The sequence below is a fragment of the Tamandua tetradactyla genome, chromosome 2 (genome assembly GCF_023851605.1).
Source record: "Tamandua tetradactyla isolate mTamTet1 chromosome 2, mTamTet1.pri, whole genome shotgun sequence".
Taxonomy (NCBI): domain Eukaryota; kingdom Metazoa; phylum Chordata; class Mammalia; order Pilosa; family Myrmecophagidae; genus Tamandua; species Tamandua tetradactyla.
Genome location: NC_135328.1, coordinates 213897972 through 213968810, shown reverse-complemented (window position 1 = coordinate 213968810; position 70839 = coordinate 213897972). Strand labels below are relative to the sequence as shown.

Below are 70839 nucleotides of genomic sequence, written 5' to 3'. Positions count from 1 at the left end.
GCACTGGGCTCAGAGCTTGGCAAGTATTGTCTTATTTCATCCTCACGTCTACCTTAGGAGGAGGTTACCATTATTGTTTCCATTTTAAGGATGAGAAAGGTGAAGCACCAAGAGACTTGGTAGCTTGCCCAACTGCAGTGGAGCTAGAATTCAAACCCAGGCAAGCTAACCACAGTTTTAATAAGCACGATTGCCATACCATGATTAGGACTCAAATGCTGGCCTTTACTTTGACTTGATTTGGGTCTTCAGTCCCGAGAATGATTGAAACCCAAATTCCTTTAGAACCCTTTGGTAATCAGGTCATGTGGGCTCAGGTACATCCTGGTCAACAAGAGAACGTGCGCTGACCATTTGCTTCTTGATTGCCAGGCAGCCCAATGGATCTACTTTTCCAATGTCCAGATATGGGCAACATCTGGGAGACAGGCACAACATTTCTGGCTTTCATCCAGATGTTTCCTTTTTCCATCCCATGCAGATACAGCTGGGATTTGCAGCCTCTGGACATGATTGTATGTGGGAAATTCTTGGTTAGGAAGAATTTGCTGTTTAAAAGCATCATTTTATGGCTTCAAAAAGGGAGGATGTCAGTTTTGGGTCCTCTCTGAAAATGTGGCCTGAAAGATATTAGACCAAGCTGTTGCCGGATTTTGGCTTCCTGGTTCTTGGCTGCACCATGAGAAAGAATCCAAGGACACAGCACAGATAGAACAAGTAGGTAGGAAATGTATTGTATGTACATGTGAGAGAACATATGGGCACTTTTGCAAGATGATAAGAAGCAGGAGACCCCCAACATTTGGGCCATGTGCTTTTATTGCTTCATTTTACTTACTTCCCTTGCTCAAGGTCCTTCCTCCTGCCCTCCCTTCTCTCCAGGATGGTGCCCTGTGGTCAGTAGTGCATTTGGGCGGGTCAGTTGGCTCCACCCTTCTCTGTAGATCACTCACTCAGGTGGGGGGTCAGTTGGCTCCAGATGGGTCGGCTACTGTGGGATGTTTCCTGTAAGTAGGTAGCCCCTGGGCAGGGTGTCTGTGCAGGGCATGGGCCCTCTTGACCTGAATTAACCATCCTTGCTCAAGAACTCCTTCATGTTTTTTTCTCTCCCCTCTCTCTATTCTAGCCTATCTTAAACAAAGCTAGTGAGAAATCAGGTTTTGGAAAAGTAGCAGCAGCCAGAGGTAAACACCCCCTCCTTCCCTTTTTCAAAGAAGCTGGGGGGAAAACCGGCTGGAGAAGAGCATTGCAGGCTGGTAGCTGCTGCACGTGCCCTGCAAGGGTCCTAGACTTTCCAACCCAGACTTGCAGAGACTTTGAGCAGACGGTCCCATTGTAACAGAGCCAGGAATTTATGAATAGGGACATGTCAGCCAAGAGTCATTCTTAGGCACTTAATGAGGATGAGAATAGCTCAGGCCCGAGAAGATCTTCTGAACCTTTGGTAGGAAAGGATTTCAAGACATTGCAAAGTTGGATTGTGATGGTTTAAAAGAAAGTCCTTATTCTTTATAGCAAGGACAAACCAGTGAATGAATTAAGGCCATGAATGAATTAATGGTAAATGTATAAATTAGTGAATGGGGTTGAGTTTTGATGGCCTGGGCCATAACTTGGGAGGTTCTGACCCCAAGTACTGATGAAGCAAATTGCCCTGTTCTTGTCTCCTGCCCCACTGTATCTCGAAAGAACCTCCACCAAGAAAAGCTGAATTGCTGTCCTGTTCTCTAGAGGAGGTGCCTGGGTCTGGGAAGCCTAGGGAGGGTGAGCTTTGGCTCTGGATTAGAAAAAGCCCTGGACAGATGCCCCTCCTAAAGCAGCTGAGCCCAAGACTGGGATGCGGAGGGCTGCTGCTGCTGCTAAGAGGTTGCTCAGATATTCAGAGGGTGTGCTGGTAAATCACTGCTAGGGACAGGGGCAGGAGTAGCTGCCCTCCCCACCATCACCAGCTTTGCCCGGGACAGCATTTGAATAAGCATCAATTTGCTTCCCTCTGCTCTTACCAGCCTGAAAGACTAAGTAGATTATTTCTCCCTCTGCAGACCTACTTTCAAAGCACGCCCAGACTCCCACTCCTCCGGCTGGCCCCTGCCTGCCCCGGAGTAATGAGGGATCTTTAGATCAGGGTCTGGAGAGACAGTCTGAATCTCTGAACCTTGGACTTTCACTGTGTCCCCTCACCCCTGTCTTCAGGCCCCTCTGGTCATGGGGCCTCTCTGGCTCCTGGTCATGACAGGGAGAGGGACCCCGAGGCTGCAAGGCTGATGGAGGCTGCAATGCAGGACCCGTTCTCCTTCCCAGTTGGCTCCCCTATCCCTAAGCCACCTCCATCTTCTCTCCAGCCACAACTTCTCTTTGCTGGCCTTTTGGGCACTCCAGATAACAGAGGGAGGTATCTGCAAACTCATCAGGCCCAAACCTCCCATTGGACAGAGGGGCAAATTGAGACCCAAGGAGAAGAAAAGACTTCCCTGAGGTTACAAGCAAGTAGGAGATAAAGTCTCATTACCCTGGTGTGGGAGGTTCCCACTAGATTGGATAAAACTGCACCATTGAGCAGGGCTGTGGTAAGAGGGTAGGGGCCTGGGATTTTTCAGCTCAGATAGCTTCAGTGAATCTCTCCTCATCCCTGGAGCCTCGAGAGGCCCTGAATCCTCCAGGCATTTTTACGGGCAAGGCAGCAGAGCGGGCGGTAGAGATGCTTCCACTTGGATACCCTAGCTGCTAAATTGTATGTCATCCCCGTGATGTCTCCACTCCCTGGAAGAGCTGTTCCCAGGCTGTGGCCAGAATGGCTCAGGGAGCAGATGCCCAAGGTGTGTGTGTGTGTGTCTGTGTGTGTGTGTGTCTGCGTGTGTCTGCGTGTGTGTGTGTCTGCAAGTACAGCTAGTGGAGGTTGGAAGGGCTAAATCTAGGACTCTGAGTGTTTCAAACATTTAGACGCAAATTAAATCTAATATAGTGGGAAAAGTACTGAGAAAAGTACACAGAAATTGGATACAAATAAGTCCCTTTATATCTTTCAACCTCGGTTTTCTTGTTTGCAAAATGGAAATAATACCTAAGAGTAGACAAGCTACATGAAAATGATCTGCAAGCTGTAAAATGATCTGCAAGCTGTAAATGGCCGCATCGGTGTAAACAACTATCATTCAATCCCCCAGGAGGAGAAGGCCAAAGACAAGGGTAGAAACAGCTCTGGCTTGGGGACTCCAGGGCTCTGAGCAGCCTCCAGAATCTCCTTGCCCTGCCACTTTCATCTGGTGCTGGCCTCCTTTGGCCCTCCCCAAGCCCAGGCAGCAGGAGGTCCAGGCACCCCCAGTTCCCAGAGGAAGAGATTTGCTCCAAGATTTCTCACTTTCTTTCTAGACAGTGAGACTGGGGATACAGCCCCCTCCCAGGGCTCATCCTAACTAGGAAAAGAGACTCATGGAGCTGAGGGTCCCACATAGGTCATGATGGTCACCTGGCAGCTTTGAACATTGCATTAGGCACCTTTCTTTTCTTTCAGTTTCCAAATTGCCCTCAAGTTTCTCTTTGGACGGTATGGGGCTGATAAGAGTTTTGCAGTGTCCCTGCAACCACCGATTGTGGTCTGAGTGGGTGGCAGTGGGGGAGTGGTAGCAGTTTCCAGGGCCTTCCCCGAGCTTCCTGCTGTGTGCCCGAGAAGTTGATGATACCCACCAAAGGTCATTCCTGCCACTTGGCTTGACATTACAGCAAGACCCACTCTGCATCACCCCCTACTCCTTCCCACTGCTCCCACCCTGCTTCCTGTATACAGTGGCCTCTGTGTGGGCCTCTTCTGCATCCATCCCCGCGCTCTGCCTCCTCACCCCACCTCTGCAGCAACTAAGAATCAGAGATGGAAGGCTTTAGAAGAAGGCTTTAGAGAGCATCTCTTCCTATCCCACCATCTGATAGATGAGGGAACAGCCCACCTAGAGATGCTAAGTGACTTGTCCAAGGTCACATAGCAGGTGATGCCTGGGCAGGGCTTAACTCTCAGCCCCCAGAGCCACTTCTGCTGCACCCTAGCTCCCATTTCCTGCCTCCCCAGCTTCCCTCCTCTGCTGCTCAGAGCTTGAGCTTGCAAGAAGAGCTAGCTGGAGCTGGAGATGCAGGGGGAATTGTTTTACATATTTGTTATTCGGGTCTCAGAGAGAGAGGGGGGCACCCCCGGGCTCATCAGCCAGGAAAGAATCCAATTTGGCTTTTATGGCCATGGTTATTCGTCGTATATTGTGGGGATCTTTTTATTTTTGTATTAACCCAGCAATCTGGGGGCTGGGGAGCTGGACTGGTTGCTGCGCCCAACGTGTCCTCTGGGTTCGGCAGCCTCAAAGTCTCCAGCCTCACTCTGAGCTCCAGGCAACACCAGGACATGGGGCTGGGAGCAGAGGATGGGTGGCGGGAGAGGATGGCCTGAATGGGCTGGCCAAGGCACACAGTGAGGGTTTTCAGGAACCTTCTGGCTCTTCAGTTAAGGGGCATCTGGGGCACTGGCCCTATTGTAAACATTGGTTTTATTAAGCTGTTACTGCCCTTTCCTCTGAGATGCTGAGGCTGCTGCACCAGCAGGTGCCATGAGCCAGGGCTGATGGGGCTGGACCATGAGGCCTGAACTGTGCAGCCAGAGAGGAGATTGTTGGAGAAAAGGGTTGGGGGAAAAGGGCCCACACAGCCACCTCCACTTCTTCCCTTGAGGGGCAAGAATTTCCTTTTAGCAAAAGAGTGCAGCATTTGAAAAGGTTGAGCTCTGAAGCTGGCTGGCTGTCAGAGGCTCCGATGCTAGCTGCCTTGCAGAGCTGAGGTTGGATAAGAGATGATGTAAACCAGTAAAGCACCAAGCATATGCTGGGAACACAGTAGTGCCCGATGGACTGTGAACACAATTCATTAATTCATGACTCCTCTTGCTCCACCCCAGCCTCTTGCCCAAGGGCCTGGCACACAGGAAGCACTTGAATTTCTATTTTCTTTCTCTGCCTAGACCTGCCAGGGAGGGCTGGTTAGCACATCAGGGGGCTCCTATTCATGTCCCCCTCTCTGGACGAAAGTATTGTTCCTCGCTCAACTGCCATTGTTTCTTCCCTCCCCATGGCTCATGGCTGGAGGAACAGATGTGCCAAGGAATGAGCCCTGTCCAGAGGTCCAGGCATCCAGAGCCCATCGCCAGAGCCCCAGGGGCTTAGACAAGATGTGGAGAGGCAGGTGCGAGCCCGAGTGGGAAAACCAGAGGCCACGTCACTGCAGGAGGAAGCCACGAGAACAGGGAAAGGTGACCAGAGGATGGTCCTTCGACCACCTGCCACAGGATTACCTGAGGACTTGGTTTAAATACAGATTTATTTAAACCACAGTCTGATTGACTGGATCTGATGTGTGGCCCAGGAATTTGCATTTTAACAAACACACCAGGTGATTCTCATAAAGTCCGAAGACCTCTGTTAGAGAATCAAAGATGCTGTTCCAGCTCACCTGTGGACCTGCTCACCAGCAGGGGCCAGGTTTGGGGGTGCAGGGGGGGAGTGGGTGCTCTTCCCATCTGAGCAGCTAATAGGAGTCACACTAGCAGCCATGATTCAGCAAGGAATGAGCACCATCCCCATTTCACAGATGAGCAGACTGAGACTCCAAGAGGTTCCATCACTTGCCAAGACACCTGGGTAGCGGCAGGGCCAGGGTTTGGACTCCAAATCTCTGCTTAGCTGCCCTCCTTCCCATCTCCCCCTCTCCCGCCTCCCAATCACTGTCCTTCAGGAAAAGCAGGCCCTAGATGCTGTCAGTCCCCAAGGTCCCTTATGGAGTTAGGGGCCCAGTTCTGTTCCTCTGAGCCCCCCAGAGAGGGGTCATGCAGAACGGAGGAAAGCAACTGCGGCTCCTGGGTCCCTCTCGTGCTGGCCCAGATGTTGCTGCCTGTGATCTAGTGGCTGGAGCAAAGCTTGCTGGCCTGCTGTCTATTGAGCTGTTGGGTTTAGGAGTGGGCGCCCACAGTTTCCTCACCAGCTGTCAGCCCAGGGAGGCCAGCTGTCCTTCCTCTGCTCCATCCCCACAGCCTGCCCTTCTCTGGGTCTCCTCCTCATCTGAGAAATGAGCTCCCACCCCTCTGCCTCTCCCTCCCTCTCCCCACCTGGGCTCTGTATAAATAGGCTCCGATTCCCTTCGGGGCCAGAGTCATCTTGCATATCCCTCTACATTTTCGGTCCTCTGCTGGCAAATTGGGTCAATGAGGATGGTGCTTCCTGGGGCATAATAGGTGCATTGGAGGGGCAGGTGCAGGTGCCTGCTTTGGCGGCAACTGAGAAAACTGGTTTCCCAAGGGTTGGGGCAGGGAAGATGGGGGCGTTTGGATTTAGGGTCTTCTTGCTTGGGGAAGGGCTCAGGAGAGTGCTGGAGGTCACCTAGCCCCTTCCTCTGTAGGTTGGGAGGCATTCCCTGGCTGTGTTACCATTTTCATGTGAGATCCTAGGTGAGTCTTGGGAAGTCTTGAGAGAAAACTGTGGGAGGCCCTTATGGTCCAGCCACTAGGACAGGGCTCTCTGCTTTACCCCTGCCATGCTCCTACTGAAGGGAAAGCCAAGCTTCCAAGGTCAGTGGTGCCCACCTTCCTTATATCATGCCCTGAGCATGAAAGCAGAACTGCTGAGAGCAGAGTGACTTCAGGTCTTATGGGGAAGGTGCAACCCTTGTTAAAGGACAGTGGGTTTTTCGTGATTGTTGATATCTCAACTCTCAAGGAACTCTCATGGTACGGTGAAAAGAGCCTGGACTTGGGGATTAGCAGACTTGAGGTTCAAACTCTAGTTATGTCCCTTAGTAGATGTGTGGCCACACGGGATTCATTTTTTTTTAATTCTGTGAAATGGGGATGCTGATAAGGGCTCCCTTACAAGGCTGAGGGGAACGTTAGAGATGCTGGTGGAAGAGTAATTGGCATAAGGTAGGCTTGCAGCTAATTATTGTGTTAAAATTATCCTAGCAGGTGTGAGAATTTCCATGTTGAGCCAGTTGGACTTTTGGCTTCACCCCACCTGTGTGACTCTGCCCCAGTTTTATCACTGTGTCTTTGCAGCTTTTCCATCCTCCTGAGGCTTTTCCATCCAGCCTGAGCTGGAGTGTCCGGGTCTGGAGAAGGACTTGGGTGGGATTCCGGATGACAGGCACATAGCTCTGGGTGGGTATTCAGGTGCGGGGGGTTGGGGGGGTGGGAGGAAGACTCTCAGGAGAAGGAGAATCTGGACTTAGGATAGTGATGCCCAAGAGGGTCAAAGGCCTCTTTCCTGTCCCCCCTTCTCCACTTCAGATAAGACAAATTCACCAAAGGGGCAGACCCGACACCTGGAAGCAGAGAAGGAGATGATGCCCCCGCTTCAGCATGTGGGGGTGGGGGTGGTAAATGGAGCTGTTCAACTCAAAACATTTCATTTTCAACTTCTGCTCAAACCGAAGGGAAAAGAGTCAAAGACCCCAAGAGGTTTCCAAGGACCAGAGCTGAACCAGGGAAGCAAAACACTCTGAGTCAGGAAGAAAAGGCTGATTAGCTCCTAATTGCCGTTAAATTATATATACATATACGTATTTTAAGTCGAATCTGCATGTCTAATGTGATTTTCTGATTACATTTTAATAGTCTGGCTGGGATGGGCGAATGAAGAAGGCAGAGTTCTGTCATTCTTCACCAGGAGGGAAGTTGTAAACAGGGCTGTGGGGAACCTCTGGCATGAGTGTGGGGGGTGGGGGGTACCCCTCATCCCTCAGAGCTGCTCCAGAGAGGACAGTGGCCCAGGTGGGGAGCTGAGGAAATCTTTAAGGCAACACTGCCTCCCACTAAAGCCCCATTCTGCCCAGATGGAGAAGTCCACTTGGCTTGTGGTTTCAAGAGTGCCTCTTTCCTTAGACCTTAAAAATAGCTTCCAGTGCGACAGTGGTTCAGTGGCAGAATTCTTGCCTGTCATGCTGGAGCCCCAGGTTCAATTCCCAGGACCTACCCATGCAAAAAAAATATAGCTTCCCTATTTTGGCTCTTTGGATCCATATGTTCTCCAGACCTGGCTGTCCCCTTGGGGCTGCCAAAAACCACCCCCAGAATCTGGTGGTATAGAATGAACATCCCCCTTCAAACCAAGAGTTTCACTAATGTCACCTGGGGTAAGTTCCTTACCTCGCTAGGTCTCAGTTTCCCCATCTGTAAAAGGAAGTAGTTGGGCTAGCCAGGCTCTGAGATCCCATCTGGGTCTGATGGACTGTGTTCATTTTAGAGACCCCTCTCTCCATCTCAGAAGAAAAGTAGACTCCCCATCTTCATTTACTCATTGGGCATTTGCCAACTCCCTCTGTCCTGAGGTCCTTCTGCTTTCTAACTTGAGCCAACTCTCCTTGCTTTCTCTCCTTGGAGAACAGAAATCTTCCATGCCTATTATAGTAACTCCTCAAAGAGTTGAAGGCTCTTAAGCAAAATCCCTTCCACACACATACACATTCTATTTTTAAATAGCATTTATTTCTGATTTTAAAAGAAAGGCTGTACCTGATTATTGCAAATAAAAAAAATTGGCAACAGACAAATATAAAGAAGAAAATAAAAATCACCTATAATCCTCCCAAGCAGAGATAAGCACTGTTAATGGGTTTTATTTAAATGCATATATATGTGGATTTTTTTGAGTGCTATAAAATTTGGGATTATGCTGCAAATGTGGCTTTGGGTTGTCCCAAGCCTGGTCCTTGAAACTAGGTAAGGCTCTTCCTTTTGAGGCTTGCCAGGGCCTGCAGTTCCCTTCTAGGTGGCAGCCCGAGAGGAGGGACCGTTGTTCTCTGGATCTATGGGTGAGTCCATGCCCACCTTGGTTCATGGGCCCCAGAATCTAAATTTTGACCAGACATGTCAGCGGGGGAGAGCTTGCCAAGGGCCTCTAATGGAGGCCCCAAAGGGTGATCCCCATCCTACTTGGGGCCTTTGTCAGAGTCAGTGATGAAAACCACAAGAGCTTAGCTCCTTTCCACCGTGCAGCTGGAGCACCTCACTAGGCTAATCAGTACCCATCATTTGAGAAAGGAAAACACACTTGTAGTGTGCTGCCCACCCCACCTGCCCTGGAGGACCTGGGGAGATAGCTGCTGGCTGCAGCCTCTGGCACCAGATCCCTACCCACCCCTATCCCTCAGTTTTGTGGGTGGGCTCTCAGAAGCCACCCCACCCTCCTTGGCCAGCAAACTGGGAAGCAGAAGTTTGGAGCTCGTTGGAGACTCAGAGGTGTCCCAGCTGGTGGGACCTTGGCTTTACCATCCCAATGCCACAGGGGGAGACAGAGTCTCAAGAGGGGACAGGAATTGCCCAGGTTCACATTGAAAATTGGTGGCTGAGCTAGCCAGGAGCCAAATCCACAACCCACCAGATTGGTGCAATTTCCTCATGGTGGCTTTCCTTTCCAGGGGTGGACCAAGAAGGCAGGCATGGAGGTGGGTAGGGGATGACAGACAAATAACTCAGCAAGTCCACTTCCTGCCTAGTCCATTGCACACTCTCCAAGCTTCCTCCCAGGCCAGGCACAGCAACCATGCTCTCTCCCATGTGCTTACATTGTTTGATATCTGACTGTCCTCTCGTGCAGAAGATAGTTCTACCTAGTAACTAACCCAAATTCTTCAGAGATTTCTTTTCCTTCCTTCCTTCGACAAGTATTTTCTGAGCACTGACCCCATCCAGGGATATTTTAGGCCACGGGAACCCAGCAGGGAACATGACAATCAAGCCCCTGCTTTCCTGGAGCTCATTCCCACTCTTCTGTGGGGCTTTCTTTGGGAAGCAGAATGGCCCTGCCCCATTTTCTGATCACTTAAATTCTGCAAATGCTACCTGCAGGACATGGAGTCACACATGGAGAATGGAACTCCCTTGCAATTGCCCCAGTTCCTGTTGCTCCATAGCAAACTAACCCAAAATTTAAGTATACCAGCCATTTTATTATATTCATGGATTCTGGATTCTGTGGGTCAAGAATATGAATGAGGCACAGAGAGGGAGGCTTCTCAGTCTTCCAAGGTATCGGGGAAGACTTGAAGGCTGGGGCTACTTGATGGCCACACGTGGAGTCGTCTTCGTGCACATGTGCTGGCTGTCCACCGGGACCTCAGCAGGAGCCTCTCCATGTGACTCTCTCTCCTCCTGGGCACTTGGGGCTGCCTCCCAACATGACGGCTGGATTCCAAGAATACTTGTCCCAAGAGAGCGGGGCAGAAGCTGCAGCCCCTTTTACTATCTAGCCTCAAAAGTCGAATACATGGCATCATTTCTGCTGTAGTCACAACACTCCCACCCTACCCCAGATTCAAGGGGAGGGAATGCAGACGTACTCTTCATGGGGGAGTGTCAAATTCGCATTATGAGAACGGCACATGATATGGGAGGCATTGCTGTGGCCATCTCTGGAAAATGGAATCTGCCCCATGGGTCTTTTAAGAGTCTTTTAGCTCACAGTCTTTGGGGGAAAGCAGAGTGTTGAAATAATAGTGTTGTTTCCCAAGCACTTACTACCTGCAGGCAATGGTCAGCTGCTGCATACATCATCCTTCCAACAACCTCTGTGGTGGGTATCATTATCTCCATTTAACAGATGTGAAGACTGAGGCTCAGGAAGACAATACTGCCTGCTATAATCACACAGCTTGGACTTGCACCCAAATCTGATTGCCTCCAAAGTCAGAGCTCTTAACACTCTGCTATACCGCCTCTCCCTCCCTGTCCCTAAATAAATTTTACCCCCAGGCAAAGTATGTATGAGGTGGAGAGGCTTCCACAGGCAGCTGGGGGGGTTCAGATCTGGGAAGACTTCTTGGCAGAGTGACACTTGAACAAGATGAGTTAGATTCAGACACCCAGAGAAGAGGTGGCATCCAAAAGCCACCCAATGAGGTTGCCGTGATCCAGGAATCCTGACCCTTGACCTCCTCGTACCCCAACATGTTATAAATCACATTCCCACAAGGTCGGCTGAGGCAAGGGGTGAATAGACTAAATTCCTGTAAGAAGTGCAAAAGTTATCCCTGCCCCTTTCCTTCCCTTTACCATCAGCGTCCATCTTTGAAGACTGGGAATGGGGCAGAGGCTCCCCTCCCCACCCCAATTCCATGCCTAGACTTGGCTTTGCCAAGAGATGGAGCTAGTCTGAGCTGCCTCTGGTTCACACGCAGGAGTTTCTGCGAATATGAATTGGGCCTCAGAACAGTTAGCCTCCCAGCAGCTAACTGGTAAATAGGAAGTTACATCAGTTCCCCGATAGGAATCTTGCCAACACAGAAGTGGCCCCCACTCCTCCCAAGCCTCTATCTCTTTCAGGTCTTCTGCAGTGTGCGCCCCTCCTAGTTGCATCTGTTCCCTCCCCTCCATTCCACTCTCCTCTCTCTCTCTCCTCTCCATCTGTCTGTCTCTCTGTCTCTGTCTCCCTCCTCTCACCTTCACTTGCTCACTTTCTCCGGGGTGGCGGCAGCCCCCTCTTCCCGGACAGACTGTCAAATTGGCACAGAGCACTCTAGAGAATGTTAATAAGAAAAGCAGCATTAATTAGTCAGCTCCAGCATAATTAGCTTCCTCCCCTCACTGCCTGGCATCTAACTGGATAATGAGTGTTTCTCCGGCCAAGCAGAGGGCAGGAGGGACAGTGGGGCCGGACAGGGCCAGGAATGTACGAAAGCCTTCCTGCCTTCCTCCTGCCCTCAGGCCACCCTGCTGGAGTCCTCAAGCTGCCCAGACCTGCCGTCTCCTGCCAGGCCCTTCTGCTGCTTGTACCCAAGTCTCCGGGAGGCAGATGCTTGGCCCTTGCCCATGCCCAAAGGTTTGATGTTACTGGAGCTGCATATCAAGTGATCTGAGCCTTACAAACTCACTGCAGCTGCAGCAACCCAAAGAAGGGGTGGGGAGTTACTGAGGGTTCTTGAAGGAAGCCATGACAGGCAGTATCCCTGACACAGCCTCTGGGCGATGGCCGAGCACATTACAGTCCCCAGAGAGGAGCAAAGAAAACTAATAAAGTTCTTCACTATCTGCAAAGTGCTTCCACCTTTGATCTTCTCCACAATCCAGTGAAGCGGGAGTGGCCACCTCCATTTTATAGAAAAGGACTCTGAGGTTCAGGGAGGTTCACTGTCTTGCCAATGATCACAATACCAGGACCCAAACCGTGGTCTGTTCTATTCCAAAGATCACATTCTTTCTCCTCTACTCTGATACTTTCCGGAGTTATTTTACAGTTGCTCATTAAATAAAAGTGGTTGCAGTGGAGTCACACCTTACATAGGCCTTGAATTCTAAAGTCAAAGAATACAACAAAAATTGGGAAATCATGTGCAGTCAAAATTCCCCCCCAAATGTCCCTTACACTGGGAGGAGTATCTTTTTCTGTTTGCAATAGGGCTGTGATTCTCCTTTTCTCGTGGCTTTTAAAAGCTGAGATCTACTTGGGGGAGGTGATGGACAAATAACAGGATTATTCTTTTTCTTTTGTGCACTTGTTGAATTCAGGTGAATCATAGATCTGCTTGATGCAATCCCATGGTAGTATTAGCTGTTGGTTATGTGTGGGCTGGGGTAATGCCCAGGGCTGGGAGAACGCTGCCACAGGATACCACCCCCTACCTCTCCCAAGCCTGCTGACCCTCTCCCTTTTCAGCAGGTAATGGATTCGGAGGATGACCCCTTGCTGCAGGATGTATGGCTAGAAGAGGAGCAGGAGGAGGAAGAGGAAGGTATGGGCCAGGCCTTCCGAGGGCCCAAGAAGCCGGGACCCCGCCCTGGGGCAGGTGGACAGTGTTGCTGGCGGCGCTGGGCCTTGCCCTCCCGGCCCCCAGCTTCGGGCTTCTGGAGTACCCTGGGTTGGGCCTTCACCAATCCGTGCTGCGCGGGGCTGGTGCTCTTCCTGGGCTGCAGCATCCCCGTGGCCCTGTCAGCCTTCATGTTCCTCTACTACCCCGCACTGGACATTGACATCTCCTACAATGCCTTTGAGATCCGCAACCACGAGGCCTCGCAGCGTTTTGACGCCCTCGCCCTGGCGCTCAAGTCCCAGTTTGGATCCTGGGGACGCAACCGGCGCGACTTGGCTGACTTCACCTCTGAGACGCTTCAGCGCCTCATTTCAGAGCAGCTGCAGCAGCTGCACCTGGGCAACCACTCAAGGCCGGCCGCCAGGGCCCCGGGCTCCGTGTCGCTGAGCGGCCTAGGCCTCCAGTGGGCCACTTCCGCGGCCCAAAAGCCAGAAGCCAATCGGAGCGGGCGTCTTCGCCGCCAAACCACGCCCCCGGAGGAACTGGCAGCCAACCACGGTGAAGCCCCGCTGGACAAGAGTGGACGGTGCCAACCCAGCTCCCCACCCCACGAGGGGGCTGCGGCCAATCAGAGTCGTGCCCGTCGGGGCGCCTCGCGTTGGGACTATCCGCGCGCCTATGTGAGCGCCAACACCCAGACGCACGCGCACTGGCGCATCGAGCTCATCTTCCTGGCGCGCGGGGACGCGGAGCGCAACATTTTCACCAGTGAGCGGCTGGTCACAATCCACGAGATTGAGCGCAAGATCATGGACCACCCGGGCTTCCGGGAGTTCTGCTGGAAGCCCCACGAGGTCCTCAAAGACTTGCCACTCGGCTCCTACTCCTATTGTTCCCCACCCAGCTCACTCATGACCTACTTTTTCCCCACTGAGAGGGGAGGCAAGATTTACTATGATGGCATGGGCCAGGATCTGGCCGATATCCGAGGTGAGGCGATCCGGGGTGGCTGCAGCCGGGCCTGGATAGGGTCGGTTCTGAGGGACTGAAGGTGGGGCTTGTAAGGGCTGGAGATTCTGAGGACTGAAGGGGCCTGGGCGGGGCCGGGTCTCAGGGGCTGGAGGCGGGGCCTGGGCGGGGTGGGTCTGAGGAGCTGCAGGCGAGGCCTGGAAGGGACTGGGTCTAAGGGACTGCAGGCGAGGCCTGGGCGGGGTCGGGTCTGAGGGGCTGGAGGCGGGGCCTGGGAGGGACTGGACCTGAGGGGCTGGAGGCGGGGCCTGGGCGGGGTCGGGTCTGAGGGACTGCCGGCGAGGCCGGGGCGGGGTCGGGTCTGAGGGACTGCAGGCGGGGCCTGGGCGGGGTGGGTCTGAGGGGCTGGAGGCGGGGCCTGGGCGGGGTGGGTCTGAGGGGCTGGAGGCGGGGCCTGGGCGGGGTGGGTCTGAGGGGCTGGAGGCGGGGCCTGGGCGGGACTGGGTCTAAGGGACTGCAGGCGAGGCCTGGGCGGGGTCGGGTCTGAGGGGCTGGAGGCGGGGCCTGGGCGGGGTCGGGTCTGAGGAGCTGCAGGCGAGGCCTGGGCGGGGTCAAGTCTGAGGGGCTGGAGGCGGGGCCTGGGCGGGGTGGGTCTGAGGGGCTGGAGGCGGGGCCTGGGCGGGGTGGGTCTGAGGAGCTGCAGGCGAGGCCTGGGCGGGGTCAAGTCTGAGGGGCTGGAGGCGGGGTCTGGGTGGGGTGGGTCTGAGGGGCTGGAGGCGGGGCCTAGGCGGGGTCGGGTCTGAAGGGTGAGAGGCGGAGCTTGTAGGGGCCTCGTCTAGGGAAGGCTTGGATCTTCGCTGGTACTTTAATCAGGGGCTTGGAGCTGACTTGGCCATAGGTTCACACCTGAAGGATGCTGAGGTGGGACTTGGCTGTGAGCAGGAGTCAGGCCGGAACTGAAAGCTGGACGTGCCCTAGGGGAGTTATGCTGTGCCAGGAATTAAAGTAAGGGGTGAGGCTTGGACATGAGGTTAGCTAGAGGGAAGCCAGGATGTGGTTATAGAGAACTGACGGCCTGGTCGGAGGGGAGGGGGTCTGGTGGAAGAAAGACCAGGGTGGGGTTAGTTTGAGGCGGACTTGAGGAAGGGATAGAGAAGGGTTCTAAGAGTTCAGGGCAGGACTTGGGCCTGCTTTTAAAGGCTGGACGTGGATGGTTTTTCTAGGCTGCAGGGACAGATTGAAATGAGGAGGTGGAATTATAGGTATTCTACAGAGACTGAGCCATGGAAATTAAAACGATAACAAGTGTAAACTTAGCGTGGCACTAAGGGGGGCACTCCTCTTGTGCAGTTTTGAGTTCTCTAAGCCAATAGGACCAGGGCTAAGCAGCCCCGACTCAGGAGGGGAGTTTCCCAATTCCTTAGACAGGGCCCTGAGACCCAGGTGAGGTATGGAGGAGGCAGGATAACCTTGAGGGAGGGTTGGTGGGAACTGACCCACTGAGCTCATTGGGCCCCCACCCCTACTCCTGCAGGCTCCCTAGAGCTGGCCATGACTCACCCTGAGTTCTACTGGTATGTGGACGAGGGCCTCTCCGCAGACAATCTCAAGAGCTCCCTCCTGCGCAGTGAAATCCTATTTGGGGCACCCCTGCCCAACTACTACTCGGTGGAGGACCGTTGGGAGGAGCAGCGGGCCAAGTTTCAGAGCTTCGTCGTCACCTATGTGGCCATGCTGGCCAAGCAGTCTACTAGGTAGGAGTGACAGCCACATCCTGGCGTGTGCTGCCCTTATAGGCACCAGGAAGGGGCTGCATCTGGGAGGGGCATTGTTTTCTAAATTGTAAACCCCAGATCCCCTTTCCTGCAACCTTTACCCTAGGAAATCTTTCTTCCCAAATCAGAGACAGAACCAGATACATCCTCGCTGTCACTCTGACAAGTGGAAGACTCCTTTTCTTGATCAGTGCTAATGGTTAGTGAACATGACAGGTTTGGAAGAGGTAGGAAATCCCAGAACTTGTGCCCTGGAGTCTTAGGGTATTGATTTTTCTCCTGAGATGGTGCTAGAAGACTTTCTGGAGAGAGTTTACCAGCCAGGGAGTAAACAGTTCCTCTATGCCTTTAACACCCAGGGAGACAGTGGCAAGTCACTTTGCTTCTCTGGGCCTCAGTTTCCTTGCTTGTATGGGGATGGGGAATCCTGTTACCCTCCTGAAGTCATTAGGAAGAAATGAGTTAATAGATGTGCAGGTGTTTGATGCATTGGGTGCTTTGATTGTCATCTAATCCTTAGAGTGGTGAGTCCAGGGATGCAACTGGGTTCCCTCCCCACTCCAGAAAGGGTCAGCACAGCTCATCTGTCAACCCTGTGGGATAATAACTGCAGTGCCTTCAGTCTCCTGCCTTGACAGGCCTGTCCCAGGCACAGAAGGCATCACCTTGCCTGAAATACCCTCCTGCCTCCCATTAGCATCCATTCTATTGAGCAACTACTCTAATAATTAGAGCTCATATTTATTGAGCACTTACTCTGTGCCGGACACTGTTGGAAGCCCTTCAAACATACCATCTCATTTAATTCTCACATTACCCCAAGTAGATAGGGACTATTGTGATGATTCCCATTTTACAGTTGAGAAAATGAAGTACAGAATGAGTACGTAAGTGGTCTACAATTATAAAGCTCTCAGGTGGTGAAATGAGATTCTAATCCATAACCTTGTCCTTTTTTTTTTTTTACATGGGCAGACACTGGTAATCGAACCCAGGTCTCTGGCATGGCAGACGAGAACTCTGCCACTGAGCAACTGTTGCCCGCCCCCTTTATATTTTTATGCCAGTTGCTGTGCTGGGAGCCTTCTCCCAGGCTTTGTCAGGCAAATTCCCATACATCCATTAAGATCTAACTTGGACAACTTTTTCCTGAGACTGCATTAAATAACCACCTACCTGTTTGCACAGTCCCCTTCTCCCACGGGGAGGCAGGAAAGAGTATGCACAGGGTTTGGAGTTAGAGCCATCTGGGATAAGGTCCAAGTTGGTCCACTTATTAGTCGTAGGAGTTTGAGCACGCTATTTCACCTCTCTGAGCTACAGTTTCACCATAGCACATGTCACTCTGTATTTTAGTTGTTTGATTCCTTGGCAGTCAAAAGACAGTCCTCAAATCAGCACATCACATCACCCATGGTATCTCCAGGTGATTTATTTACACATTAAGGTTTGAGAAAGGTCTGGTTTAACAATCTGTCTGGATAGAGTGTGAATTTGTTGAGGACTGGGATTGTGCCTGAGTCGTTTCTGTAGACCTAGCCCCCAGCACCATGCCAGGCACCTATTAGTAGGGATCTGTCTGGGAAATGAATAAGTGAATGAATCAGTGAATGATGGTACCCTGGGGGAAAACACTTGGCTGGATTGGGAAGCTGGCCAGGGCTGGCTGTAGAAGGATCTTCACGATTTTAGATACCAATAATTACCTCTGCCTAATACATCTAGCTGCTGAGGTACATCTCTTGCCCTGAGTTAAAAAGCCTTTCTCCGCCTTCCCTTCACCCCAGAGCTTCATAGGAGTGGTGACAGTCAGGGCTCCTTGTAGATTTGGCTTTAGTTCTCTCTTTTGGATTAATAAAAAGTTTTTATTACTCTGTTATTGGTTACTCTAGGGATGACAACATGCATCATTGATTCTTTACAGAATAATAAATATTATTACTTTTACCTTTTCCCTGATAAAACGGAATCTTAGAAGACATTCACTGTGTTTATTCCCCTTCAGCATTTTGTATTCTTGTTGCATACTTTTTAATTCTATATACATTTTAAACTCTGTGAGGCATTACATTATTATTTTTCGGAGTTAATATTCATTTACTCAAATATTTACCTTTTCTGTTGCTTTTTGTTACTTTCTTCAATTTCATATTTCTCTCTGGGATCATTGTCCTTATGTTGGGAGAACTCTAGTATTTCTTTTAGTGCAGGCTTGCTGGTGATAAATTAATTTGTTTTGTTTGTCTGAACACATCTTTCTTTTGCTTTCATTTTTTGAAGTATGTTTTTGCTAGTACAGAATTCTGGGTCAGCAGTTACTTTAAGTACCAATTGTCTTCTGACTGTCATCATTTGGGTTGAAAAGTCAACTGAACATCTTTTTATAGTGCTTTTGAAGGGTTGTCTTTTTTTCTCTGACTCCTTTTAGGATTTCTTTTTGTCTTTGGTTCCCTAGAATACTATGATGTGTATAGATGTGATTTTCTTTGTGTTTGTTCTCTTTTGGGTGTACAAAACTTCTTGAACTGTGGGATGTAGACTTTCATCAGTTTTAGGAACTTATTGTATACTATCTCTTCAAATACTGTTTCTACTTTGTTCTCTGACCCTCTCCTTTTAGGGCTCTAATTATACAAATGTTAGATCTTTTCACTGAGTCCCATGTGTATCTAATTTTCTTTTCTGGTTTGTTTGTTTGTTTGCTTTCTATTTTTTTCTTCCTATGTTTTGGTTTAGACATAACAGAGGACTAATCCTATCTTCTATTATGTCTAATCTGCCATTAAATATCTACCGAGTTTTAAATTTAAATGTTATGTTTTTCTGTTCTAGAATTTTCACTTGGTTATTTGTTACAGATCTAAATCACTGGTGAAATTCTTCGTAATTTAATTGTTTCTTCTCTGTTTTCATAAACATACTAATCATAGTTATCTTAAAAATCTTATCAGCTAATTTTCAGTTTATGGATCACCTGGGTTTGTTTCTATAGTCTGTTCTTTCACTTTTGGTTTTTAATCATGTGATCCTGACTGTGGGTATGCCTGTCGATTTGGTTTGCTAAATCTTCAGGAATGCAATATACCATGAATGGGAAGGCTTTTACAGTAGGGGTTTATTAAAATATACAGTTCTTAGGCCATGAAAATGTCCAACTTAAGACATCAATACGACGATATCTGGACTCTGAAGACAGTCAGCATGTCCAGAACACTGTGTCACATGGGAAGGCACATGGCTGGCATCTGCTGGTCTTTCTCTCCTGGGTTTCATTGCTTTCAGCTTCTGGCTTCAGTGGCTTCCTCTCTGTTTTCTGTGGGTCCTCTCTTAGCTTCTCCAGGGCTTTTCTCTGAGAGCTTCTCTTAATTTCATCTCTTTGAGTTTTATCCTCTTATGAATGTCTCCAGTAGGAGAAGTAAAACCCACCTTGCATGATCTGGGTCACATCCCAATTGGAATGACCTAACAACAGGTACCACCTGCAATAGGTCTACATCCACAGGAATGGATTAAATTTAAACACATGATTTTCTGGGTACATATCACACCTTTAACCTTTTCTTGAATGATGAGCATTGTGTATAAAAAGCATAGAGGTCCAGATGATGTTATCTTCCTCCAGAGAAAGTTTATCCTTCTCTCCACTAGGCAGGTTGAGTTGTGGATGATCACCTTAAACAGCCAGTAATGTCATTGAAATGAGATTGATTTGCAGCCCTGAAAAATCTGGCTATCTCCAGTTTGCACTTGGTTCTCCAGGATTTTCAAAAGATAGTATGAGGTATTCTGCAAAGCCACTTCCCCTGACAGGTCCCAAACTCTAATCTCTGTCTCTCAAAATTGCTGAAAATCCCATATGCTGTTTCTGGGGCTTTCTGTAAGGTTTCAAGCCTCTTGCCAGTGCAGCCCCAGAATCTGGTAAAAGTGCCAAAAGGAAAACTGGCTATTTGCTCTACTGGTTTGCAAGTTTTTGCCAAAAGCTCTGTTAGTTTATCTAACTCACAGTCAAGGCTTTTAGCCTTCTGTTTATATCCAGTGTGCTGGTTTGAAAGGAAGTATGCCCCCTAAGAAAAGTCATGTTTTAATATAAATCCCATTTCTTAAAGGTATAAATCCCATTTCTTAAAGGTAGAATAGTCTCTATTCAATGCTGTGTATTTGGGACTGTGATGGGATCATCTCCCTGGTTGATGAGATTTAGTTAAGAACGGTTGTTAAACTGGATTAGGGGATGACATGTCTCCACCCATCTGAGTGGGTCTTGATTAGTTTCTGAAGTCCTATAAAAGAGGAAACATTTTGGAGAATGAGAGACTCAGAGAGAGCAGAGAATGCTGCAGCACCACGAAGCAAAGAGTCCACCAGCCAGCGACCTTTGGAGATGAAGAAGGAAGACGCCTCCCGGGGAGCTTCATGAAACAGGAAGCCAGGAGAGAAAGCTAGCAGATGATGCTGTATTTGCCATGCGCCCTTCCAGCTGAGAGAGAAGCCCAGAGAGGAGCCCTGACCGTGTTCACCATGTGCCTTTCCAGATGAGAGAGAAACCCTGAACTTCATCGGCCTTCTTGAACCAAGGTATCTTTCCCTGGATGCCTTTGATTGGACATTACTATGGACTTGTTGTAATGGGGACATTTTCTCAGCCTTAGAACTGTAAACAAGCAACTCATTAAATTCCCCTTGTTAAAAGCCGTTCCATTTCTGGTATATTGCATTCCGGCAGCTAGCAAACTAGAACATCCAGAATCAGCAAACACCTCCAAGGTTAAAAAAAAAATGGCTATAGAAAGGCAGATTACCATTCCTAAGTTTTTACCTCTTCTAGAATTCTAGCCCTGTAGTTCTCATTTCCTTTGCTCTTGCCAAAGAGATGATTTCTGAATTCGATCTGACCTTAGTAGTATTTTTATGTAAAACCTGTCTACTACAAGGTGTTCATTATCATTGGAAGTAAAAGCTTGGGCCTGTACCGTTTTAGAGCCAACAATTAGAACAGTATCTGGCACCTAGAAAGTACTATCTAAATGCTGTACAAATGAATGAATGATTGATTGATTGAACTTTCAATTTTCTACTCTAATGAAAGGATAATTAACCTATTTAATGCAACAAAGTAGATAATAGAAATTTTTTTCTACTTGGCTTTCAGAGGTCCTGCTTGTGTTTTTTGACAACTTTATTGAAGTATATACAAGCTGCACGTACTTACTTTATAATTTGTTTACTTTTGACATATGTATACACCCTTGAAACTTTCACCAAAATCAAGATACTAAAAGTAACTATCACCCCCGAAAGTTTCCTTATGCCCCCTTGGTAATCTCTCCATCTTGCCTCTCCTTGCCTCACCACACATACCTCAGACAATCACAGGTCTGTCTTCTATTGCTATATATTGATATGCATTTTCTAGAGTTTATTATAAGCATATAATATGATTACTTTTAATTGGCTTCTTTCACTCAGGCTAATTAATTTGAGATGTGTCCATGTGGCACATATTGATGGTTTATTCTTTTTTATGTAATGTTAATTTACTATATTCATGGGCACAATATGTTCATGATGGACATTGGACTGTAGTTTTCTTGTTACCTGGTTTTGGTATTAAGGTAATTCGGGCCTCAGAGAATGAGTTGAAATTCTCTTCAATTTTCTGGAGAGTTTATATAAAACTGTTATTATTTCTTCCTTAAATATTTGATAGAATTCACCAATTAATCTTTCTGAATCTGGAGTTTCCTTTATGGGAAGGTTTTTAACTACAAATTCAATTTAAAAAATAAATATAGTGCTATTAATGTTATCTGTTTCTTCTTGCATAAGCTTTTGTAGTTGTATCTTTTACAGAATTTGTTCATGTCATCTGAATTGTCAAATTTGTTCTTAAGGTTATTCATAATATACCCTTATTATCTTTTTAATATTTGTGGAATCTTCAGTGATATCACCTCTTTTCATATGTGTTTTCTCTCATGATCGAACTGACTAGAAGTTTGTCAATTTTATTGATCTTAAATAACAAGTTTTTATTTCATTGCTTTTTTCCTGTTGTTTTTCTGTTTTCTATTTCATTGATTTCTGCTCTAATCTTTATTATTTCCATCCTTCTCTTATATTACACTTATTTTTCTCTTTTTCTAGTTTCTTAAGGTGGACCGAGGTCATTGATTTGAAATCTTTCTTCTTTTCTAATGTAGGCAGTCAGTGGTATAATTTCCCCTAAGTACTGTTTTAATGGCATCCCACAAATTTTGTTGTGTTTTCATTTTCACTCAGTTAAAAAATACTTTCTAGTTTCCCTTTTGATTTCTTCTTTAATCCATATGTTATTTAGAAGTGTGTTATTTGTTCTCAAATATTTGGGAATTTTCCAGATACCTTTCTCTGGCTGATTTTTTATTTAATTCTATTGTGGTCAGAGAACATATTTTGCATGATTTACATCCTTTCAAATTTATTGAATCTTGTTTTATGGTCCAAAATATGATCTGTCTTGATAAATGTTTCCTGTGCACTTGAAAAGAATGTGTTTTCTGCTGTTATTAGGGTAAGTCTTCTATCAATGTCAATTAGGTCAAGTTGGTTGATTGTGTTGCTCAGGTCCTTTGTATCCTTACTGATTTTCTCATTAATTGTCATGGCAATTATCAAGGGAAGGGTATTGAAACATCTGACTATAATTGTGAGCTTATGAATTTCTTCGTTCAGCTCCATCAGGTTTTGCTTCAGTATTTCAAAGTTTTGTTACTAAGTTAAAAAACATTTAGGATTAGTGTTCCTCTTGATGAATTGCCCCTTAATCATTTTGAAATTACCTTTTTAATCTCTGGCAATATTTTTTGCTCTGAATTTTGCTTTTCTTGGTTATTAATATAACTACTCAGGCTTCTTTTGATTACTGTTAGCGTGGTATGTGTATTAGTCAAGATTCTCTAGAGAAACAGGACCAACAGGAGAGATCTATAAATGTGAGATTTATAAAAGTGTCTCACACAACTATGGGATGCAAGAGTCCAAACCATAGAGCAGGCTCTAAGGCTGGCAATTCCAGTGAAGTTCCTCAACAAACTCTACATGGGAGGCTGGCTCGCTAAGTAAGTGGAAAATACTCTTCTCCCTTAACAATTTTCCAACTTATTAGATTCACTGTGGAAGACACACCCTTAGTTGGTTGTAGGTGTAATCAGTCACAGATGCAGCCAGCTGACTGATGATTTAGTAAACCAGCCTTCTGGTTTATCAGCCATGCATGAAATATCCTTGTAATAATGGTTAGGGCAATGCTTGCCTGGCCAGACAAGTGGGCACCATTACCTGGCCAAGCTGACACCTGAACCCAAGCATCACATATATCTTTTGCCATCTTTTTTGCTTTTGTTTTTAACCTATTTGCCTTTATATCTAAAATGTATTTTTAATAGGCAGCTAGCCATGTTTTGATTTTTTATTTAATTTGACAGTCTCTACTTTTTAATTGGGGCATTTGGATGATTTACAGTTAATACAATTATTAACTTGGTTAAGCTTAAGTCTATCACCTTGTTTGTTTTCTTTTTTTCTCCCTAATTGTTCTACATGTTCTTCGGTCCTCTTTTTCTCTCTTTTGCCTCCTTTGGGACTAATTGAGTATTTTTTTATGATTCCATTTTCTTTCCTTTGTTGACTTTTTAGTAGAACTCTTTTTTTTTTTTATTTTAGTGGTTGTTTTAGCATTTAAAATACGCGTCTTTAAAATTATCATGGTGTACCTTCAAATGATGTTACCCCGCTTACTGTATAGTATAAGAACCTTACAATAGGACTGAGTGATGGTGGCTCAATGGCAGAATTCTCGCCTGCCATGCCAGAGACCTGGGTTCAATTCCTGGTGCCTGCCCATGCGAAAAAAAAGAACCTTACAATAGTGTTCCAGTGTTCCACTATTTCTCTCCTCCCCTCCTAGCTTTTATACTGCTGTTGTCATACATTTTATTTTATGTATAACCCCCACACTACATTGTTATTATGTTTGTTTAAATGGTCAGTTATCTTTTAAAGGTATTTAAATAAAAACAATTTGTTTTTACGTATTTATTCATTCATTATCACTTCCAGTGCTTCTTTTTTTGCTTTCTATAGAACCATATTTCCATCTGTTATCATTTTCCTTCTACCTGAAGTACTTCCTTTAACAGCTCTTGTAGTGCAAGTGTAGCGAAGATAGATTCTTTAAACTTTTGTATATTTAAGTAAGACTTTATTTGGCCTTTGTTTTTTAAAATATATTTTGACTGGATATATAATTTTGGATTGACAGTTTTTGTGTGTTTTTTTTCCAGTATCTTGATGTTGCTCCACTGTCCTCTTACTTACAATGTTTCTGACACAAAATCTGCCATCATCTTATCTTTTGTCTTCTGTGTGTAATGTATCTATTTTCTCAGGCTGCTTTTAAGATTTTCTTTTAACCACTGCGTTTGAGCAGCTTGTTTATGACGAGGTTGTTGTCGTTTTATTTGTGTTTATTGCTTGGGCTTCTTAGGTCTGTGGATTTATAATTTTCATCAAGTTTGGAAATTTTCAGCCACTAGTTCTTCAAATATTTTTCTGCAATCCCCTCCTTTTGGTGGTCCAGTAACCCATATATAAGGCTGCACTGTGGCCTGAAAGCTCTCTTAAGGCAATAAGGTAGGGTCGTTATAGGGCCCTTTAATTTGTTTCCCATTTCTTAGGGATCATTGTCCTCTGTTGTCTGATGTCCATAGACTTATTTCATACATTTTCTTACTTTTTGGTTGTTTCCAGTGGGAGGATATATGCAGTCTCTCTTACTCCATCTTGGCAACAAGTCAGTATCATTCATGTTCGTATTTTAAACCCCAGTTTGACCAGCCTGTGTTTTCCTTATTAAAAATAAATTCTTAATAAAATAATATTTTCTTATAATAAAAATATTATAAAAATAACTTATTCTTAATTGCCCATGCACCCCCCCACAAAAAAGTTGTAAACAAAATTCCTTATGATATGCAAATCACATATTTGTCTATGTATGTATGTATAGATATAGATATATCTAGGGAGACATAAAAAATAAGTTGTTATCTGCACCACTGAATAATGGTGTGACACTGAAAATATAGAAGCTAGTTTGAATTTAAGATTTTGCTGTAGCTAAATTGAGAATTGACAGATGATATAAACTCTGATTCTAATTGCTTATGATCAGCTTAGAGCACTGGTTCTCAACCTTGGCCATGTATTTGAATCACCCTGGAGATTCAGCCCCACCCAAGAAATTCTGAATAATATGGCCTGGAGTGTGGCCTGGACATCAAGATTTTTGAAAGCCCTGGGCAATTTTCATTTTCAGCCAAAGTAAAGAACCACAAGTGAGACATGTAGCTCCTGGTTCTCCTCAAAGTGTTAATGCCCATCTCTAATCCCCATCCCCTCTTTTCTCTCTCTCTATATCCTCCTTCCTTCCAGCAAAGTCCAGGTCTTATATGGGGGAACGGACCTCTTTGATTATGAGGTGCGCAGAACCTTCAACAACGACATGCTCCTGGCTTTCATCAGCAGCAGCTGCATCGCCGCCCTTGTCTACATTCTCACCTCCTGCTCAGGTAGGGCTTCTCTGAAGCCAGTCCCTTTCTCTCCTTCAAGTGGGCTCATATCTAGCCAAAGCCTTCCTTTATAGGAATGCCAGACATGGTCTTGACTATAGCATGTCAGAACTGGATTGGAGGGAAGGAGTTCAGAAATAATGATTCCTACCCCAGGCAGAAAGAAGTCCGAAGGCAGGTCGGGACATACCTCTGGGGCCTCAGCCTCAGCGCCTCACATAGTTTGACCTTTTGTCCTTTGACCATCTTTTTTCAGTTCATAATCTTATTTGGGGGAGTATGGGCTATTGAACTTTGCTCTGTGGATTACTCTAGAGCCTGTTTTACAAGCCCAAGTCAGCTACCCTTTTGTCTCCTAGTTCACTTTTCTAGCACAACTCTCCATGTACATTAGCAGTTTCTTACTGCTGTGTACAATAGTCATTCTATATTGCCCAAGTGAACAAGAGATGGTAATACCTTCCAAAATGAAAGTGATATTAATTTATCAATGCAACAAATGCCAAAAATTTGGCCAACCATGTGCCAAATGCTCTAAGGTGCTAGCCTTAGGAAAACATCCAGTGATGGACATGATAGACAGTTTTTACCCTCCATGGAACCTCTAGTCTACTGGAGTGACAAGATGATAAACATATAATGCTTGCAATTCTCTATTAGTACTTGCGGTAAATTCTGCAAAGATGAGGCCACATGGGCAGCTTGACTAGTTTGGAGTCTCACAGGCTTCATCTGCCACTTGGGCCTCCTGCCTGGCCCCTTCTTTGGTAATGGAGAGCTGAGAGTCGACCTTTCATTTATGCTGAGCAATGGCTCTGGGTGGCTCTGGGGGTGGGAAGTGAGAGAGGACCCAGTGAGTTCAGGACTAAAGGGGGTTTGTGTTCCACTAGGGTCCTTCCCATTTTTTTCTCCTGTGCCTCTTGCCCTGCCCAGTGTTCCTGTCTTTCTTCGGGATTGCCAGCATTGGCCTCAGCTGCCTGGTGGCACTCTTTCTCTACCATGTGGTCTTTGGTATCCAGTACTTGGGCATCCTCAATGGGGTGGCTGCCTTCGTGATAGTGGGCATTGGTGAGTTGCCTCTGTTGCCGTGGCCGTGGGCCTCTTGCTTGAGAGCCCTGTCCCTTCTGCCAAAAACGTTCTTCTCCCTGGAGATAAAGTCTGGCTTCCGTGGGGGCTCCAAAAAGCCCCCTCTCATCCCTCAGAGCCTTGAAGTATGGCATTAGAGTATAAGTGATGGGTGGACCCTTGGCATATGGTGGGTGGAGCCCCTGAAGGTGGGAGGAGCAAGAAGAAATGATGGGAAAATGTTAGGAATGTTAGGAAAAATTGAGAAATGGTGGTAAGGAGGCTAAGATTTGGAAGAAGGGGCCTAGTTTTACCAAGGAACAGAGTGGGTGGGACTTGGACTCTCTGGATAGGGCCAGTAGGGATGGGTCTTCCCAAATTCCAAGCTGAGAATCGGGACTGTCCTAGAGCCTGGCCTCACAGGGGACCACTGAGGGTTGCTCTAGGCCCAGGTTGGGCCTGACTCTGGAGACAGCAGCATGACCCTGAACCTGTCCCTGCTGGCATGGGACTCCCTCCTGTAGGTGTGGACGACGTCTTTGTGTTCATCAATACCTACCGTCAGGCCACCCACCTGGAAGACCCGCAGCTGCGGATGATCCACACCATCCAAACAGCTGGCAAGGCCACCTTCTTCACCTCCCTGACCACGGCTGCCGCCTATGCAGCTAACATCTTCTCCCAGGTGGGGGACCTGCTGCCCCCACCCTTCCCCGGCCTTCCTCATCCCTGCCATCCAAACCTGACCTCTTTGCACCATCCTGTTTCTCTTTCAGCCACACATCCTTTGCCTCAAGGTGCTTGCTATACTCCTGAGTCCATTTTGTTACTAATCATCCATTATCATAATTTAACTTAATTTTAATGACATTATTTTTGCTCAGTAAGGGTAATAACTTCCACCTTAAAGGGCATTCAGCAGTCTCCAGAACTCTTCTGCATTTAATCCTTAGGGCATACCTGTAACAAAGGTACAGTAGCCATCCCTATTTTCCTAACACAGAAACTGAGGCCCAGAGAGGTCAGTGATTTCCTTAAGGTCACACAGCTGGTAAGTGGTGAATCTGAGCTCAGACCAAATCTCCCAACGCCTGTTCCAGAACTCTTGTCACCCTCCCACTTCCTGCTGCATCGTATCCCTTACACTCATTTTCCTCTCGCTGGCCCCTCTGCTTCTTCAGCCTATGAGGTAGGAGTTCGGGCCAGGTCCTTGGTGCCACTAGAAACCAATAGGCAGTGAGTCTGCCAAGTCTTTGAGAGAGTTCATGACGTGAACTGAGTGTACTATCTAGAAACTGCTATATGCTTTGGGATTGTCCAGGCATTCCAGGTGGTCTAGGAGCTCAGAATTTGGTTATAGGCAGAGCTGAGTTCAAATCCTGGCTCTGTCAATTACTGGCAGTATGACCTTGGGCAGGTTGTGTAACCTCCAAAACCCTCATTTTCCTCATGTGTGGTTTATTCAATGATGACATGAGACAGTCTGCTTGTTTGTGACGGTTTTCTTCTAATGGTACATCCCTGGCAGGTACCTGTGACATCCCTGGATATACCCTAATGCTCCTGGGCCCCTGGCTCCCTGCTTCTGCTACATGGCAGTCTTTTCTTCCTGCCCCCTCACTAACACATGGTCTGGTCTAATGGGGTTTCTTCCTTTGACCTCCCATTCCTTCATGTCAATGCCAGTCATCGAGCACTTTATACTGGGCCCATTCCCGGCAGTAGGCTGTCAGCTAGACCACAGCCTCCACTCTAGAGGTGGAGATCCTTCCTCATTGCTAGCTCTTGGCTCCTGATACCCTCTCTAGGGCAGTGGCTGGCATTGTCTGTGGCATTCCCCATGGCCTGGGAGTGGGCTGAGGCCCTGTGAGTGCCTTTGGACTCCAGACCTCAGCCACCTCACTTCCCCCCTCGGCTTTCCTGCCACCAGATCCCGGCTGTCCATGACTTTGGCCTGTTCATGTCTCTCATCGTGTCCTGCTGCTGGCTGGCCGTACTCTTCACCATGCCTGCGGCCCTGGGCATCTGGAGCCTTTACATGGCACCGCTGGAGAGCTCCTGCCGGACCAGGTGAGCTCAGGCAGGAAGGGGGAGTGAAGGGGCCCAGTCCTCTCCTCACTGAGTAACGTGCCACCAATAGCAGACCTTCAGGGCCACTCAGCACTCCCTACTCTCTTCCAAGTGCCTTTGGGATTCATCCTTGAGCATCTCCTGCATGCCTGACCCTAGGCTAAGCACAATTAGGGGGACAGGGAAAGAAGAAGCCATCTGTGATCACCACTGTGTGCCAGCAAGGGGGCAGAGCATTTTAAGACCTTATTGAGCCCTCCAAGAATCCTGAGCCAGGTCCTCTTACTGTGGCCATTTACAGGTGAGGAAAAGGGCTCAGGGAGTCTGGGCAGCTTTCTCAAGGTCACACATTTAGGTTGCAGAGCCAGGATTTAACCCCAGGAATATCTGACTCCAGATCCCATGCTCTTAGCTACCACTAAAATTGAGTGACCTTAATGTCTTCAAGGTCCCCATTTTGGTGTAGACATGATTTTTAGATGTAGTGAGTCATGCTAAGTTGAATGAATCAGTCCAGGGTTGTTGCTGGAGGTCAGGGAGGTGTATCCCATGTGGGCCTGGTGGTCAGGGAAGGAAGGGAGGGAAGAAAGATGTTAGAGGAAGGGAAGGGAGGAGGGAAGCCACTGTTAGATGGCAGTTGGGCCTGGTAGCTGCCTGAGACTAGGAGCACTGAAGGATGATGGGCTTAGGGCAGGGTATGCAAAGGCAGGACCCTTGGGGTGTTTGGGGATCTGTGATGATGTCCACCTGACCAAGGTGAGCCAAGTAGGGGCAGGAGAGAAGTAGGAGCCCAGCAGGGAGCTCAGACACGGGTCCAGGACTGACTTCCTCAGCTATCCCCATTCAGGACTGCCCCTGGAGTGGTGTGGATTGGGCACTGCACAAAAGCGCCCCAGCTGAGGCACTTACCTTCACACTGTAGTCATGCAGATTTAAATATTTACTGAAACAGTTTTATAGTATAGAAGCAAAGTATCTTGGGGAAGGGGAGCCTTTTTCTGATTTCTACAAAGACGCCAAATAGGCCCTAACTAAGCCCCACCCAAACTGGGGCTGTGGATGGAACAGTCTTAGAGTCAGATTTGGGCTCCATGCTCAGCCTCTCTACTTAGCAGCTGTGGGAACTTGGGCGGTTTCTTGACCTTTTTGTCTGTCAGTCTCCTTTTCTGTGAATGGTAGTAGTCCCTGTGTAGAGTTAGGAAGCAGGGAGAGGATAACGCGAGATGATTTGCATAAAAGCATGTAACGTGTTGCCTGGCACACTGCACCCACTGAGTGGAGACTATGTGTATCATCCTAGTCCCCAGTCTCTCAGACGAGCCTCGTCTCCCCCATGTTCATGCCAGCCGGGGCCACACTAGCCACACACTCAGCTGCATGCTCAACCTGGCCCTGCTTGCCCTCCTGCTGGCTCCCAGAGTGTGAGATGGTGTCAGGGGCCCCTGGGCCATGCAACAGCTGAGGGATGATTCCCTGGCTGTGATCAGCCCAGTGACAGTATGGCTGCTGTCACCAATTGTCTGCCCAGAGGAAGAATGGTACCCGAGGGCCCTAGCCTGGATTGTCTTGGGAAGAAATCAGGTGATAGGCTACTGGAAGGTTGTGATGAAGGCCTTGTGTGAAATGGGCAGCTGGGTTCCTGGCCCAGGACCCTCTGGGCTCACCCTTTCCCCACTCTCCATAGCTGCCACCAGAAGTGCGGCCGCAAGAGCTCTCTGCACTTCCCCAGGGACGTGTTTGCTGTTCCTGAGTGCGCCGGGGGCAGCCCTGCCCAGGGCCCCATCCCTTACCTAGACGATGACATCCCCTTGCTGAATGTAGAGGAGGAGCCAGGTGAGAGCTGGCCCAGGCCTGGCCGGCAAATCCTGCCAAGACCCAGGGTTGCCTCTTCCTGGGGGGGTTACCCTTGATAAGACAGTTTGAAGGCAGCCTGGTCCCGAGGCTGTGGGCTAGATGAGATTGCCTATGGAGATCCTCATCATGAGTTTGGGTTTCCTCAGAGAGGGCAGAGACCAGGGCGGGTTACAACTCAGGTATGGGCCAGGCCTCTGATGACCACTGCTCTGCCCTGGCAGTGTCACTCGAGCTGGGAGATGTATCCCTGGTATCTGTGCCCCCCGAGATCTTACAGCCAGCCCCTGACAAGGGCAGCCGGGGCCGGCTCATTGCTCAGCTGCAGGAGCTGCTGCACCACTGGGTCCTGTGGTCAGCTGTCAAGAGCCGCTGGGTGATTGTGGGTAAGTGGACTTTCCCTGCTCCTTCCCCTCTGCCTCACAGCTCTTCCCCAGTGCCTGAAGAGTAAGGTTGGACTCTCCCAAAGAAGGCCCAGGGGACCACCCTCCTCTTGCAATGAACTAGAATGAGTCAGAGACCTGACTCATTCAGAGAGGCTCCCTCTCTCTAAACCTCTCCTTCTGTTATGGGAATGAAGCTCGTCCTGTAGTAGATAATTGCTTATTGAGCACCTACTGTGTGCCAGACATGCTGGGCAGTCGCCACTGAGCAGAATAGTTAATGCTTGGGCTCAACTGGTTTGCATTTACTTCCCAATTCTTCCACATACTAGCTATTTGACTTGGCTTTACACGTCATTCTGAGCCTCAGTTTCCTATTCTGTAAATCAGGAATAATAATAGTACCTAAATAATAAGAATATTGGAAGGATTCAGTCAGCTAATATATGTAAAGACCATACCCCAGTGCCTGGTACTCAGTATGTGCTATCATCATCATCATCACAACATTATAGGAGCAAGTGACTGTGCCAGGTTTTTCCAAAGTGCTGTAAAATGGTGGCTAATTCTTGTCCAGAGTATCAGCTCATGGCTTACGTCTATCCCAAAGTGATAGCACACTTAACAAGCAGTCCCTGTTCCTGGAGGTTCTATCACTAGCAAGCTCCACCCACGAACTAGTCCACATGCTTGGAATGCCCTGCGTTGTACTCTGCCCCCCACAAAGTGAACAGTTTTTTCCCTGGGCTCCCAGAGGTCCCACTAGGACTGTGCCACCCAGCCCCCAGCCCTGCCTACTTCAGTGCCCTTTTCTTGCAGGCCTCTTTGTCTCCACCCTCATCCTGTCCCTGGTGTTCGCCAGCCGGCTCCGTCCCGCTAGCCGGGCCCCACTGCTTTTCCGGCCTGATACCAATATCCAAGTGCTGCTGGATCTCAAGTACAACCTCAGCGCTGAGGGCATCTCCTGCATCACCTGTTCAGGTGAGGGTTTCCAGGCAGGGTATCCCCTGCCCCTTTTGGAGTCCAGGCCTCAAGGACTGTTAGCCCAGGAATGCATGACCTGGGCTCACCATCACTGCATTACAGCAAATCACTTAACCTTTGAACTTTGTGTTTCCACATTTCATTAAGGAAAAGCTTACTATGTGCTGATTCTGGGGAGAACACAGTGGGCAAGAGAGGCAGACTTCCTGAGCTCAGAAGTTCATATTCTCGCAGGAGAGACAGGCTCTTGTAATGGAAATCTGAGCTTTGATGGAAGAACAGGATGACTTAGGAGCACATCATGGAAGGCTTCTGGGAGGAAGTATCATCTAAGCTGAGATTCAAAGAATTGGAAGGAATTAGCCAGGCTGGGAGGGAAAAGAAGGAAAGGAGTCAGGCATAAGGGAGCACCGGTGGTGGCAAAGACCAGAGCTGAGTTTGAGGGGGCAGTTGCAGAAGGCAAGGCTAGCCAGGTGGGCTGGGCCAGGGCCTAGTAGGCTAAGGTCACTGGAAGGCAGTGGAAGTTTCTAGGCAGAGAATGGCTGTGGTCGGGTTGTCTACTGTGTGGAAGTGAATTGAAGGACCAGCGTGGAGGCTGCCTGGGAGATCAGGTAGGAGTATGGTGCAGCCGTCTAGGCAGGGATGGTGGGGCTGGGGTCAGAGTGCAGGTGTTGGAAGGAGTCCAGAGGATTGATGCCAGAGTGGGTGAGGGGATGAATAAGGGGGTGAATTAAAGATGTCTCCCTGCCTTAGAGGCAGTCTGATCCAGGCCCTAGTTTTACAGAGGGGGAGCCTAAGGTCAGGGCCGTGTGCAGGGAAGTTGACCCAAGGTCACACAGCTTTGCCAGGCATTTAGGAACCAAATAAGAAGATGCTTGGGTGAGTGCACCCAGCTCAGGAAAAGATCCTCGACAGCTATAAGTGCCTTCATCTAATTGGGGTGGTGTTCTCTTTAACCTGGCCTTCCCCCTTTAAAGGCTTTAGCCAAAGGCGTGATCATTGACTGCAGCTCAGGGAGGTGCCCCAAGAGCTTCACCTAAATTGGGGCCAGCCCCAGCCATATCCCCAGCTCCTCTTCACCTGCCAGGGCATACGAATCACATCCAATTATCACTGTTGCTGCAAGCCTCCCACCTTCCCTCAGGGTTTGGTGGCAAGAAGCACCATCCAATCCCATCTCAGGTAGACACATCCTGGGATGGCCCTGGAGTGCCTGGGTGGAGTCTGGGGAAGAGCCAGGACCCAGCCTGAGTCCAGCCCCACAGACCCTCATACCTTTTATCGCTCTGAAGTGCCTCTTAAAGGGACCCCTTCATATTGTAGCAGAAGGAGCTTCAGCTTTAAGGGAAGACAGGAGCAGATTCTGATGGTCGTTCTGCCTCCCTTCCAAGACATGTCACCTCGTGCAAGTCATTTCACCTCCCTGAACCTCTGTTTTCCTCTTCTGTCAAAGGAAGTTAAAATAAAAACTTCCTAAGATTGTGGTGAGAATGAAAACATTTTAAAGTATAAAGTTTCTCTAATTCAAAACAAAACCGAATACCTAATCCATAATACTTGGAGCAAAACAGGAATGTCTTCTGCATCTCTGCGAGATGGTCGATAATGTTCCATTTCTAATTACTCCTGTTGTTGAGCATTTATCCTGGGAGATGTTCCGTCTCATTTAACCCTTCCCACACCCTGTGTGGGAGGTTTGGTCTGACCCCCATTTGACAGAGGAGGCAAGTGGGTTGGAGAGGATGGTCAAGGAAGACTTCAGAAGGCCTTTCTCTGAACAGGGTGGAAGATGCCTTTCTTTTGCCTTCAGATTCCTGTACTCTCAATATTTGATGTTTCTTCAGTTCTGCTAGTTTCTTTCAGAGCCCAGACACTGATCCAGGCGGGACCAGTGCCCATGTTCCTGAGGCTTTCCCAGATCCCAGCTTCTGCCCTCCCCACAACCCCTCCCCCAGGAAGCCCTGCTATCCCTGATGTGGTGTGGGGTGCTTAGGTCTGTTCCAGGAGAAGCCCCACAACCTGCAGAACAATATGCGGGCATCCCTGGAGAAGAAGAAGCGAGGCTCGGGGGTTTCCTGGGCCAGCCGGCCTGAGGCCACCCAGCAGGGTCAGTGGAGAATTTGGTCTGGTTGGGACTGGGGGTGGCTGGAAAGTCCTCCTGGGTGCTGGAGTCTGAGAGCTCAGTGGGGGAACAGTTTAAATTTTCCCCTCAGAGGACAAGAGCCTGTTGTTGGTTGAGTGGGTAAGGAGATGGGAGAGTGAGCTGAGTAAACTCAGGACCCTCAGCCTGCCATCCCAGTGGCTCTCCTGGTCCAGACAATGGGATCCCCACCACCACCGCTCCTGCCACACTGCCCCTCACAGCCTCCCCTGTGGTATTCTGTGAACCCATCCTGCATGCCAAATCCTTCCTGGGGATGGGGGCATCCGGGGCCCCTTAAGTTCTTATCCCTCCCTGGGTCTCCCTCAAAAAGGTACAGCGGCGAGTGCAGCAATTCTCTATGTACACATCACCCCATGGCCATCGTCACCACCTCTGATCACCTTTGTCGTTACTGGCCCCAGCGCCACCATTCACACCTTTGTCCCTATCGCTGGCATTACTACCACCACCCTAATCCATCACCCTAATCCATGACGTCTGTCACCCCCACATCCATGCTATCACCCTATCCTGGTGACACCACCACTCCCCCACCGTTGTCACCAGGTGCACGGTCTGGTAGAAAGTGTCAACACCCACATACTGAGATGAGTCCAAGATCAGGGCTCAGCTTCCCAATCAGGCAGTACACCTGAGGATGTACTGCTGCAGGGCCAGGGGAAGCCAGTCAAGGTGACTGTCCACATCTCCACCCCTTATTTGTCCCCTAGACTCCCTGAGTACCATATACATCTCCAAGATGAAGAGTAAGGGCCATCCAGCTGTCTACAGGTTCTCCCTCAACGCCAGCCTGCCTGCCCCTTGGCAGACCGTGTCCCCCGGGGATGGGGAGGTGCCTTCCTTCCAGGTGAGCTGGGCTGTTGTGAAGTGAGCCCCACTACAGGGGCAGGGAGGCTCAATGCTGCATGGGTGGGTACTTGGCCACATTGGGAGAGGGAGGCAGGGTCTGTGAGGATGGAGCTGCTGCAGGCAGGTGAGACACTTCCACCGCCCATCCCATCAGCCAGACCTGTCTCAGGGACCTGCCTGCGCAGTAGGCTTCTGGGTCAGCTGGACATGGGTTCCAGTCCTGGCTCTGCCATTTATGAACTGTGTATCTTTGGGTAGATGACTTCATCTCTCTGAGCCTCACCTTCCTGTTCTGTAAAGTGGGGATATGAACAGTGCTAGCCAGGGTTGTTGGGAGGCAGGTAAGGTAAGGTCTTCTCAGTGGGTGACATTCAGGACTTAGGAAGTGCTCAGTGGACAGACAATAGTAAGTGCCAGCTGCTCCGTCACCCCAGATAAGAGTCTTCCAGTCTTCCAGCTTTTCCCTTACAAGGTCATTTGCATTTCCTTAACAAGTTACACCCCCCAGGGCACAGTAATATGGGTCAATTCATTTGTTCACGCTTGTCTTTGCATTTGAAATATGAGATCTTTGAGGCTTTTCCTGTCTCTAAGCCTTTGATTTACTGTTCCCATTGCCTAGAAAGCTTTCCTTTCAGCTCAATGCATTACTGACTCACTCCTTCGTCCTCAATCAGATCTCAGTATAAATGCCACCTTCTCATAGAGCCCTACTCTGACCATTCATTTGAAGAGGTTTGCTGTCCACGCCCCACACCTGTTTATCTATCTTATCATTCTAGTTAAGAATTCGTTCCCTTACCAGAATCTGAAGCACTGTAGTTGTCAGCTCCATGAGTGGGGGAATGAGAGGGGGTGGGGACCCATGCCCAGCTTTTCACTTCTGTACCCTCAGAGCCTAGCACAGAGCCTGCCACAAGGAAGGAATGAGGCTCAGAAAGAGGAAAGGGTTTGCCTAATGTTCAGACTTGAACCCAGGTCTTCTGAATCTCTGCTCAGGTTGGGACAAGGCGGGGACCCAACAAGGAGGGTGGGGATGGAGCCTGAGGCCAGCCCAGCTGGGGCAGCCTCCCGGAGTCACGTGTCTTGTCTCTGTCAATTCACTGCTTAGGTATATAGAGCGCCTTTTGGTAACTTCACCAAGAAGCTGACCGCTTGTATATCTACAGTAGGGCTGCTCCAGGCGGCGAGCCCCTTCCGCAAGTGGATGGTGACGACCTTGGCCTGCGACACCAAGCGGGGCTGGAAGTTCGACTTCAGCTTCTTCGTGGCTGCCAAGGAGCAGCAGCACACCCGGTGAGAGCCTTGCAGATAAGCCAGTTACCACCAGCCCAGCCCACTTGTTGGTCCTCTCCTTTCTCTTTCTCTCTTATGAGAGGTGCCTGCAGGTGCCTTTAAGAAACCTCTATCCATTTCCACACACCTGTTAGAGAATGAAGGACATTGGCAAAGATGACAGGCCTGTGATCTGCTTCCCCACCCGCAATCTGCCACTTTACCTCTTGATGGCTCCATGGCAGTCACAGTGGCTGTCTTGCTCTTTCTCAAGCATGCTTCCATCTCAGAGCTTTGGCATCTGCCCTTCTGTCTGCCTAGAGTGCTCTTCCCCAGCCACTCGTGTGGTTGACTTCTCAGGATTCAGGTCTCTGCTCAAATATCACCTCCTCAGAAAGGCTATTCCTGTCCAAACTAATCCCCTCACTAATCTAAAATAACCACATCTAGTCTCTACCCATAATTCACCCAGCTACTGCTGTCTTTCTGGTCCGCATCGCATCTGAAATCATGTCTGCCTTCCCCCATGCCTCCTACAGTAGGGAACTTGACTGTTTTGTTTGATGCCATATTCCTAGCACTTAGCCTGGTGTCTGTCACATCACAGGTGCTCAGTAAATATCTGCTGAATGAATGAATGAAATATGCTACACTTCCTGTCCTAAGCACTTAGCTACACTATAATTATATAATTAATCCTAAAGCTATGTATTTAATCCCCACTCCCTTAGACTATAAGGTTAACACGGGAAGGGATTGCATCTGTTGTTTTTACCCTCTGTAAAACAGCAGTCCTGCTAAGCAGGACAGTTCCCTGCCTACCATCCAAAATATTGATTAAACTAGTGGCTGGCTTGTGCCTCCCAGGCTTTCCTAGCCAGCCAGGGCATCTTTCTCCAAATTTCATCCCCCATGTTTTAAACTTGGCCCTCCATTCATTTATCCGTTGAGGCTGTGTATATTCTTCCATCTATCATTCATTTAAGGAACATTGAGCACTGATTGTTTCCCCAGCACCGTGCTAGTGCTGGGGATACAGTAAAACAAAACATCTGGTGTTTATGCCCTTGGGCCGCCTAGTGGGAAACAGCTCAAGAGTAAACAGCAGTGGCATTACCAAGTGATGGGAGCTCTAAAGGAAATGGCCCAGAATGCTCAGAGCATCTCTGCCCTGGTCCGTGGTGGGGAGGGGATTTGGTTTCTGACAGAGACTGGCTGCAGGGTCTTGAGCACCCACGCGAGGCTGAATTCAGCCTGGGGCACAGGGGTGCAGCTTGGCCTAGACAGCTCTCACTGGGCCCTTTACAGCCTGGGCAACTTGGGTTCAGGGGACACCTCTGCCTACCCTTTCCTGAGCCCAGGGCTGAGCTCCTTCTGCACACACACAGAGGGACCAGGCGTCAGGTGCATGGGTGAGCTTAGAAAATTCTAGAAAGAACTTTGAGCTCCATCAGGTCCAATGGTTAGCAAGCTCTTTGGCCATGGAACCCTTTCTTGAAATAGACTCTTGAGGTTCCCCAACCATTCAAGTTGAGGCGGAGCTGAGGGCTTCTGGCCTAGGACCCCTCTATGAACTCTTATACCCTCTGGAGGACAGTGAAAACTGCTGACCTCCTCCAGCCCTCATGCCATAGATGGGAAGATGAGACCCAGAGAGGGGAAGGGCCTTGCCCAGGGTTGCACAGTGAGCCTTGGCAGATGTGGTGCTAGAACAGTCTCCAGATACAGCCTTGGCACTTTATCCAACCCCAACCTGAGACCAAATTCCTGGGGAGTGAGGAGGGCCACATCCCTCCCCTACATCCTCCCTGACTCCTTCATGTGGCCGTGGTTGCCTCACCTGCCCTGACCTTTCCCAGCATGCCCAGCCTCAGACCCTGCCTTCCTTGCCTCCACAGGAAACTGTACTTTGCCCAGTCCCACAAGCCCCCCTTCCACGGGCGTGTGTGCATGGCACCTCCCGGCTGCCTGCTCAACTCCAACCCCGATGGGCCCACTAAAGGCTTCTTCTACGTGCCCAGTGAGAAAGGTACATGTGGAGAGCACTGCAGTGGGGGTCTGGGGGGTCTGGGGCTCCTGTCTTCCCTTACAGCTTTGGCTCTTCCTCTGCAGTACCCAAGGCCCGGCTCTCTGCCACCTTCGGCTTCAACCCCTGCGTGAACACAGGTTGTGGGAAGCCAGCGGTGCGGCCGCTGGTGGACACGGGGGCCATGGTCTTCGTGGTCTTTGGCATCATGGGCATCAACCGCACCCATCAGGTGGACAACCACGTCCTTGGGGACCCGGTATGAAGGCCCGCTTTGGGCAAGGCCTGCAAACAAGGACCAGCCCTGGTCCCCCAGCCAGCTCCTCCTGCCCCCTCTTGGCTTCTTGACTGTTCCCAGAGCCCAGAGAAGACATCAAGGGCCCCTGGGTGCCCCACGTCTCTGGAGCTGGGTTCATCTCTAAGAATTACACAGGAATCTAACTGCCGCTCTCCACTAGGGGCTGGAATAGAGATGAGGGGACTGCGGGTGTGTGACCCCTCCCCTGTGCCGTGCCTTGGTTCTGGTGTTCCCTGCTCTGGCCTTCCTCCCCGTTTTGCATGTTTGGGTCCCACACCGGACCTGGAGGTTTTAGAAAGGCAAAGGACTGATTAAGTTGTGTTCCCAGTGACCAGGACAGTACTTGGCACATAAAGTGCCTGGGATTTGGTAGGAAGGCCTGGTGGACACCTGCCTTTAGAAGTCACCATCTAGCTGGGTGTAGAGGAATTGCAGACACGCAGTGATTAGTGGATGAGGCAGAGTCGAGGGTTGGGTGGGGCAGTGGCAGTATCTGTCCATCTAGATAGCAGACCTGAGGGTTCCTGGGCAGGGGAAGCCTGGTGGCAGTAGATGCAGGCCCTGGATAGCAGGTAGGGTTTGGCTGATGGGAAGGGGAGGAGAAGAGCAGGCAGTCTGGGTGACAGAATGTGTGCAGAGTCGGGGGTGGGGAAGACTGAGCAGCTGGGGTCAGTCATGGGTGGTAATGGGAGCAGAAGGTGCTGGTAGGGATGGGGTGGGGAGCGTGGGTGGCCATGCAGAGGGTTCTGGCCTGGTGGCAGCTCTGGTAGCAGGGAGCTACTGCAGTTCTTCACCAGGGTTGAGGAGCAAGGCTGGGCTCAGGGCCAGGCCCAAGACCAAGTTCCCATCTCACTGAGTGGCCCGGGCCGGCTTGTGTCTCCTTGGGAAAGGGCAGCGTCATCTATGACAGCAGCTTTGACCTCTTCAAAGAAATTGGACACCTGTGTCGCCTCTGCAAAGCCATCGCGGGGAACACTGAGCTGGTGAAGCCAGGAGGGGCCCAGTGCCTGCCTTCAGGTACTTTGTGTCTGGGACTGGGAGAGGGAGGGGAAGCCAGTTCCTCAGGCAGGGAGGATGGACGGGAAGGCCATGAAGGGAGCCACAGCCCAGTGTGGACAGCCCTAGGGACATAGGTCCCTCGTGCATGGGTGTCTGCAGACATAGTATGTCTGCCTCAGTGTCCACACAGTGGTGATGGTGGGGGGAGAGTTGCTATTATCCACACGTTTTTCAGATGAGAACAGGCTGTGTGTGAATGTGGATTGGCACAGCCGCACATGGGTGGGCACCTGCATGTCACATCTGCAGGAGCAGCTTTTCCAGAATTGGGGCTGGGGCAGGACTGACCCACAAATAACTTGGGTGAGATCCTGCCAGAGCTCCCTGAGAAGACCCAAAATGTCATTTCCCACCCCAAGGACAAATGTGAGTTGTAGGTTTTTCACAACGATGTTGGCAATGTCACAAACACTTTACATCTGGGTGGTTGGGGAGAAAGGGTGTGTGCCTCCCACGGTCACACACGATGTGGACATGTAAAGAGGACAGTCTGCTCTTCCAGGGTCTCATGGGGGTGCTCCATGTGGGAGTCTGAAGGTCAGACCCAGGAACCATTCTTCTGCCCCTCACCCCACCCACCCTCCCTCTCACCCTTTTCCCCACAGGCTACAGCATCTCCTCCTTCCTGCAGATGTTGCACCCTGAGTGCAGGGAGCTACCTGAGCCCAATCTGCTCCCAGGGCAGCTGTCCCATGGTGCAGTGGGCGTCAAGGAGGGCCGCGTGCAATGGGTGTCCATGGCCTTTGAGTCGGTGAGCCCCCATGGCCGGGATGGGAGCTGTGTAGAGTGCTTGCTCATGCTTGTCTCCTCGGATCCCCACCCTACTCACATATCAGAGGCCTGCTTCTCAGAGGGCCACTGAGACCCAGAGAGGTGAAGCGACTTGCTGAAGGTCATGGTTAGAGTGCATTAGGATCAAGTGCTAAGCCAGGTGGGCCTGCCTTCAGGCTCTCCCTGCCTTGTAGGCTGCCTTCTGGCACTACTACCCATCTCTCCCCTGCCAACCCTAGGGCCCATGTTGTTTTGCAGCTCCTGGACCCTAGGGGCTGGTAAAAGTCCAGGACACTGTCATTGGTCCCTGGGCAGCTCTTGTTTTCATCTACAGACTCCAGTATAAGGCTTTCCCCAGAGTGGCTGGAGAATTGGTGGGGGGAGCTCCACACACCTCACTGATGGCTCCACACTCTCTGAGCTCTGCCACAAGAATCACCACTGCCCTGGCCCTGAGAAACGTGGCCAGCCTGCCCCTGCTGTCTCCATGCAGAGACTCAGTCCCCATCCTGGCTCTATTCCTGCTACGCTATGTCCGAGCAAATCACTCATCCCTCTGGCCTCAAGTTCCTTGTTTTGTAAACTAGGGTTAAAGATCCCTGCCCTCCTTCTGGCAGCTACTGAGAAGAAATAATGAGCTAACCTGTGACAGCATTTGGAAACAAGAAGAATAATAACGAAAAGGTTCCAAGTGAGAGGCTCTCCAAACCCCGGCCCTGTCTTCCTTCCCATCTTATATGCCATTAACTGCACAGGCAACAAAACTACCAGCCATCAGACAGGGAGGGTTCAAAAACCTCCTGAAGCCCTCAGCGAGCCCCTTCCAAACTGATCCCCACCAACACTCAGACCTACACAGACTCAGAGAAGAATTGAGTAAGCAAGGTTTCATGTATAAAGATGCCAGGACAGGGTGATTGTCTCTTTCTCTCATTCTTCATTCCCTGGACATCCGCTGGGGTGGGCATTGAGACAGGGCCCCCTGTCCTTGTGGATTTGCAGACCAGCCAGGAAATGGGCAGGCCACCTAGCCATTAATATTCAACATGACAAAAGCTATGATGGAGGGGCACTGAGGGTTTATACAGCCCAGAGAGGCCCATCTTTGGCATCAAGGAAGGCTTCCTGGAGGAGGCAGATCCTAGCAAGCCTTGAAGGATGTGTAGGAGTCAGCTGTGCAGGCAGAGGAAACAGCAAGAGCAGAGTGGGGGTTTTGGAAACTGAGTGTATTCCATTGGGAAGGAACAGGGACATTGGTTGCATCTGGATTGGCTGCTGCCATAAGCATCACAGTATGCCCAAAGGCTGGTGGGAGGTGGTTTTGGATCACACCTTCCGTCACACCCACTCCTGTCACACACTCCATTTGCAGGTGGCCAAGGGTTTGCTGGATCCAACGCAGAGCAGACCACCCATCCCCTGGGCAGGGTGGACAGGCTATGGCCCCCTCCCTGCCTGCCTCACCGACTCACCTTCTCCCACAGACCACGTACAAGGGCAAGTCCTCCTTCCAGACCTACTCAGACTATCTGCGCTGGGAGAGCTTCCTGCAGCAGGAGCTGCAGACAGTCCCTGAAGGTTCAGCCCTGCACCATGGTTTCCAGACCTGCGAGCACTGGAAGCAAATCTTCATGGAGATTATAGGCGAGCAGGCCCCCAGCCCTCACCCCAGGGTTACAGGTCATGGGATCCCAGGGTGGGGCAGGTAGTTGTCAATGCAGAGTCTGAAAGTGAGTGAGGGGGAGGAGATGGGGGCAGAAGGCAGGGCTGGCATGGCATGGCCTGACTGAGTCATACTCTAGTCGCCTCCTCCACCTTGGCCAGGGGTCCCAGAGAAACTAGGATGACACAGGTACGCCATCAGGAAGCCGGAGCGTGAGTCCTTGCCTACTCCGGGGCTTCTGGCCACGTTCTCTGATCTTGAATTTGGCCACCAAGAAAGCTCTAATTGAGATCCTTAGAATAGCTGCCATCTCTTAGCACTTTCTAGGTGGCAGGCCGTGGGCCAAGGCCTTGACCTATGTTCTCTTCTAAGTCTAATTTGTCCAATTACTACCCCCTTTACAGAGAGGTCAAGGGGCTTACCCAGAGCACCACAGATATGCAGCCCAGAACTGGGGGGCACCAGAGAGGCATAGCCACATCCCTGCAGCCCTGCTAAGGACCCTTCTTTGCTCACTTTCCAGGGGTGCAGAGTGCCCTGTATGGGCTGGTCCTCTCCCTGCTCATCTGTGTGGCTGCAGTGGCCGTGTTCACCACCCACATCCTGCTCCTGCTACCTGTGCTCCTGAGCATATTGGGTATGTGGGGGGAGGGCATATTGGGCCGGCAGGGTCAGAAACAGACTGTTGCCTCTGGGAAGCCTTCCCTGATCACCACCTCCACCCAGGCAAAAAGGCCTCTGCCTAGGACAGCTCTGTCTTCATAATCTCTGCACCTTGAGGGGAAGCAAAGCTACATGGCAGCTTCTGACTCGCTGCTGCAGTGTTGTCCCACCCCTCCCTCCCTCAGGCCCCACCCACCCAGCCCTGGCCTCCTTGGCCCCTCCTGTCACCAGAAGTAGGGGTTCTACTCCCAACTTCCCCAGGGCTCCTCTGAACTCACCTCCAGCCCCTGGAGCCGACTCCACCCAGCCTTCCAACTCCCGCCACTCTGCAGGGATCGTTTGCCTCGTGGTGACCATCATGTACTGGAGCGGTTGGGAGATGGGTGCCGTGGAAGCCATCTCCCTGTCCATCCTCGTCGGCTCCTCAGTGGATTACTGCGTCCATCTGGTCGAGGGCTACCTGCTGGCCGGAGAGAACTTGCCCCCCCACCAGGCCGAGGTGAACACCCTGCCTGCGCCCCCACCACTGTCCTTGGTGCAGCTCAAGGACCCCCAAGAACAGTCAGACACCCCCCACCCCCATCCCCCCCCAGGACGTGGTTTTGGAGCTGTGTTTTCCTAAGGCTGGTGTCCAAGCCACAGGGGACTCCAATTCTAAGGCCAGCTTGGCCAGGAACACGAGAGTTTGGGTACCCCCTCCCAGCCTCAGTCTCCTCGAGTTGGCAGTGAAGGAGTTGGGTCAGACAATGTCCAGGGACCCTTCCTGCTTCCTCTTCCTCGAGTCTGTACCTCTTTCTCCAGCCTGGGGAGCAGGGTGGGCCATTCGAGCCATGACCCTGAGACCTCCATTCTCCCTCTGTTACTTGGGGAAGACACTCATCCTCAGTGCCAAAGTAAAGACTCCCCTGCCCCCCAAATCTGGAATTATACTGATATGAGAACATTCATCAATGTGTAAAAATTTAAATCCCTTATACATTTAACTGGCTTGGGCTAAAAGAACAAAGTCCGTTCAGAGTGGGGCTCCCACTGATGAGGACGTAGTGTGTAAGCCACCATCACCCCCTTCATCGTGGCCTTTCACAAGCCCTGACTGAGTGCTGCGCCCTTGCCCGGGAGTCCTTTCCTCTTCCCGGCAGACAGTGCAGTTGACGCTGTTGCTGAGCCATTCACGGAGGAGGGATCAGAGGCTTCCAGAGGCAGGGCTGACCTTGGGGCGGGGGCCACACTCCCAGCCTCAGGCCCCGGGCATGGGAGGGCAGTGTCCTGCTGGCGTGTCCGGTATCAGGCCCTCAACTCGTGCTCTCACCCCACACCCAGGATCCCCATTCGCAGCGCCAGTGGCGGACACTGGAGGCCGTGCGGCACGTGGGCGTGGCCATCGTCTCCAGTGCCCTCACCACGGTCATTGCCACCGTGCCCCTCTTCTTCTGCATCATCGCTCCGTTCGCCAAATTTGGCAAGATCGTCGCGCTCAACACGGGTGTCTCCATCCTCTACACGCTCACGGTCAGCACTGCCCTGCTTGGCATCATGGCACCAGGCTCCTTCACCCGGACCAGGACTTCCTTCCTCAAAGCCCTGGGCGCTGTCCTCCTGGCAGTGGCTCTGGGGCTGGCCACCTGCCTCGTGCTCCTGCAGAGTGGCTACAAGATCCCTCTGCCCACTGGGACCTCCCTATAGCCCTGGCATCCGGCTGGACTCTTGCACACTTTTGGCTCAGCAGGTGGGGATGAGGAACTCATTCCCTAGCCTGAGCCCCCCTGTTGTCAGCTCGGCTCCAGCTAGTTGTGTTCCCAGGCCTGAGCTGGGGGGCTCCCTACAGCCTTCCTTGCTGCACCAAGCCAGAGCCGGCTGGTGACCCTAGCTGCCACTCAGCCAGCCGGACTGCAGTGTCCATGCTGGGCTGTTCCCTGGTGCAGAAGAGGTCAGCCCTCCCCTGCCCTCGTCACCATGGAGGCAAGGTGGTCTTGGCATAGGGACGCCTGTTTGCACAGCATTCACATTGCCTCAGTGCTCACAGTGGCCTTCTGGGGTGGTGGTTATGGGGGTCCCACTCTACAGACAGGAAACTGAGGCACCAGGAGGCCAAGGAGTGCCCCATGGCTGGGCCAGTGGCAGAGCCAGGACTTCTGGGTACAAGCTGCCTCCCAAGCCCAGGAGCTCCCCTGGACTTTGCAAGAAGAGCACAGTGGGTTCAGGGCAGGGGCCTTGCCCCCTTACCCCCTCTTACCCTCCCCTTCAGCTTTACTGCTGCCCATGCTGGCTGGTCCTGATGCCCTTCCTAGTCCTTTCAGGCCTGGCCAGAGAGAACAGAGGGACCCGGCTTGGGGTCTGCATGTCCTGTCCCTGGCCCCTGCCTCAAGGGGTCCTCAAAGACCTCACAGATCCAAGCCCCCATTGTTCCCACCCAATTCTGGAGGTGGTTTGGTGGTGGGGAATGGCCCCTGTGGGGAGGAGTTGGCTGTATCCTGCTGCCTGCTCACAGCAGATGGTGAGACTGCAGCCCACCGCCATTAACACAAACATTTGAAGCATTGCGGGCTCCATCATGTCTTTAAAATCACAACAACTAAGTGTTCACGAGCCACTTGGCCAGAACCTGGCACAAAGGATGGGTTGGGCCTAGAAAGAGATGGTGATTGGGTGGAGGGTCCCTGACCTTCCTGAGAAGAGGGTCCTGGGCGGTTCTGTGGGCCCTGTATGAGGTTGAGGTTGGGGCACCCTCTGGAATAGCACCGTGGAAGGTAGGGCTCCGTACATGCTTCTTTCCTTAGTTTACCTGGCTCCACAGCTGGGACACTTTTAGCACTCTCATGTGCCTGGCCTTGTGGTGGGTACTGGCTTTTTTTGAGGGGAGCATATATGGCCCCCTGGACTTTATTGAGCTGGGCATAGGCCAATCTGGGCCCTAAGGCTGGGAAGAAGTCAACAGGGGTATCTCCTGACCAGGTCACCTGTTCTCCTATAAGTAATGCCACTGTGTCCCACCCCCAGAGCACTCCTGGCCTGGATAGGTTCTCAATAAGGCAACTATGGAGAAGACAAACCTCAACCCAGAAATTAGCGATAGGTGATGTGAACTTCCAGAGCCAGGTGCTCTTTCAGAGTCCATTGTATATCAGCTCATTTCTTCTTAAGGAATTAGTTGCCCCTGCTTTGCACATGGGGAAGCTGAGTCTCAGACAGATTGGTTAACTTGTCCAGGCCAGGCAGCTGGTCAGTGGGAGAGCCAGGCTTTGAACCCAGCCAGCCTCAACACCCAAGGGACATAGCCACTCGTTACAACTCTAACAAGGGCAATGATGGTTACAGGGGGCTTCAGGATTGGTGGTCAAGTCCAAGAATCCTGCTTTTACGAAATGTGGAACAAAAACTCAAACTGACACAGTACATAATATGTAAGCCTTTTCCAGTCAGCTTCTGTGAAGCCTGAGCCCTCCGAGGCCCAGCAAGGAGAGCAAGGGCAGAGGGTGGGGTATGCCTGGAGCTGGGCATCTGCGAAGCCACTGATGGGCCGTTTCGGCCCGACTCTGAGCCAGGGCTTCAGACAGCCCCTTCTGGGGTTGACCCTCTGCCAGGGGCTTCAAAGTAACCATCCCTGCTGGAGGAATACGGCAAGATTATGGGAGGGGGGCAGGCAGCAAGGGGAAGGAGAGGAGAGGAAACTGGGAAATTAACAAGGCACCCCAGAAGGTGCTTCAAAACTGGACTGACACCTCCAAGTCCTTACCCTGAGACCTTCCCAATAACCTAGTTTTAATGTGTAGGTGAGTCATTTGCATGTGATTTGCATGCACATTTCTTGCTTTAGAAAATAGCTACTCTTGCCTCTGGCCTGTATCTTTTCAGAGTGTTATGGGTGATGGGCAGGTCGAGGCACGACCACAGGTGGGAATGGAGAGGGTAAGGAGGAGACCTTGGTCACTGTCGCCTTCCCCAACGTGGCCAGGGCTGCCCCACATCTGTACAATTCTCATGGCTTCATCACTCTTCTGCTAGTTAGCTCTAGCTTTGCAAAGAAGCACCTTGGGGCCCAGAAAGGGGAAGGGAAAAGCATAGGGCACCCTGATAGGGGAGGATCCATTTCAGGCTGGAGGAGAAATGTGGGTGGCTATTTGGGAGCCCAGGGATCTTATGGTCACGTGGCTGGCTGACTACTTGCCTACAAATAAGGCCCCCTTCATCTCATTTGTGAGTATTGGTGCCACAGGGTTCCAGTGACATCAACTCCCTTAAAACGAACCTCGACCTTCATTTGCTGCTATGCACATCTCACAGTCTTAATGAGCCTCTACCCAGCATTAATGACATGCTGATGGGATCAGCATGGATGTGCAGGCATTCAGTGGGCCGCAGTGGCAGAGCATTGGATGGAGGGTGGCGCAGGGTACAAGGAGAACTGCGGGGAGAGGGGCTCCCATCACCTTGCAGAGGTCCCCTGAGGCCCTGCTCCTCCCTCCTTTTTCCTCCCCGGAGGTTAGCAAGAGCCAATGAGAGCCGGCTTTTCTGGAGTGTCTACCATGACCCAGGTCCTCTGTGTACACTCTCAGGAACCCTGCAGCATCCCTCAGAGGGCTACTTTATCCTGTTTCACTGCTAAGGAAACTGAAGCCCAGAGACATGCTGTAACTGTCTTGTGTTCACACAGCTTATGTATGGCAGAGCTGAGATTCTACACACACACACTGGGGGTTGAGGACTCCTGAGTCTGTGCCATCTCCCCCACAGCCTCTTAGCAGGCAACCAGAGTCAACCGGCAGGAGCCACCAGCTGCAGACGAGCCTCAAGGCCAAGGTTTCCCCAGCTGCACCCACCCACCTGCTTGTGCATTGAGAAAAAAGGAGTCCAGTGTCCAAATTTTAGCTTCAGCCCTGCCTGTGTGACCTTAAGCCAGTCAACAAACATCTCTGAACCTTAATCAACTGCAAAAAAATGAGGGAGGGGATAAAATGATGTCTAGGGCACCGATTCCTTCCATTGCAGAGCTCCCAGGGTTTGAGCCTCCTGATGCCACCATGGGCCATCCCTGTCCCCGTGCATCTCTGGTTCTCATCACTGCCAACACCAAATGAGCAGCTATTGGCTTTGGAGTTGTGGTCTATTTATTCATTCATTGATGCTTACTGAGCATCTGCTTTGTGCCAGACACTGTTCATGGTCTTGGGGATACAAGAGGACACAAAAACAGACTCTAATCCTGACCTTATAAACCTTAAGTTGAGGTGATAAAATGATCTTAAGAAAAGTATTACCCGAACAAGTGACCAACTAGTGGCCTGTGGGGGAGCTCAATGTGGGGTCAGGATGCAGAAACATGTGACAGGGCTGGCAGAGGGCTCCCTGGAAAGTGGCTTTTGCACTACAATTTAAAGGATGAGGATGAGTTTCCCTTGCTTCTGGGGTTTTAATTCTTAAACACAGGCTGTCTTGCAGCAAAAGGACAGCAACACAGGTTGAGATCAAGGCATTAAGTAGGGATTCATTGCATGTTACAGTGGACAGAGGCTGGAGCTTTTGTTCCTGGGGCAGTAGGCAGGCAAAGGCTGACAAGCTGGGTCAAGGAGAAACATCTGGCCATCCCAGGAGTTTGGCACTCCTACCTCCAGGGCCCAGACACACACACACACACACACACCACCAGGTGAACCCAGAGAAGGACAAGCAAAGCATGTGAGGCATTCTTGTGCAAAGGGTTGTCAGACCAGACCTTGTCACTGCAGACAAAGTTGCCAAGGACTGAGTCTCCTTTTCCCTCCTGGGGCATTCAGAGTTCAGAGCGTTCATGCCCTGTGGTCTAAATCCCATTGCCTCTGGTATTTGGGGCTCAGAGGAGTCGGGTGGAAGGCCAGACCCAGGCAGCCAACCAACGCAGACTCAAAATATGAGCCTAGAGGCAAGGGGCCTGGGTGGGTGTCGGGGCTGAGGTCTTTGCCCAGCCCTGCTGTTCCAGTTTGCTAGCTGCCGGAATGCAACACACCAGAGATGGACTGGCTTTTAATAAAAGGGGATTTATCTCATTAGTTCTTCAGAGGAAAGGCAGCTAACTTCCATCTGAGGTTCTTTCTTAAGCGGGAAGGCACAGGACCATCTCTGCTGGCCTTCTCTCCATGCCTCTGGGTTCCAACAACTTTCCCCAGGGTGATTCCTTTCTGCATCTCCAAAGGCCTGGGCTGAAATGAGGTATGCTGAGCTGCTTGGGCTGTGCTACATTGCACTCGCTCATTTAAGCGCCAGCCAATTAAGTCAAACATCATTCATTGCAGCAGGCACGCCTCCTAGCCGACTGCAGATGTAATCAGGAATAGATAAGGTTCACATGCCATTGGCTCCTGTCCACAGCAACAAAACTAGGTGCCTTCACCTGGCCAAGTGGACAACTGAATCTACCACACCTGCCCTCCAAGGTTTCCTGGATTGTGCAGCTACAGCGATGGGGCCAGGGCACAGTAGCAGAACGCACCTCCCAGCCTCGGGGAGCGCTTAGCCCTCACAGCACACCTTCTGGGCGAGGAGCTCAAAGGGAGCTTTTTCTAGTTCCCAGCTAGGAACTCCTCACCCTTTCTTCCCTCAACTTTAACCAGCCTACTGTTTGGTTTCTCTACCTCTGGCTCCACCCACTTTACTATGTCTGCCACACAAGCCTGTTCCTCCTTTTGGTCACTACAACCTGAATTTTTTTGAGGACCCTCCTCCTCCCCAATCCTAGTGGCATGAGTGAAGTTGTGACCACTTCCCTCTGCCTCCCATATACACCCCCTCCAGGTGGGCAGGCAGGAGACCCTACGCCTGGCCAATCAGTCCAGTGAGTGTCTTCCTGGATTTTTTGCTGGAATTGTTGGGAAAGAGGCACTCTTTGGGCTGAGATGTCTAAATTCTAGGAGGGAAGCCTGGAGCTTGTCAGGGAAGAAGACCAATACAGAACAAATGGAGAAAGGCAGATTTCTGATGACATCACCTAAGCCCCTGGATCCAGCCGTGCCTGAATCTGTTTATCCTGAGGTTTTTACTTACATAAGCCAATAAATTCCCTTTTTCCTTAAGCCAGTTTAAATAAGGTTTTCTTCCACTTTAAATCAAGATGCCCAACTAAACCCTCTCCCTCCCCTACTCCATACACCTTCTCCAAAGGATTCGTTGTTTCCTATTATCTAGAGGTTAAAGCCCCAATTCTTTCTCACAATACCCAAGGCCCATGGTGACCTGGCCCCCGCTCCAGTCTCATCTCCTTCTTGGTCCTCCAGCCACACTGGGTACCTTCCCTATACACTCCCCCTCCCCATTCTGCTCCATATCCACACGCCCCCTCCCTTTCCCCTAGTGTCATCTGTCATAGCATGACCTGTCCCTCAGGGATCAGCTCAAATGCTGCCTCCTCCAGGAAGGCTTCCATCTTCTCTCTCATGACTGAAGCATCGATTCCCACTATAGCTCGCCCAAACCATGATGAGCTGTGTCTGTGTCCACCACCCCACTTGACACCACCCCACTTGAGAAGGGCAGGGCCAGGCCCACCCTCAAGTAGGCCCAAAGAATCTAGGCTCTATCCTGAAGGGATGGGGGCCCCATTCCCTCGGAAATAAAAAGGAGACCCTTTTATGCCTCTCCAATTGGTAAAAATCTAAAAGTTTGATTTTCTGTTGGCAAGACAATGGGGAGACAGGCTCTCTTATATGTTGCTGGTTGGAGTATAAACTGGTTCAGCTGTGATGGAAGGTAATTTGGCAGTAACCATCAAAATTACAACCACACAGTCCCTTTGATTCAGCAATCCCTCTTACAGGACTTTCTCCAGCAGATACATTTACGCTGACAAAGTATAGGCGTTGTCACTTGCAGCCTTGTCTAGACTAGCAAAGGACTGGAGCCCCTAAATGTTTATCAGCATGGGGACTGATGAGGTAAATCACAGTCAGTCCATTCAGACAATGGAGTACTCGAGTTGGAACAAAGAAGATTTCTGTGTATCAATATGGAAAAATCACTGAGGTATATTAAATGAAAAAAAATATGTACTATATAAAATAAGCTACCTTATAAGTAAAAGAATGGGTGGGTGAGAGAAAATATTTTCATTTTTGCTTGCACGTGCATAAAGAAATTCTAAAGGAAACACTAGAAAAATGAAAACTAAGAGTGGCTACCTAGGTTGGGGGGGATTAGGCAGATGATGGGCAGCTGCAGGAGGAATTCTTTTTGTTAGAAATTGTCTTACACCCTTGGATTCTTTGACTTCAGGAATGTATTATCTAAATGATTTTATTTTAAGCAGGAGAGAGGCATGGCTTTCATTTACTTCTTAGAAAGCCTGCTTTGGCTGCAGGAGGGCAGAGTGGAGGCAGGGAGAGCAATGAGGAGGGAAAGCAGGGGTGCATGCCCCACCCAGAGAAGGCATCAACAAACTCCAGCTAAAGTGACCTGAGCCCAAGCCAGCACCAGCCCCCTGCCCGCCTTCTCTGAGCAAGGATGCAGGACCACGCTGCTCTGCAGCCAGAGTTCCAGCCAGAACCTCTGGAGTGATTTGAAACTTCATGGTGCCTGATGAGGTGCCTTCTGCCTCCTCCTTGGAGTAGAGTGGCCCCCTGGAAGGACACAGCATAGGGTGATGAAAAGAGGGCTGGAGCTGGGCTATGTGGCCAGTCTGGTTTAGAGTCAGAAGTTGGGGTTTGCATCTTCATTCTGCTCCCATTCGCCATGTGAATTTGGGCAAGACACTTACCCTCTCTTAACCTGTTTGCATACCACTAAATAGAGTAATGTCCCCTCTCATGCATGGTGGTTCTGTTTCAAAGGAGAGTTTGGCAGGAGTGGAACCTGCTAAACCACCATCGCTACTAGCATCCTTGTTCTCTCAACTCAGGATAACATTGTGTGCTTGGAGTTGCAAAATGCTCTAATAAATAGGAGCTAGTCCTCCCCCTCCCCCTTGCACTGTTTTCCTGCCCCACTGATGTTGGGCCTGGCCATGGCCATGGGACTTACTTTGACCACTGGGATGTCAGAAGGAGAGAATCAAGCAAAGGCAAGAAACTTGCTTATCCAAGGGGACTTGTCCTCTTGTGCTTCTGCCTCACCACGGGAAGGACATGTTCCCAGGAGGTCCCAGTGGCCAGGAGGTCACTGGTCTCAGAAGGTCGAGAGACCCAATCTTCACCTGGAGCCAAGCCCCGCTTGTCCTAGCATAGCTCAACTGACTCCCAGCTGCTCCCAGTAAGAGATGAGTGTTTTGAGCTGCTGAGTTTGGGGGCAATTTATGTAGCATTATTACAGTAATAGCTGGCTAAAACCTTGCCTATTTCTTCCAGAATAAAGTTGAAGCTTCTTCAAACAAGCTTCCAGACCCTTTAGGGTCTCACTGATGATAATTTTCAGTTTTCATCTCATGCCACGGCCTCCACTTTGCACCTCAGACCTCAGCCTAGCTGGGCTTCTTTCAGTCTTGCTCTTGCTCCCCTCCAGGCCTTGAACTTCGAATGGGCTGTATTTCACAACTTGCTCCCACTAGCTGCTTGCTGTCCACGAAGCAAAGACTGGGTGTCCCAGACCCTGCCGTATAGTATTTCCATTGCAAATGTTAATTGACTGAATAAACTGTCTACCCCTTCAAGCCTCAAAATGCCCATCTGTTAAGTGGGAATTAATCTCCACGGAGCTGGGGAGAGGGCGATGCCTTTGCCTGGCCTGGTGGTGGGGAAGGAGTTAGCACAGCTCCTTCCCCTCTCCACCTCCCGCCTTCCAGCCTCCTCCCCGCCTCTGCCTCTTCTCTAGCCTTCCAGCCTCCTCCCCGCCTCTTCTCTAGCGGCTCCAGGTGAGTGAAAGATAAACAGGGCCTTCATTCTCATACTTATTTGGCTTGCGTGGGGAGGGGAGAAGAACTTCCAACTGGAGTACCCAGTCACTCCTCTCCTGCCTGTTGGTGAGAACTGGCAGGAGCAGGGGCAGGACAGCGAGGGAGGGGGGAAGAGGGAGGGAAGGAGACAGTCCCTCCAACGTGCCAGGCCTGCCCCATCCATGAGCTAATTTCACCCCTACCACTCTGGAAGGCAGGTGTATCCACATTTTACGGAGGTGGACGTGACTCACCCACGTTCACCCATTGGTGGGATTCAAACCCAGGCCTGGCTGACTACAAACCTAGTTTCTGCTACATGTAATGCCCTGCAGGAGCGAAGACCCTGCAGTGCCTCAGTGGTGCAGGTGGTTTCCAGGGGGACAGAGAGGATTGCTAATGTTATTCTAATAAAGAAAGAGACTCTTTAAAATGTATCCGGTATGTGGCAATCATATGCATAATCTTCCCAGTTCCTTGCAACAACCCTGCTAGGCAGAAGAGAAAAGAGGCTTAGTCTGGCAAAGTGACTTCTCCCAGCATCTCCCAGTAAGTGGGGAAACTGAGGCAATCTCTTCCCAACGTGTCCCCTAGATCACTGAACTCCAGGGACTTCTGGGGTCCATGTCCTGGGGACACCTTGACAGAATCTGCTATCCTTGGAAAACACCCATGATGTGGCAATCCGACCATCAGGCTGGGGGCAGCTGGAGGTTGGCCGGCTGGCTCTGCTTCACGGGGATGCTTTCCTGGCAGCCGGGCAGGGGGGCAGATCCACTAAACCCTGTGTGTCCTCGTCCTCCAGCAGGCAAGCTCAGTTTTGTCCTCAGGGCTGTGGCAAGAGTCCTGAAGAGCAAGTGGAGGTGCGCCGGCCTCCTGAAGCCTAAGATAGGAGCTGGCACAACTTGGCTTCTGCTTTCCACTGTGAAAATAAGCCACAGGTCAGCCAGTTGCAAATGGTGGGAAATGGGCTCTCACTCGTGGTGAGAGCAGCTGCAGAGTCATATTATAAAGGGAAATAATTGTGGCCATCTTCGCAAGCAACCTGCCTCCATCAGTTACTTCCACTGCAGAATGGAGCTGATGAGGGGGTCTAACTCCCAGGATTGCAAGCCAGAGACTCAGAGCACACAGCAGGGCACAGAGTCAGGGCTCAATGCAGGCAAGTTCTGGTTTATTGACACATATGTCCATGTTCATATCTGAGCCCCGGCTTGCAGCACAGCGTCTGGCCTGGAACAGGCATGGGGTCTGGCTAATGAATTCCAGCTTGTTTGGCAGAGCGGGTCCCCGTCTGCCCACGAGGACCGCCCAGTGCTCCCTCCCATCTAAGGATGCCCAGTCCGCAGTGAAAAGGCGGCCACTTAGCCAACAGCCTCATTCCCAAGCCAGGTGCTGTGGAAAATACAAAGGCTCTGACCACGCCGAGCTCATTTATCCTGGAAAGCTGCTTCTCAGGCACACACACTCTTGTCTTCTGGTCCAGACAGAGGCAGTGACCCCCAGAGAAAAGGGCATGGCCACCTCCCACACAGAGACAAGCAGAGCTAGTGCAGAGGCGGGACAGCTCTGCCAGGCCTACTGCTCACCCCCATCCTTCTCCCCAGATTGTCACTGGCTCAGGGGGGTTGTGGGCTCTAGAGGCCTCCGTGTGCAAGCTCTTTGCTGCTTCCCTTTCCTGCCCTAATTGTTTCTAACACAGAAGGTTTATGATTAGCCAAGCATCACAAGCTTGGATCAGAAGGAAGGATTTTGAAGCTTTGTTTTAGAAAGGAAGAAAGCAAGTGTGGAGAGGAGGAACTCACATTGGCTCACCCAAAAAATGCAATTTATAAAATGAAAATCGGGTATGACATTTAACTAAATGAACAATTTATGGATAATTCGCAAAGCTCGTACCATTAAGCAAATGTGCTTTAAACTGATTTCAAATTAGTGGGCTGAAGATTTCCCCCAGGTCCAGTCTCTGCCAGCCCCCTGTGCAGTGTTTTAAGTAAGAGGTAGGTACGTGATAATGGCCTCTTTATTCCATAATTGAAGCCATAATTGAACTTGAGGTCATATCCAAGGGCCTTATTGATCTGCATAGACAGGGAAACTGCTGACAGTGACCATCCTTAGGCCAAAGGGGCGAAGTGAATGAAGGGAGAATCCTGCAGCTGTAGCAGATTTGGAGATCGTCTTCCTGTAGGACCTGCAGGCTGATGCGGGAAGTACAAAAAGTTTGAGATGGGCAGAGCTCTCCTCTGAGAACTACAGATTGTACTCAGAACCCCCTAAGGACAGGTTAGGGATCTATGTGATCCTCCAGGATTCCCAGGGTCCCAGAGGAAACACTGCACCCTCTCCTGTCCCACCATGCCTCCCTGACCCCCAACTCGGCAGGCCAAAGGACCCCAAGCCAACGTGTACTGCAAATGTGTTCTTCCCTCCCCTCCTTATGCTGTTTGGATTCTTTAACCCTTACCCCAGCCAAGAGCTTAACTCCTAACCCTAACTCAGAAAGGCAGGGTGAAAGATCTGTGATTCCGGTTGGCACAGGTTTAATTGCTGTCGGTTCATGAAGCACAAAACATTACTCATTTCTATTGCTGCCTCTAAAGGGGCTATAAGACCCTTTTGGCTGTGTCTCAGGAGAACACAGGAGCCACATTTTATTCGACATCAGCCAATTTGGCTTCACTGGATCCAGAGATCTTTCTTCTAGAGTATGGCAAACCAAAGGAGGTGGGAGAAGAAGCAGAGAGGGAGAAAGAGGTCCAGAGGAAAGGAATGAGGAGACATGCAGTGACTTATGGTTAAAAAAAAAAAAAAAAAGACGGAGAGAGAGAGAGAGAGAGAGAGAGAGAGATTTTGTAGAAGAGTAAGTGTGTTATGGGAAACCTCATGACCCCAGAGTCAGAGAAGACAGCCAAGAGCTGAGGCAAACTCTGGGCTCTGCATCCTCTAATGAATGGATCAGTGTTTAGGATAAGCTGCAGAAGACTCCATGTGCCCTTAAGGTTGGTGAGCTGTCTGCTACGTAGTCTCTGTCTGAACCCTAAAACTACCCAAACACTATGTATAAGTAGGAGATAAATTGCCCCAAATCACATATAATAGGAGGAAGAGGCAAGAAAGAAGAACGAAATAGAAGCTTGCTCTTTTCCCTACCATCCCTCTACCGGTTTCGGAACATAAAGCTTCTTGCAGACTTTTTTTTTCTTTTCTTTTTCATTTTGTATTATCAAACCAAAATGACATGCAAACATAAACATTCTTAACATAAAAACATTCCGTGTATGGTGTACAATCAATGGCTCACAATATCATCACATAGTAGTATATTCATCACCATGATCATTTTTTAGAACATTTACATCACTCCAGAAAAAGATATAAAAAGAAAAAAGAAAAACTCACACATACCACACCTCTTACCCCTCTCTCACTGACTGCTAGTATTTCCATCTACTCAACAGATTTTAACCTTTGTTCCCCTCATTTTTTTTCTATACTCCTTACCACTCCCTTTCATTGTTCACTAGTATTTCAAACTACTCAATTTATTTTAACATTTGTTCCCCTATTATTTATTCATTTTTAAAAAATTTTTTTATTAAATAAAAAAAATTACCAGAAAGAAACACATTCTTAATATGTGATCATTCCATTCTACATACATAATCATCAATTCACAACATCATCACACAGTTGCACACCCACCATCACAATCATCTCCTAGAACACTCGCATCAACCCAGAAAAAGAAACAAAAAGACAACAGAAAAATAAAACAAAATCAGAAAAAAAAATGTACATCCCACACCCCTCACTCCTCCCTTTCATTGATCACCAGCATTTCAAACCAAATTCACCCTAACATGTGTTCCCCCCATTACCCACCTCCACTCCATACACTCCACTCATCTACCGACAAGGCAGACAAAAGGAGCATCAGACACAAGGCTCCCACAATCACACAGTCATACCGTGAAAGCTGCACCACTACACAATCACCATCAAGAAACATGGCCACTGGAACACAGCTCCACACCCTCAGGCAGTTCCATCCAGCCTCTCCACTTCTCTTGGATAACAAGGTGATATCTACTCAGTGTGTAAGAATAACCTCCAGGACAACCCCCGACTCCGCCCGGAATCTCTCAGCCACTGACACTTTGCCTCACTTCACTCCTCCCCTCCCGGTCGAGAGGGTCCTCTCAATCCCCCAATGTTGGGCTTCAGCTCACCCCAGGGCCCTTCTCAATCCCTTGACGCTGAGCCCCAGCGCACCCCAGGACCTCCGTCCTACACCGCCAGGAAGATCCACACCCCCGGGAGTCACGTCCCACGCAGACAGGGGGAGGGTGGTGAGTTTGCTTGTTGTGTTGGTTGGAGAGAGAGGCCACATCTGAGCAACAAAAGAGGTCCTCTTGGGGGTGACTCTTAGGCCTAATTTTAAGTAGACTTGACCTTTGTGGGGTTAAGTTTCATATGAACAAACCCCAAGACTGGGGGCTCAGCCTATAGCTTTGGTTGCCCACACTGCTTGTGAGAATATCAAGAATTCAACTTGGGGAGGTTGAATTTTCCCCCGTTCTCACCATTCCCCAAAGGGGACTTTGCAAATACTTTTTTATTCACTGTTCAAATCACTCTAGGATTCATTGGGGCATCACTCTGGACAAACCAACAAAATCTCATGTCCTACCCAAGGTTCCGTGTACTTATGTTGTTCAACCAACTATCTACATAAGTTATATTGGGAAATGCACTAGTTAAAATATAAATTTTGTACCAAATAAACATTCTTTGCTTTAGTCTCACACATAAGTTGAAAATTTAAAATATTAATTACCATCTATTTTCAGTACCCTGCAGTAATGACATTCCTTTGTTCTTCCTTATGCAAAAGCATTTTTTAAATTTGTACATTTATTCACTGTCATTATACACTCTAGGCAATCCTAGATTATACCATCTCAATCTTTATCATCTATCTTTCTTTCTGATTTCATTTATGCCCCCAGCCCTCCTTCCTCTATCATTCTCACATTCAGCTTCATTCACTGTTTTAACATAATTGTATTACAGTTAGGTAGTATTGTGCTGTCCACTTCTGAGTCTTTACATTCAGTCCTGTTGCACAGTCTGTATCCCTTCAGCCCCAATTACCCAATATCTTACCCTATTCTTATCTCCTGATGGTCTCTGTTACCAATGAAATTCTCCAAGTTTATTCACTAATGTCAGTTCATATCAGTGAGACCATACAGTATTTGTCCTTTTGTTTCTGGCTAATCTCACTCAGCATAATGTCCTTAAGGTCCATCCATGTTGCTACATACTTCATAACTTTATTCTGTCTTACAGCTGCATAATATTCCATCTTATGTAAATGTCACAGTTTGTTTAGCCACCCGTCTGTTAATGGACATTTTGGCTGTTTCCATCTGTTGGTAATTGTAAATAATGCTGCTATAAACACTGGTGTGTAAATGTCCATTTGTGTCCTTGCCCTCATGTCCTTTGAGTAGAGACAGCATGTAGATGGGTCCTGTTTTTTAATCCATTCTGCCAGTCTATGTCTCTTGATTGGGGAGTTTAATCCATTAACATTTAGTGTTATTACTGCATGGGTAGTACTTTCTTCTACTATTTTGCCTTTTGGATTTTATATGTCTTATCTACTTTTCCTTCTTTTTACCTTTACTCATAATCTTCCTTTCTACACTCTTCTCCACACCTCTCTCTTCTGTTTTTTTGTATCTGTCTCTAGGGCTCCCTTTAGGATTTCATGCAGAGCTGGTCTCTTGGTCACAAATTCTTTCAGTGATTTTTTGTCTGAAAATGTTTTAATTTCTCCTTCATTTTTGAAGGACATTTTTGCTGGATATAGAATTCTTGGTTGGCAGTTTTCCTCTTTTAATAATTTAAATATATCATCCCACTGTCTTCTCGCCTCCATGGTTTCTGCTGAGAGATCTATGCATAGTCTCATTGGGCTTCCCTTGTATGTGATGGATTGCTTTTCTCTTGCTGCTTTCAAGATTCTCTCTTTCTCTTTGACCTCTGACATTTTGATTAGTAAATGTCTTGGAGCACGTCTATTTGGATCTATTCTCTTTGGGCTACACTGCACTTCTTGGATCTGTAATTTTAAGTCTTTCATAAGAGTTGGGAAATTTTCAGTGATAATTTCCTCCATTAGTTTTTCTCCTCCTTTTCCCTTCTCTTCTCCTTCTGGGACACCCACAACATGTATATTCATGCACTTCATATTGTCCTTCAATTCCCTGAGTCCCTGCTCATATATTCCAATTTTTTCCCTATATTTTCTTTTTCTTGTCAGAATTCAGATGTTCCGTCCTCCAGTTCACTAATCCTATGTTCTGCCTCTCGAAATCTACCATTGTAGGTTTCCATTGTTTTTTTCATCTCTTCCACTGTATCTTTCATTCCCATAATTCTGTGATTTGTTTTTTCAGACTTTCAATTTCTTCTTTTTTGTTCATTCCTTGCCTTCTTTATATCCTCCCTCAATTCATTGATTTGGTTTTTGATGAGGTTTTCCATGTCTGTTCATATATTCTGAATTAATTGTTACAGCTCCTGTATGTCATTTGAATTGTTGGTTTGTTCCTTTGACTGGGCCATATCTTCAATTTTCCTAGTGTGATTTGTTATTTTTTGCTGGTGTCTAAGCATTTAATTACCTTAATTGGTTTATACTGGAGATTGTTTTCACTTCTTTTATCTAGGGTTTTCTTGCTGGATGAATTTGTTGTGTGTCTGTTCTTTGATATTCAGTTCAGCTTTTTCTGGACCTCTAGCTTAGGTTTTGTTTAACAGAGGACAATTTTTGAGTTCTTGTTTCTTGCCCTGCTTGTATGGTGCCTCCCCCCCCACCCCCGAGGAGGGTCTATTTAGGTATTATAGACCCCAGCTGGATTTTCCCGGACCAAACTGGCCTCCTATCAGGAGGAAAGAGTCACCTGCATCGGTTTTCCCTGAGGGTGAGACCCAGCAGGTTGAAAGACTTTCCTGTGAAGTCTCTGGGCTCTTTTTTTCTTATCCTGCCCAGTAGGTGGTGCTTGTCTGCCTGCAGGTCCCACCACCATAAGATGATGCAGTATCTTTAACTTTAGCAGAGTCTCCCTGCTGGAGGCATGGTGGAGACAGAGGAGAGGTTGTAGGGTGGCTTTAATGGCTTCAAATTACAAAGGCCTGGTGTCTGAATTCCTTGAGGGAGGGATTCCACCTGAGTTGGGCTTCACCCCTCCCCTCGGGAAGGCACAGGCTCCAGACAAGCCCTCAAATGAGCTTGTCTCTGCCTATGCCTGGGGCAGTTGCAGCCTGAGAAGTCCTGCCACTGTATCCAAAGGCAGTCAAGCCTTTATAGAAACACAGCCACAAAAACCTCTGCTTCCTTTTTTTTTTTCTTTTTCCGTCAGTGCTTCCCACTTGACACCGGGGCAAAAATGAACAACCTCCACTTTGACCAGGTTCACCTAAGCTGGGGGCCTATTTTTAGTAGTCAGAATTTGTTAATTAATTCCACAATTGGCATTTGGTTGGGCTCAGCCCCTTGTGCTGGTAAAGTCTCTTTCCTTTCCCCTCTGGGAAGCAGCCTGTGGGGGAGGAGTGCTGGCCACTGCGGCTTGGGGAACTCATGGTTCTGGGGGGGCTTGCAGCCAGTCCGGCTGGTCCAGACTGGGGTACGCTGTGTGTCCGGTCACTGACGTGGCTCCAGGAGCTGTTCTGTATTGTTTCTGGTTATTTAGTAGTTGTTCTGGAAGACGAACTAAAACGCGCCCATTGCTAAGCCGTCATCTTGGCCGAGGGAAGGAAGCAGGCTGTATTTATTCATTTTTAATCCATATTTTTTACTTATCTGTTGTGCTGGTTTGAAAGGATGTATGTACCCTAGAAAAGCCATGTTTTAATCAAAATCCCATTTCATAAAGGTAGAATAATCCCTATTTAATACTGTGCGTTTGAAATTGTAATCAGATCATCTCCTTGGAGATGTGATTTAATCAAGAGTGGTTGTAAAGCTGAATTAGGTGATGACATGTCTTCACCCATTTGGGTGGGTCTTGATAAGTTTCTGGAGTCCTATAAAAGAGGAAACATTTCGGAGAATGAAAGAGATTCAGAGAGAGCAAAGGAGAACGACATAGCCATGAGAAGCAGAGAGTCCACAAGTCAGCAACCTTTGGAGATGAAGAAGGAAAACACCTCCTGGGGAGCTTCATGAAACAGGAAGACAGGAGAGAAAGTAGCAGATGACACTTGCTCACCATGTGCCCTTCCAGCCAAGAGAGAAACTGTGACTGTTCATCATGTGCCTTTCCAGATGAGAGAGAAACCCTGAACTTCATTGCCTTCTTGAACCAAGGTATCTTTCCCTGGATGCCTTTGATTGGACATTTCTATAGACTTGTTTTAATTGGGACATTTTCTCGGCCATAGAACAGTAAACTAGCAACTAATTAAATTCTCATTTTTAAAAGCCATTCCGTTTCTGGTATATTGCATTCTGGAAGCTAGCAAACTAGAACATCTGTCAATATCATAGATAAAAGGAGCATCAGACACAAGGTTTTCACAGTCACACAGTCACATTGCAAAAGCTATATCATTATACAATAATCTTCAAGAAACATGGCTACTGGAACACAGCTCCACAATTTCAGGCAGTTCCCTCAAGCCACTCTAATGCCCATAAACTAAAAAGGGGATACCTATATAATGTGTAAGAATAACCTCCAGGATAACCTCTCAACTCTGAGATCTCTCAGCCACCCACACTATTTTGTCTCATTTCTCTCTTTCCCCTCTCAGTCAAGAAGGTTTTCTCAGTCCCTTGATGCTGAGTCCCAGCTGCTTCTAGGATTTCTGTCCCATGTTGCCAGGAAGGTTTACACCACTGGGAGTCATGTCACACGTAGAGAGGGGGAGGGCAGTGAGTTTGCTTGCTGTGTTGGCTGAGAGAGAGAGAGGCCACATCTGAGCAACAAAAGAGGTTCTCTGGGGTGACTCTTAGGCCTAATTTTAAGTAGGTTTAGCCTATCCTTTGTGGGGTTAAGTTTCATATGAACAAACCCAAAGATTGAGGGCTCAGCTTATTGATTTGGTTGTCTCCACTGCTTGCAGACTTCTAACTGGCCTGTGTGTCTGGAGCTCCCAGAACTCCTCTGTAGAACTGGAGTGAAGACCATCCTCTGATCTCTGCTTGGCAGATTCTTCTCTTGGGAATGTTCTAGCCTGAAGTGTGGAGGAAGGAAGGAAAGTTACTCATTCTAACCCTGCATATTCTCATTCAGAGCCTAGTATAGATGTCAATCATGGTGGTAAACAAAGAGAAGAAAGGTCCGAGAGAGGAACATTTCTGGTTTCTAGGCAGGAATTAATAGGGATGGTTATCTAATCAATACTGATCAATAAAATATCCTAAAAAATCTAAAGTTGCAATTATTTAAACAGAATTATTAAACTTCTCCATTGATGAGGAGAACACAGGAAAGACAAAATCAGGTAGTAAGAATTTTATTTAAATAACCATAAACTTGTACAACCACTTTGGAAACATATATACACTATGGCCCAGCAATCCTATCCTGGGTATATGTCCAACAAGAATGAGTGTCTTTTCCATCCAAAGACATGGGCAAGAATGTTCACAGATATGCTGGTTTGAAAGGATGCATGTACCCTAGAAAAGCCATGCTTTAATCCTAATCCCATTTTGTAAAGGCAGCCATTTCTTCTAATCCCTATTCAGTACTGTATGTTTGAAACTGTAATTAGATCATCTCCCTGGAGATGTGACTCAATCAAGAGTGGTTGTTAAAATGGATTAGGTGGAGACGTGACTCCACCCATTCAGGTGGGTCTTGATTAGTTTATCGGAATCTTATAAAAAGAGGAAACATTTAGAAGAAAGGAGAGATGTCTGAGAGAGCAGAGAATGACATAGCCACGAGAAGCAGAGAGTCCACCAGCCAGCAACCTTTGGAGATGAAGAAGGAAAATGCCTCCCAGGGAGCCTCATGAAACAGGAAGCCAGGAGAGAAAGCTAGCAGATGATGCTGTGTTTGCCATGTGCCCTTCCAGATGAGAGAGGAACCCTGACCGTGTTCTCCATGTGCCTTCTCACTTGAGAAAGAAACCCTGAACTTCATTGGCTTTCTTAAACTAACGTATCTTTCCCTGGATGCCTTAGATTGGACATTTCTATAAGCTTGCTTTAATTGGGGCATTTTCTTGGCCTTAGAACTATAAACTAGCAACTTACTAAACTCCCCTTTTTAAAAGTTTTTCTGTTCCTGGTGTATTGCATTCCAGCAACTAGCAAATTAGAACAACAGCTTTGTTCATAATATCTTAAATTGGAAATAACCCAAATGTCCATCAATGGATAAATAAATGGGTTTATTCACACAAAGGGACATTATATAGTAATAAAAAAGAATGAACTGCTGATATACAATGATGTGGGTGAATCTTTTTTTTTAAATATTTTTATTGAGATATCTTCATGAACCATACAGTCCATCCAAAGTACACAATCAATAGCTTATGATACTGTCACCTAGTTGTATATTCACCACCATGATAATTTTTAGAACATTTGTATCACTCCAGAAAAAGAAATAAAAAGAAAAATGCATGCATCCTATACCCCTTAACCCTCCCTCACATTGACCACCAGTATTTCAATCTACCCAATTTTTTACCCTTTATCCCTCCCTATTATTTATTTATAGATTGTCATTTTTTTACTCATATGTCTATACCCTGTATAAAGGGAGCATCAGACATAAGGTTTTCACAATCACATGGTCACATTATAAAAGCTATATAGTTATACAATCATCTTCAAGAATCAAGACTACTGGAATACTGTTCAACAGTTTCAGGTACTTCCCTGCAGCCATTCCCATATCCCATAAACTAAAAAGGGATGTCTACATAATGCATAAGAATAACCTCCAGGATAATCTCTCGACTCTGAAACTTTATTTTGTCTCTTTTCTCTCCTCCCCTTTTGGTCAAGAAGGATTTCTCAATCCCATGATGCTTGGTCCTGGCTCATCTCTCAGAATTTCTGTCCCACATTGCTAGGGAGATTTACACCCCTGAAAATCATGTCATAGAGGGGAGGGCAGTGAAATCAGCTAAGTTAACTGACAGAGAGAGAGGTGTAGGTGAACCTTGAGATATAAAGTTGAATGAAAGAAATCTGGCATAGAAGAGTACATATGAATGCCTCCATTTATATTAAGTTCAAGAATAAGAAAACCTAATCTGTGGTGACAGATGTCAGAAAAATGGTTACACTTGATGGAAGGTGCTGACTGGGAGGTGGCACAGAGGGCTTTCTGGGATGCTGAGAATGTTATGTATTTGGATCTAGTTGTAGTTACATGAATAGACACACACAGAAATCATATACATTCTTTGAGCTTTACACTTAAGGTCTGTGTACTTTATATAAGTGACATTTCCATATTTTAAAATGGTCACTCCACCATTCCAAAAGTCACATCATCTGCCATCACTTGGGGGCCACCAGATTCACAGAGCTTGTACCTTATTTTCCACATTGAGGAAAATGAGAGCATAATGCCCATTGTGCACATGGGGATACCGAGGCACGGGACCCTCAGGCAGAGGTACCCCTACATACCTTGCAGTCTAAGGCTGGCTGGCAGGTGGTTTGTTGGGTGAAGACTGTGGATCATTATCCTTGGCTCCTCTGCCCTTTCTCACGACACTTTTTATGTGGTTCACCATGCCTGAGACTGGACATGCCCTGAAGGGCTTCCCAAAGAGCTCTTCATCCATAGCACTGTCACTCTCCCTAGTACAGGATGGGGCTGTTGCAGCAGCACTCCTGGGTGAATTTCAAGAGATGCCAAATAAAGATAGAATCACGGTCCAGCCTTGTGATTTCCAGCAGCTGTCATTGCTGTGTGATCCAACCGTGGTAGGTTGCGGTGGCCACACGCCGCCCGGGCGCAGAGCACGCTGTTTCAGCACTTCGGACAGAGATCGCAGGACTCTTCCCCCTCTCGAAGCCCAGAGTGCCGGGCTAGGCATATTATTTCAGCACCACGGACAGCGACCGGTGCATTAAAAGGATGTGTGAATGAACTGGGTTGGCAAAAATTATTTGTAGAAAGCAGTCTTCCTACTGCTTGCTATTTACACACAATGCTACTGCTTCCAGCTTTGTATAGCAAATTAAATTCTGACAGCATTAAAAACGTATGTGTGATGAGAAGATAGGTTTGGAAAACATTCAAAGTTTACCTCCCTTCCTACACCATCACCTTCCTCCAATCTAGGTATTCCTCAAGGGAGCCGCACTTCAGGAAATGCCCGGGTAAATGGGGGTTTCTTATATTTAAAATTGTCAGTGGAATACACGGGGAGAAGAACAGAACCCCTGGGACCCACCTTATGTTCCCTCTGAAACCTAGATGCAAGCACGCCTTTCTCACTAAGAGGATGAAAGCAGGTTACTGTTTTTTTTAATTTTTATTAATAGAAACAATCAACACACAATATGAACAATCTTTCTTCTTTTTTTCATCACACAGTTGTATATTCATCATCATGATCATTTCTTGGAACATTTGCATCAATTCAGAAAAAGAAAGCAGAAAAAAAAATCATACATTCCATACCCCTTACCCCTCTCTTTCATTGATCACTAGCATTTCAATCTACTAAATTTATTTTAACATTTGTTCTCCCTATTATTTATTTATTTTTAATTCATACGTTTTACTCATCTGTCCATAAGGTAGATAAAAGCATCAGACACAAGGTTTTTACAATCACACAGTCACATTGTGAAAGCTATCTCTTTTACACAATCATCTTCAAGAAACATGGCTACTGGAACATAGCTCCACATTTTCAGGCAGTTCCCTCCAGCCTCTTCATTATGCCTTAACTAAAAAGGTGATATCTATTTAATGCGTAAGAATAACCTCCAGGATAACTTCTCGACTCTGTTTGGAATCTCTCAGCCACTGACACTTTGTTTTGTCTCAATTCTCTCTTCCTCCTTTCAGTCAAGAAGGTTTTCTCAATCCCTTGGTGCTGAGTTCCAGCTCATTCTAAAATTTCTGTCCCATGTTGCCAGGGAGGTCCACACCCCTGGGAGTCATGTCCTTCATAGAGAGGGGGAGGGCAGTGAGTTTGCTTGTCATGTTGGCTGAGAGAGAGAGGCCACATCTGAGCAACAAAAGAAGTTCTCTTGGGGGGTGACTCTTAGGCCTAATTTTAAGTAGGCTTAGCTTATCCTTTGCAAGGTCAAGTTCAGATGAACAGATCCCAAGATTGGGGACTCAGCCTATTGCTTTGGTTGTCCCCCTGCTTGTGAGACTTTCAAGAATTCTCCACTTGGGGAAGTTGAATTTTCCCCTTTTCTCACCATTTCCCCAAGGGGACTTTGCAAGTACTTTTTATTCACTGTTCAAATCCTTCTGGGATTTATCAAGTCATCACTCTGGACACACCTACAAAATCTCATGCCCTACTCAAGGTTCCATGTACTTATGGTGTTCAATTAAGCTGCCCACATAAGTTATATTAAGAAATGCACTAGTCAAAATATAAATTTTGTACCAAATAAACATTTTTTGAAAGCAGGTTATTTTTTAGTTCCCTTTAAAAAGCTAACCACCATCAATTAGTTCACTCATTCACCTAATGTTAATTGAAAGCCTATTCTGTTCCGGGCGTTGTACTAAGCATTGGAGATACAGTGATGATCCAAATAAATTCTCTTCTCTCATGGGTTTACTATACTCTTTTGGTAAGGGAGAGACAATATACACACAAATACATCAATAAATATGACAGTACCAATTTGTTATAAGGGTATGAAGAAAACAGTCATGGTAACAGACTGTATAGTGACCAGGTAAAAACTGCTTTGACCAGAGACAAATGTGATGTGTGCAAAGGATGGAAAGAAGACCAGTGTGGATGGAGTATAGCAAATGAGGAAGCAAATTCTTTCCATGGAAGGAATAAATTTGGAGAAGAAGGAGGAGGCTGATCCCACAGGCCCTTGTAGGCATATAAGGAGTTTTGATGTTAAATGCAGGAGTGGTGCGATCTGATTTACACTTTAAAACAATCTGGTTTCTTTTACCTTCCATATGAAAAGTGGGCTGGGGAGGAGGAAGGGAAAGAGGGGAGACCCAGTTAAGTTGTTGCAATGGTTCACTGAGACGATGGTGATAATAATCCCTCTGCTCTCCCCATCACCACATGCAATTTTATCTCCAAAATAAGGACGAACCTCCCGGAGTTGCCCACATTCCCTCCCTCCAGTACTTCTAGTGGACAGGGCCATTCACTTGTGGGGGGTTAATGAGGGAGCATGTTTAGAGTCACCTATCATAACTTCTTATTTAATGTTGAAGAACGAATGGATGGGAGCTTCAGAAAGGGGCAGAGGTGCCACCTGTCTCAGCTGCAATAGAATCTATTGCTCTTCTGTGCCAGTTTTTCTCAAACTCTTTCAAGTCAAAGACTACCATTCAGGGAGAAAGGATGTGTAGAGCCCTTAATCCACTCTTCATGCCTCATCATCCAAGAAACAAATCTCACCACAGCCAGAGGGAAGTTTGCGGTAATGCCAATGGGATGCCAGTGGGGGGGGGGGGGGGCGGGCGTACACTTTCAACTATGCAGTGAACAAAAGCATCATGTCTGTGACATACGTGCCTTGATACATCACACCATGGCTTCCCAAACTAGCCAGAAGAGCAGGAAGGCCATAGAGCACAATAGGCACGTGTGTGGCTCTACCCAGCCAGGCTTACCGTCTGTAATTGCCATGGGAATTCGCACATGAGGGTCAGGAAAGTTGCAAACTAAAAGATGAGGGAAAACACAAGGGTCACTTGGTTTAGCGTTAGGGCCCCCAGCATTGGTCCCATCTCATTTACTAACTCATCCGAGGACTTCTCCCTGGGCCTCATTCTTCTCAACTGCGAAGCAAGGGGCTTGGCTTGAACTCCATTGCCCCCCAGCTTAAGCAGTCTGTAAATCTCTGAATGGCCCCAGGACTTTTTTCCCATGTTCCCTTTGCATTCACACTCAAGTGTCTACTCTGGTCCTCTGCAAACCCCAAGGAAGTACAAAAAGTGTGTGTCATTGTGCACATTCTTCAGGATCAGAAAACTGAGAACTTGAGGTTAAATGGGGCCATTCACATTTGCAGACTGCTTGAGCTGGAGGGAGCTTAGATCCCATTACAACTCATCCAGGTGAATCCCAACCCTTACAGAAGGAGCTGACGGTGACACATTCTGTGAGGTATAACTCCCCTCTCTCCCCAGAACCCCCTGCCCCTCCTCCTAGTCCCTTCCAACCCCAGCTGGGCTTCAGTTCTCCAGCCTTTCTGGTCAGCAGCAGGGAGTAAGTGCACTGTGGTTTTGTAGAGGTTTGTGTTCTATGAGGCTCTCGGTATCTATTGCTATTTCAGTTTCAAGGCCACTGGCAAACTCCATCATGACCAGGCCCTTCCATTGGGCTCATAATTGGAATCTGTGAGCTCATTAGTATGGGGGGGAGGGAGAGGGTTAGACACTCTGAGCTTTATCCATTGGTCCTGATTTAATCGGATGTTCCCTGGGTGTCAGAGGAATCTGCGTGGTGCCTGTGTGAGCCTGTTTTTGTTATGGAAATGACCACTCTCCCACATATATATGAATCTACAAAAGTCTCTCTTGTCATTTCCAATGGTTCTACAGCCTGCACTAAGAGAAGCCTGGGCAGGAGCTAAGGCTATTTTGTAGATGCTGAGGGAGACATCCATCTCTGTGATCATATCAGAGGAATCTTGACCACTCATGGAGCTTCTGTAACCATTTCTAGTCTTCAAGAGCTTGTCGTGTGCCCAGCACTGTGCTTGGGGTCTCACATGTATTATCTCATTTAGCATGATCCCCAAGTTATTGATGAAAATGCAGAGGATAGTCGAGATTTAAATCTCAGGACTAGAAAGCAACTGCCCTCAATTACCTACGGGCTGGGTCACCTCCGCGATTCTTGGATTCTTTGGAGGATACAATCACGGTGGGAAGAGAGGAAGGAGTGGGAATCATATACACCAAGGAGGGCTCCCCCAAGGTAGCCTCCCACTATCTTCCCCTAGAACATGCTCTGCTTTCCCTATGGAGGAAGTTTCTCCTCCACAAAATGAATCCTGGGGCTCCAAATCCTGACCCTGTCACTGCCTTCATACTTTGCTCTACTGTTAAGAATCATTTCGATAGCATCAGAAACTTGGAAATCCTGGATGACACGGAGGTGGGACCTAATCAGTTAGAAAGCTCAGGCAGTATTGTCCAGCCTCTCTCTCTCTCTCCAATGCTCTGCTTTGCAGATATCTTCTTGGACTCATTCTGCAGCCAGGCTTTCCCCAGCCAGCAGCCAAGAGGGTCACCTGCAGGCCCAGACTCTCATCTCCTCAGAAAAATTCCTCCTTTCCCAAATTCATGCATCAACACTAGAAAAACTCCAACAGACCCTGCTCGGGTCAGATGTTCATCCCTGATTTCGCTGTTGCCAGAGGGAAGGGGTCGTCTGGTTGACCACCAAGGATGAGGTGGCCAGTCCTGGAGGGAGCTGGAGGGACGCTGTAATTGACAAGCATAACAAGACCACAAAGGTCTTGTGCATGATGGAAGACCCCCACAATGTATCCCGCCCACATGCTTTTCTTACAATGTGCTGACATTCCTCCAATCTCATGGTCCTTTCCCCTTGAAATAGCCTTTGTGCCGCTTTGACCGATGGAATATGACCAAAGTGACACTGTGCTCATTTCTGGGCCCAGGTCTGAAGAAGCTAGCAGCTTCCATTTCCCGCCTCTCAAGACACCTCTGTGGCCAGCCCTGAGCTTCCATTTAAGAGGTTCGAGGCCACCGTGCTGTGAGGTTGCCCGGGCCACATGAAGTGGACACATGCCCTGGCAGATGACCTGACCTACAGCCCCAGTCAACTAGAAGACACGGGACTCATGAGTCTCACCTCTAGCCTTTGAGTCCTCCTAGCTGAGGACCCAAGCCATCCCTGACATACAGAATCTGTGAGTGCAATGAAATGTTGTTTGAAGCTGCTAATTTGGGGGGTAATTTGTTACGTTGCAAAAGAGAACTGGAACAGTATGTGAGAGAGAGAACAGAAGAGAAGGGAAGAAAGACAAGAGAGAAGAAAGAGGGCCATGGTGGCTCGGCAGGTAAGAATGCTTGCCTGCCACACCCGAAGACCCGGGTTCGATTCCCGGTGCCTGCCCATGTTAAAAAAAAAAAAGAGAGAGAGAGAAGAACGAGGTAGATGGAGGGCTTAGCTTCCCACAGGAATCACGAGGAGTGGGTTTAACATCCAAAGAGCTGCCCCCTGGCACACACTATTTTTTAGGTGCACCAAGCACCGTTACTGGGAGGCGTGATTGTGCGAGTCGAACAGTGACAGTAGGTCAGCTCCAGGTCCTGAGCTTCGTGTGACTTGGTTGTCTTGGCAGATGTTCTCCGTTTTGTTAGGATCTTCTGTAGATCCCTCTTTCCTTCTGTACAGTGAGAGGGCTCCTTCTCTAGCCCCAAGCAGGGCCTCCCCACTGCCCAAGGCCAGGGTATACCATGCACCGAGCCTTTGAAAATGGTCCTTTTGAATTGTGCCATGTCAGCCGCGCTGGCCCTGAGGCCATCTGTCTCTTTCCTTCACCCACGGGCCCCAGGCCAGTCGTTCTCACGGCCCCTGCAGGGCCTCCCCGGGCTCCTCTCCACCCCCACCCCCTGCTCCCTCTGCAGCCTCCTGGAGCCTGACTCTGACGCCGTCTCTGAATTCTGCCCTTGCTCTTTTTGTTTGTTTGTTTGTTTGTTTGTTTGTTCTTCACTTCCAGGCTCTCCTAAGACATCCCTGCTGCCATGGTATGTCACCTCTCTTTGCTGAAGGCCTGCATTCTCAAGAAGACCCCAGTTTCATCATTCCCTACCTGCTGGGGTCACTGACACCCTGGGAGGAGCGATGCTCCCCTCTGGGCTCCAGGTCAGACCCAAGCTCTAAGGTGGGCTCAGAGCCCTGGTCCACCCCCACCTCACCCCCTCACCTCCCCCATCTGCCTGCTCCGGGCCCCTGGGTGCATTCTCACTCCCATGACAGAGACCATGGTAGCACCCATCCCGGGGGCCTATTGTAAGGATTAAACAAGAAAACTGGGGTTAATTTAAATGAGACCTGGGCTCTTGGGCTCCTCCTGGTTTCAAGAAGGAACCCCGCTAAGCCCCAGCCTTTATTTTCCCTCATTTGGGTGGGGAAAGAAGCAGCGCCGAGCACCCTCCTTGCCTTTACAAAGAAAACTTACAAGAAGTTACACCTTTCAGAAGACAGAGTTATCAATTTAAATATTAGTCCCAGAGTAATAAATTAAATAGAGTAAATTAAATCAAATAAAGTAAGACAATCAATCAGAACCATGCCTCTTTAAAGAGGGTTACCACTTTGGTTACCACGGGGTGTCACTGAGCCATCTATGATGTCAAGGTGTCATAGAAAACTCTTTTGTTAGAAATAACATCTGCCAGGTTGGATTTTGGATGCAGAAAATCCATCTCCTATCTGCTTTCCTGTAGCTGCAGGGAAAGCGGAAATGTTCATTTTGTAATGCATTTTATCTTGCTGAGATTTCTTTTGCCAGCCGTAGTCAGGACCTACAGTTTCAAGAGCAAATACTGGGATTCTATTAGCACCGAGG

The 70839-nt window shown here is 48.7% G+C and overlaps 1 protein-coding gene across 2 annotated transcripts; it reads left to right on the top strand.

The window, feature by feature from the left end:
• Positions 1 to 12674: 12674 nt before the first annotated feature.
• DISP3 (dispatched RND transporter family member 3) lies at positions 12675 to 45506 on the top strand. 2 transcript variants are annotated; one of them, XM_077151317.1, is made up of 20 exons: positions 12675 to 13752; positions 15266 to 15485; positions 24978 to 25114; positions 26048 to 26182; positions 26704 to 26864; positions 28110 to 28249; positions 29934 to 30082; positions 30325 to 30486; positions 31303 to 31464; positions 33461 to 33574; positions 34342 to 34478; positions 35592 to 35776; positions 37654 to 37784; positions 37868 to 38040; positions 38970 to 39096; positions 39744 to 39889; positions 41394 to 41553; positions 42096 to 42209; positions 42568 to 42734; positions 43556 to 45506. In XM_077151317.1, the coding sequence occupies exons 1-20, from the start codon at positions 12675 to 12677 to the stop codon at positions 43916 to 43918; spliced, it is 4161 nt and encodes a 1386-aa protein (XP_077007432.1). In that variant the 3' UTR covers positions 43919 to 45506. The 2 variants fall into 2 exon arrangements, with proteins under 2 accessions (XP_077007432.1, XP_077007431.1); XM_077151316.1 differs by having other exon boundaries at positions 41394 to 41557.
• The last annotated feature ends 25333 nt before the right edge of the window (positions 45507 to 70839 follow it).

Excerpts from the sequence above, each read along its gene's own strand:
- DISP3 (XM_077151316.1), top strand. The coding sequence starts at position 12,675 with ATGGATTCGGAGGATGACCCCTTGCTGCAGGATGTATGGCTAGAAGAG. Across the intron at positions 26,183-26,703 it reads CTTCGTGATAGTGGGCATTG|GTGTGGACGACGTCTTTGTG; the intron begins GTGAGTTGCCTC and ends TCCCTCCTGTAG. Across the intron at positions 42,735-43,555 it reads TGCCCCCCCACCAGGCCGAG|GATCCCCATTCGCAGCGCCA; the intron begins GTGAACACCCTG and ends CCCCACACCCAG.